This window comes from Salmo trutta, chromosome 9, assembly GCF_901001165.1.
Source record: "Salmo trutta chromosome 9, fSalTru1.1, whole genome shotgun sequence".
Taxonomy (NCBI): domain Eukaryota; kingdom Metazoa; phylum Chordata; class Actinopteri; order Salmoniformes; family Salmonidae; genus Salmo; species Salmo trutta.
The window spans coordinates 24,196,618-24,268,706 of NC_042965.1; the positions used below are offsets into that span (position 1 = coordinate 24,196,618).

At 42.5% G+C, this 72,089-nt stretch overlaps 3 protein-coding genes and 2 pseudogenes across 8 annotated transcripts; 3 read left to right on the forward strand and 2 right to left on the reverse strand.

Annotated features, from left to right (window-relative positions):
• LOC115200255 (thrombospondin-4-B-like) overlaps positions 1-9,348 on the reverse strand; it is an 11,870-nt pseudogene extending 2,522 nt beyond the window's left edge.
• On the forward strand, positions 2,242-3,375 carry LOC115199597 (metaxin-3-like; annotated as a pseudogene).
• Positions 9,349-23,970: 14,622 nt separating the features above from the next.
• On the reverse strand, positions 23,971-43,408 carry rab3c (RAB3C, member RAS oncogene family). Of its 4 annotated transcripts, none has more exons than XM_029763168.1 (5): positions 43,352-43,408; positions 38,882-39,106; positions 35,352-35,470; positions 29,083-29,207; positions 23,971-28,797 (listed from the first exon to the last, which is right to left on the reverse strand). In XM_029763168.1, the coding sequence occupies exons 1-5, from the start codon at positions 43,367-43,369 to the stop codon at positions 28,607-28,609; spliced, it is 678 nt and encodes a 225-aa protein (XP_029619028.1). In that variant the 5' UTR covers positions 43,370-43,408; the 3' UTR covers positions 23,971-28,606. The 4 variants fall into 4 exon arrangements, with proteins under 4 accessions (XP_029619028.1, XP_029619027.1, XP_029619029.1 ...); XM_029763167.1 differs by lacking the exon at positions 43,352-43,408 and adding an exon at positions 41,365-41,685; XM_029763169.1 differs by lacking the exon at positions 43,352-43,408 and adding an exon at positions 40,751-40,876.
• On the forward strand, positions 42,928-47,579 carry si:dkey-190g11.3 (protein N-lysine methyltransferase FAM173A). The gene is made up of 6 exons (XM_029763172.1): positions 42,928-43,109; positions 43,779-43,969; positions 44,924-45,028; positions 45,317-45,457; positions 45,537-45,587; positions 45,796-47,579. Exons 2-6 carry the CDS (start codon positions 43,799-43,801, stop codon positions 45,964-45,966), a joined length of 639 nt encoding a protein of 212 aa, XP_029619032.1. The 5' UTR covers positions 42,928-43,109; positions 43,779-43,798; the 3' UTR covers positions 45,967-47,579.
• A 1,903-nt stretch (positions 47,580-49,482) lies between these two features.
• On the forward strand, positions 49,483-54,545 carry plk2b (polo-like kinase 2b (Drosophila)). 3 transcript variants are annotated; one of them, XM_029763174.1, is made up of 14 exons: positions 49,483-49,728; positions 49,891-49,998; positions 50,132-50,248; positions 50,478-50,607; positions 50,792-50,975; positions 51,100-51,298; positions 51,472-51,619; positions 51,886-51,983; positions 52,168-52,381; positions 52,587-52,746; positions 53,054-53,183; positions 53,489-53,599; positions 53,924-54,120; positions 54,199-54,545. In XM_029763174.1, exons 1-13 carry the CDS (start codon positions 49,537-49,539, stop codon positions 54,113-54,115), a joined length of 1,983 nt encoding a protein of 660 aa, XP_029619034.1. In that variant the 5' UTR covers positions 49,483-49,536; the 3' UTR covers positions 54,116-54,120; positions 54,199-54,545. The 3 variants fall into 3 exon arrangements, with proteins under 3 accessions (XP_029619034.1, XP_029619033.1, XP_029619035.1); XM_029763173.1 differs by having other exon boundaries at positions 53,924-54,545; XM_029763175.1 differs by having other exon boundaries at positions 52,590-52,746; positions 53,924-54,545.
• Positions 54,546-72,089: the final 17,544 nt, after the last annotated feature.

The following is a 72,089-nucleotide window of genomic DNA, read 5'->3' on the forward strand; positions in this document are numbered from 1 at the left end:
TGTCCAGCTGGGAGGAGTTGATAACTGTAGGACAGTTGTCCTTAGTGTTCTGGTGACCGTCCCCATCACAGACAGAGAGAAGAGGGGAGAGCAAAGTCAACTCAGTACTCAGTAACTCTTCTATAGGTGTGGACGTGTTTATAGAAGGCTCTACCTGTCTATGTTGGTGTCACACGTGTCTCCTACAAGATCCTCATCAACTTCTGACTGTGGGAGAAGAAATAAGAGGGATATTATTCAATATCCTCATGAGGCATGCTACCCTGCTGCTGGCTACATTAGAATTTCAGTCTGAGTAGAGTTTCAGTCTGAGTTTGGGGTTAGGGTGGTGCTATGGTTATGGTTGAAGTTGTTGGTTCTGTAGTGGTTTTGTTGTGGTTGTGTTTCGGTTGAAATGGAGTTATGATTCTATAGGGGTTTTGTTGTGGTTGTGATGTGCTATAGTTGTGTTGTGGTTGTTTTACGGTTACCTGGTTGGGGTTGACCATGTCAGGACAGAAGTCACAGGGGTCTCCCACCCCATCGTTGTCTCGGTCCCTCTGGTCTGAGTTGGGCACACGCTGGCAGTTATGCAGAATGTTCTTCACGCCTGACCACAAAAACACATACACAGGTAAAATTGTTTGTTTCTTCGGGCCCCAGATGGTAGGGTTTGTTTAAGGCAGAGGTGAATAGTTTCCACTGGCTCTCAGCTGCTGGCAGGGATTATAATGGAATAGAAAAATGTTTTCAGAGGAGACAGACATGACCAAGCACTTAGCGATCCAGGGTTAGAGTGGAAGACATAACCAAACGATCAAGATGTTGGAGGCCTGCCCCAGTGCACAGACAGAAAACATCAAACTCAAACTGGATATGCACACACACACACACACACACACACACACACACACACACACACACATACAACTGGGACAAACTTTCACTATATCTGCCAATGGAACACCGTTTTTTTAAAGGGTTATCTAGTAGCTGAAGAGCACATCATTCAGAATCAGAGCTTTTTATAAAACAACAGTTAGGATTCCAAATGGGTTATTTATCTTGAGAAATGGGAACTCATTTGAAAGCATTTTTACTAGTGTTTTGAACTTGATGAGGCTGAACCCTACCCCAGCTCATGTTTCCCTGTAAAGATGAACTAACAGGTAGAAGACTTGGATGGAAGACAGACTGAAACAGACTGAGAGGATGTGAATGGATTCTAGATATGGCTCTGCTCTGTTGAAGCAATGATAAAGTCTGGAAGGGCTAGAGACAGGAGACATGCGGTTTTAAACCAGACAGCTAGACTGACCTCAGACTGTGGTTTGGGAAAATAGATCTTAACGTCATGGATAAATACATCTTAGTGAGAACAAGTACTTCTACAGTCACTTAAAATAAATCACTAGCTGTGGTACAACTCTCTACTCACTGGGCACACACTGGTTGAATCAACATACCTTTTGAGACCCCACCTAGGGGCCACAATTACCGATTATATGTCAGATTCCCGATGATGTCACTCACTTCCAGGGGTCTGAATCTGTCCAATAGAAACTTTTGCAACTGTTTGGAGCAATGATTACACCCCAAATCACAGCAAACAAACTTGGCGGCTTCCATGGAGCTGAGATGCTGGGGAGGTGATTGGGGTTTGCCTTCAGTCCACACAGAGTCCCTCATAGTGCTGGTAAATGCATTCAGGAAAAACTAAATGATGATATGTTCTTTGTGTCGCCAGTGTTCTGTTGCATGGCTGGCTACATTTTCCATTGTTTTATCTGACAATCTTTACCAATTATGAGCAAGGGACACTTTCGTCATGTGTTCCACTCATGGTTGTTATTATGTAGGCTTTATGGTCGTGTTGTTCAGTAAAGTTTTCAATAGTCTCATGTCTTGTATTTCCTCTGAAAAGCTAACTTCTCTGCTCTCTCTCAAGCTTATGAAAATTTCTCTGGAGCCAAACCCAGATTTACACCCATAGAATGGACGTGGAGGACATGGACAAAAGAAACAGAATTGTGTTGTACTAACACTAGTAATTACATGATCATTATTATGTAATTTAACCTGGTAAAAAAGGTAAATACTAGCTAGTAAGGGATAGAGTACTTTAGGTCTGGATGACTGGATGACTATCTGATGGAAGAGTATGAGTTTTACTGCCTAATGTACATAGACATATATACCACATGCTGCACTTATGAACGGTGAAGTAACACAATATGACACACTTCAAACTCAGTTTCCCCTATGTCCAACACTACAGGCGCGGTTCCAGAGTTGGTCTGCCAGGGATCCACAGTAACAGAACCTGCTCAGATTCTCAACTTCCTGAGAAAACAGGTAATGTCTCCTTTCCTGCCTTCACAGTAAATTAAGTTTTGAAGAACTATATTTATGCAGAGCTAACAACAAGGCCTGTGTGTTGTCTACCAGAGGTTTAATACAGACTAGGAGTTGTTGACGAGGCAGGGAGCAGGCACCATGGCTTACATTGCTCTGCTGGAGGAGAAACTACGACCAGCTCTGGTAGAAACAACCAGTGTGTCTGTAGTTGTAGTGTGCACAGCTTGTTGTGGATGTGTATGTTGTTTTGCATTTAGACACATTCTGAAAGTGCAGCAGATGGTTTTTGTTTGTGTACTAAGAGTGTTATGTGCCCTGTATCATGTACTATTTTCTAAGTGTGTGTGTGTGTTGTCCTGTAGTTACACACGTTCTGGGTGGACTCTGAGAACTATGCTAACCTGACGCGGCCGTGGTTCGCCTCCCGCTCTCCCTTCCGCCACAACTTCCTGGTCCCTTGTCGCCATGCCAACATGGCCCTGTCCCGTATTTTGCTGACCAAGGGAGATTCCCCTCTACACACCATCACTGAGGTGGAGGGAAAGGTAGGAGAGTCTCCTCTACACACCATCACTGAGGTGGAGGGAAAGGTAGGCCAGGGAGACATACGGTGGGGACTACTTGATACCAAATGATATCTCACCCCTACATTCTAAGTAAATTCTCCTCTCTCCATCCCCCCTCTCGTCAGATTTACAGTGAAGCGAAGGAGTGTCTGAATCTTCTCTCCCACAGATTGGAGACGGACTACTACTTCTTTGGAACACGTGAGTTCTGGACTACCGTAGTGGGCTGGGTTGGGTATGATTATATTATGTGTGGTGTATTAATGTATGTCTTTCTCTCTGTTCCAGGCCGTCCAGCCTGGATGCGTTTGTGTTTGGCTCTGTAGCTCTCCTCCACAAGGCAAGTCTACCCAGCAGCCCTCTGCAGAGCTACTTCAGACAGCTGGACAACCTCCAACGCTTCTGTGACCACATACTCGATGCTCACTTCAGCAGTCATCCCGGTGAAACCAGCATTCTATACCGTGTGTGATTGTCAGCTTGGGCTGTTTATATATGTTGAATGCTTCAGGTTCAGGGGTTTGGGTTACAAAGAGCCTATTGTGTTTTTAATAGAACATGGCGGTGAAAATCTGGTGAACTTCAGTTCCTGCAAAGCCTTTTATAAACACAGGATGTGTTACTTTTGGCAGGTTGTCATTTGCATCAGGAGCAATACCTAAGAGTCTGTACATGTACAGTGCATTCGGGAAAGTATTCAGACCCCTTGAATTTTTCCACATTTTGTTATGTTACAGCCTTATTCTAAAATATATTTTTTTTACCCCTTTTTCTCCCCAAATTTGTGGCATCCAATTGGTAGTTACAGTCTTGTCCCATCGCTGCAACTCCCGTACGGACTCGGGAGAGGCAAAGGTCGAGAGCCGTGCGTCCCCCGAAACACAACCCAGCCAAGCCGCACTGCTTCTTGACACAATGCCCGCTTAACCTGGAAGCCAGCCGCACCAATGTGTCGGAGGAAAACACTGTACACCTGTCGACCGTGTCAGCGTGCATTGCGCCCGGACTGCCACAGGAGTCACTATTGTGCGATGGGACAAGAAGATCCCTGCTGGCCAAACCCTCCCCTAACCCGGATGACGCTGGGCCATGGATCTCCCGGTCGTGGCCGGCTGTGACAGAGCCTGGATTCGAACCAGGATCTCTAGTGGCCCAGCTAGCACTGCCATGCAGTGCTTTAGACCACTATACCACTCAGGAGGCCACAAATGGATTATATTTTAGACAATGCTTGTCTGACCAGTCAGAATTAATGCTCCATGGGAGTGCTAGTGCGCATGCGTATGGAGTAGAAGCGTTCGTCCGCTTATTTGTTTTATCTTTAATTGTTACCATTTTAGTTCCAAATTTGCAAAAAATATATATATACACGTTATTTAGTATATAACCCAGGCATTGACTAACAGCGAAAAAGTGAAATATGGCGACGAAAACAAACAGCTAACGCAAAGTCTACAAAGGCCCAGGCCCAACAAGCAGCAGCTTGCGCCATTTTGAGTACTGAAGACGACAACTCTTCAGACACCCAGCAACAAGATTCTGCCATGGCAATGTGTCAACAAATGAAAGAGGCTGTAATAAAAACTATCACCGATCGTTTTGACAGGCTCGAAACAAAGTTTTAGTCTCTAAAGACAGCACAGGCCAAACTGAAGAGCCGCATGGACACAGCCGATGAGCCCCTATCTGACCATGACACCTGGATCGGAGGCCTGGAAACCACCGGCGCAACTTTCAAAAAATAACGAGGCGCTTCAAGCCAAGATTCTCGACTTAGAAGGCAGAAGTCGTAGGCTGAACATCAAACTTGTGGGGATTTTGGAGGACGAAGAACAAGGTAAACCTTCAGAGTTCGTCTCCAAGCTGATTCCCAAGCTGCTGGGCGATGACAACTTCCCAAAGCCCCTCATCATTGATCGTGCACACCACTCTCTACAGGCGAAGCCCTCACCAGGTTCCAGGCCGCGCACCATAATCGCAAGGGTACATCACTTTCAGGAAAAGAAGCTCATTCTACGACTTGGACGACAGCGATCTATGGAATACAAAGGCCAAAAGGTTCTCATCTTCCCCGACTACACCATGGTGATGGTGTAGTCGGTGATGGAGCAACGGCGCGCATTCCGAGATGTGATGCAGACCATGAGAGAGGAGGTGGTGAAATACAGCCTGCGTTTTCCAACAAAGCTGCGTGATCATCACAACGGCATGACAAAAGTCTTCACCAAACCCGAAGAGGCTGCAACCTACTTATCAAAATTACAGCAAACCCTCTGAAAGGGTGAAATCACTCACCATACATTTCTGGGATATTGACTGCGCAAACAGTGGATTCTCTTTTTATTCATAAGCGGTAATGTATTCATTTGTTTTCCAACAACTGCGGAGAGGGCTGGTAAGACTGACTGTTGTTAGCTTACTAGCAGTAGTATTGGGTCTGTTCTAGCCATCATGCCAGGGTGTCCTCATTTACGTGTGATGGGGAGAACAGTGCTTCATTTGGGGAAGCAGTGGGGAGGGCGGGGTTCTCTGGGGAAGCAGTGGGGAGAGCGGGCTTCTCTGGGGAAGCAGTGGGGAGGGCGGGCTTCTCTGGGGAAGCAGTGGGGAGGGCGGGCTTCTCTGAGGAAGCAGTGGGGCGGGTTTCTCTGGGGAAGCAGTGGGGAGGGCGGGCTTCTCTGGGGAAGCAGTGGGGCGGGTTTCTCTGGGGAAGCAGTAGGGAGGGGGGGCTTCTCTGGGGAAGCAGTGGGGCGGGTTTCTCTGGGGAAGCAGTAGGGAGGGGGGGCTTCTCTGGGGAAGGAGGGGGGGTTCTCTAAGGTCTGTTACTGTGTTTGGTTTTTGTTTTCTGCTGCCAGAAAAGTTTTATTTTAATTTGTACATGCTTAAGATGTTTTTTTTAAATGATTTTGGATATAAATGTCAGGAAACGATCTCGGTGCACCCATCACCCGTGAATGGTCATGGGTGCACCTCAGCCACGCTCAAGGTCCTAAACAATATCATAACCGCCATCGATAAAAGACAGTACTGTGCAGCCGTCTTCATCGACATGGCCAAGGCTTTCGACTCTGTCAATCACCGCATTCTCATTGGCAGACTCAAAAACCTTGGTTTCTCAAATGACTGCCTCGCCTGGTTCACCAACTACTTCTCAGATAGAGTTCAGTGTGTCAAATCGGAGGGCCTGTTGTCCAGACCTCTGGCAGTCTCTATGGGGGTGCCACAGGGTTCAATTCTTGGGCCGACTCTCTTCTCTGTATACATCAATGATGTCGCTCTTGCTGCTGGTGATTCTCTGATCCACCTCTACGCAGACGACACCATTCTGTATACTTCTGGCCCTTCTTTGGACACTGTGTTAACGAACCTCCAGATGAGCTTCAATGCCATACAACACTCCTTCCGTGGCCTCCAACTGCTCTTAAATGCAAGTAAAACTAATTGCATGCTCTTCAACCGATCGCTGCCCGCACCCGCCTGCCCATCTAGCATCACTACTCTGGACGGTTCTGAATTAAAATTTGTGGACAACTACAAATACCTAGGTGTCTGGTTAGACTGTAAACTCTCCTTCCAGACTCACATTAAGCATCTCCAATCCCAAATTAAATCTAGAATCTGCTTCCTATTTCGCAACAAAGCCTCCTTCACTTATACTGCTAAACATACCCTTGTAAAACTGACTATCCTACCGATCCTTGACTTTGGCAATGTCATTAACAAAATAGCCTCCAACACTCTGTAGTCTATCACAGTGCCATCCGTTTTGTCACCAAAGCCCCATATACTACCCACCACTGCGACCTGTATGCTTTCGTTGGCTGGCCCTCGCTTCATATTCGTCACCAAACCCACTGGCTCTAGGTCATCTATAAGTCTTTGCTAGGTAAAGCCCCGCCTTATCTCAGCTCACTGGTCACCATAGCAACACCCACCCATAGAACGAGCTCCAGCAGGTATATTTCACTGGTAATCCCCAAAGCCAACTCCTCCTTTGGCCGCCTTTCCTTCCAGTTCTCTGCTGCCAATGACTGGAACGAATTGCAAAAATGAAGCTGAAGCTGGAGACTTATAGCTCCCTCACGAACTTTAAGAATCAGTTGTCAGAGCGGTTTACCTGTCATTGCACCTGTACACAGCCCATCTGTAAATAGCCCACCCAACTACCTCATCCCCATATTGTTATTTATATTTTTGCTCCTTTGCACATCATCTTCTGCACATCTATCACTCCAGTGTTAATGCTAAATTGTAATTATTTCACCACTATGGCCTATTTATTGCCTTACCTCCCTAATCTTACTACATTTGCACACACTGTATATAGATTTTTATATTGTGTTATTGACTGTACGTTTGTTTATCCCATGTGTAACTCTGTGTTGTTTGTGTCGCACTGCTTTGCTTTATCTTGGCCAGGTCGCCGTTGTAAATGAGAACTTGTTCTCAACTGGCCTACCTGGTTAAATAAAGGGGAAATAAAAAAATGTAAAATAAAAAATTGTCCTGCAAGAAACGCACATAAAAGCCATGATGCACAAGCATCAGATCCAACTGGATGTCTCAAGATTATCAACCACCCTTCTCCTCCAAAGCTAGAAGTGTCACTATTCTCTTTTGTAAAAACATCCCTTTTCAACTCTCCTCCATGTCTACAGACCCACACGGTAGGTACATCATTGTATCAGGGAACATTCATTATTTCCCTGTCACGCTGTTGAACGTCTATGGCCCTAACATTGACGATTCACATTTCTTTCGTAATGTTTTTGATTTGCTCCCAGATCTTAGTACCACTAATCTAATAATTGGAGGTGAATTTAATTGTTTCCTTGCTCCGTATCTTGACAGACTGTCTACACGTACTCGTTCAAATATCACCTCTGTTCCGGTTCTAAATAATCTAATCAAATCCAGGAACTTGTGGACATCTGGAGACTGCAACATCCCACAGACAGACTACTCATTCTACTGTCATGTTCACAAGTGTTTTTCTAGAATCTACTACTTCCTAATAGATTCCAAACGGATACCCAATGTGCTTCATTCGAAACACCATAGCATCTTAGTAAGTGACCACAGTCCAATTATGTTGTCCCTCAATCTCTCTTTACCAAAACAGAATTACAGTTGGCGTTTTAACCCCTCCTTGCTCACAGACTAAGCATTCATTGCCTGCATGGCAGCCAAGTTGAATGAGTTCCTCAAGACTAATGACACAGGAGTGGTATCTGATTCTACACTATGAGAAACCTTTAAAGTGGGTATGAGAGGTCATATTATTTCAGTCTGCAATAACAAAAAAGGGAATTGTAGGCGGTTGGAGGAGACATACAGAACTTCACTCTCTTAGGTTGACTACAACAATATTTTGAAATTAAAATATGAATACAATTCTATTCTTGGTTCACAGGTCAGTAACCTCCTACTAATAAAGCTGAGACAAAAACAATTTGAACTAGGGGACAAACCGGAAAGGTTGCTGGCCAGACAACTAAAGAGTGCACAGGCAAATAGAGCAATCCATAAAATCCGGTGTAAGGCGGGCACTTTGCTGACAGACCCTAAAATATAAACAACTGCTTCAAACAATTTTACTCAGTTATATTCTTCCAGATCCGATGCTTCTGGTTCTGATGTATCAGCCTTCTTTGATTCCATCAGCCTGCCAAAACTTGATGATAGCGCCAAAAAAAGAATTTAACTCAAATTTAACAACAGCGGAAATAATGGAGGCAATAAAAAGCTTTCCCACCTGGAAAGGCTGCAAGCCCGGATGGTTTGGGTTGGGAATTTTATAAAACCTTCAGTGAAGCTCTCGCTCCCCTCACTCAGGATGATCACTGATTCAACAGAAAATAATATTTTGCCGAAATCATTGTATGAAGCCAATATTTGCGTTCTGTTAAAAAAGGCAGAGAGGCATTCTTAGCCTGCAAATGATAGCCCAATAGTATTGCTTAATTTTGATAAAATGATCACCAACGTTGCTAATAGGTTGAACAAACATGTAACAACCCTTATTCACCCGGATCAGACAGGGTTTCTCCCAGGCAGGTTTTCTTTTTCTAATGTGCGCAGGCTGCTGAACATTCTTTATGCAAGGAGGCTGATATATCGCTAGATGCTCAAAAAGCTTTTGACCAAATAGAATGGTCATATATGTTTGAAGCACTCACTAGATTTGGATTTGACGAGTCATTTATCACCTGGGTCAAAATGCGCTATTCTTGTCGAACATCCTCTATTCTGACCAACAGCGACAAGTCCAGTCCCTTTGAACTACATCAGGTTTGCCCACTCAGTCCTCTGCTCTTCGCTGTCGCCATTGAACCCCTGTCGATACAAATAAGGGATTATCCTAATATCCAAGGTCTTAAAGTAGGAAACATAGAAAGCCGCATTTCATTATATGTAGACGACGTATCATTATACCTCTCGGACCCAGTAGCCTCTGTCCCTAAACTACTAGACTTAATCAATTCATTTGGAAAACTATCTGGCTATTCAATAAATTGGGGGAAAAGGTGATCTCGTGTATCGCTGAAAATGTTACAACAAGTGAGCTAGAGAGGATAACATTTAAAGTGGTGCTTGACCACTTAATTTACCAGGGACTAAAAATACCTAGAAATCCAAAGCTCATCTTCAAGCTAAACTACAGTGAACTGGTTGCAAAGCTAAAACAAAACAGAGAGCTGGAGAATATTGCCTCTTTCTAAGATGGGGCGCATTGAAGCCATAATGTTTTTTCTCGCCAGGTTCCTTTATCTTTTCTTGAATCTCCCAATTTTTCTAGATAATTTTTTAAGACTTTGGACTCGACAATCTTGTCATTTGTCTGGGGTTACAGAAACCACTGTATTCGTAAAGACCACTTGCAAAAGGCCAAGGAAAGCGGCGGTTTAGGCCTACCCATCTTTAAGCATTATTACAGGGCTGCAAAAGCCAGGACATTTACGTACTGGCAACTGGGTTTCCCTGATAAGTTGGACACTGTTGCCCCCGTGTGGCTAAATATGGAACTCAAGTCTGTCACAAATTCATCTCTTCCAGCCTTGCTTTTCTCCAAAGCAGAGTTCCCAAACAAACGGATAGGCAACAACTTTGCTCTGAGAAATTCTTAACGTTTTTAAAACCAGATTAAGCATGTTTTTAAGGTGCCTGACACCTCTGTATACACCCCAATATGCTTTAATCATTATTTTGTTCCATCTTGGTCGGATAAGGTGTTTGTTGAATGGAGGGAGAAGGGACTGGCCACAGTCGAAGACTTATACATAGATAAGCAATTAGCATCATTCATCCAATTAAATAATACATTCAATCTCTCCCATTCACATTTTTTCCGTTACTTACAAGTCAGACACTATATCAAAGGGAAAATTCAAAATGCTGACACCCTCCCTGTACAACATTCGTTTTATGATTTGCTACAGCGTCCTCCCAATTCAAAACACCTCATCTCACAGTTGTCTCCTTTTTTCTCCAACTACACAGAGGCCTCTACTAGTCATCTCAAGGAGAACTGGGGTAAAAAGATAAATATTGAAATCTCATGTCTATGGGGAGAAGCCCTGTCTAGAATTCACTCCTGTTTCATCAATGCCAGATATCAATTGATACAATACAAAGTTGTGGGTAGACTTCATTACTCCAAAACCAAATGACATAGAATTTACCCCCAGGCCTCCCCACTGTGTGACAGGTGTAAAGCCTCAGAGGGTTCCTTAACTCATCTGTTTTGGCTCTGCCCCCTACTCAATAATTATTGGAGGAACATATTTGATTGGTACTCAAAGGTATATGAGAGGGCCATTGACCCTGACGCAGATCTCGCTCTCTTTGGCTGCTCAGAGTCTGCTCTAAGATCGTCCTATGAGGAACAACAGGCTCTGATGTTTGGAATGGTGGCTGCAAAAAAAATGATCCTCACAGAATGGAAGTCCCCCCCTCCACCTTGCTTCAGGCACCATTAACTTGGAAAATATTCGTTTTTTAGGACCAACTCCTCCAGCAGATTTCTCAAGGTTTGGGGTCCCTTTCTGGACCATCTAGACAGAGACTGACTGTGAACACTGACTAGGAACACTTACTGTTGTTGCAACTGTCATTGTTGCTCTCTTCTTGCCCCATGTCTTGCCTAAGCAATGCTTCATTTCATAAGTTTGGCAGTGTTTTTATTTTGTTAAAAAAAAATATTGTGTGCTTTTGTTTAGTACAAAATTGCAAAAGAAAATCCTTAAAAATAAAACATATAAAAAATTATCGATGCTCTATGATTGTTTTGATCACATGGACTGGAATATTTCCCAGGCGCCACTGGGGATTACCTAAATGAATACGCCGACAGTCACCGCATTCATTAAAAAATGCATTGAATATGTGATACCGATGGTGCTTTTGAAAACTTACCCGAATCATAAACTGTGGATTGATGGCAGCCTTGTCAGGAAACAGAAGAGGAGAGATCCTACTTATAAGCACTGCAAGGTGACCGGGGACAATTGCATGGTTAAACAATACAATTATAACCTATGCAGATCGATCAAGATGGCGAGACACAAGTATAGGGACAAAATAGAGAAGCAATTCAGCGGGTTGGACACGAGGCGTACGTGGCAAGGGCTTCTAACGATCACGGATTACAAAAATAAATTCAGTCACGTCGCTGTCACCAACGCTATCCTGCCGGACGAGCTAAACACATTTTTCTCACACGTCGAGCATAATGATTGAGTTGCCGAAGAGAGCCCCTGAGGACGAGGGCTACGTGCTGACAGTCTCCACGGAGGACGTATGGAAGTCATTCAAGAGTGTTAACCCTCGCAAGGCTCCTGGCCTAGAAGGTATCCCTAGCCGCGCCGTCAGAGCATGTGCAGACCAGCTAGTTGTTGTGTTTTTGGACATTTATCCACACCTGCTTCACAATGTCCACTCTCATCCCCGTGCCCAAGAAAGGGAAAGTAACTGAGATGAATGACTACCGACCTGTAGCACTCACTTCCGTCATCATGAAGTGCTTTGAGAGGCTAGTCAAAGACCACATCACCTCGTCCCTCCCCGACACACTCAAACCTCTCCAATACGCCTACCGCTCTGTCAGATCCATGGACGACGCAATTGCCATTTCACTGCCCTCACCCACCGGGACAAAAGGAATGCATATGTGAGGATGCTGTCAACTAACTTCAGCTCGGCCTTCAATACCATAGTGCCCTCTAAGCTCACCACAAATCAAATCAAATTTAATTTGTCACATACACATGGTTAGCAGATCTTAATGCGAGTGTAGCGAAATGCTTGTGTTTCTAGTTCCGACCATGCAGTAATCTAACTATTTCACAACAACTACCTTATTCACACAAGTGTAAAGGAATTAATAAGAATATGTACATAAAAATATATGGATGAGCGATGGCCGAACGACATAGGCAAGATGCAGTAGATGGTATAGAGTACAATATATACATATGAGATGAGTAATGTAGGGTATGTAAACATTATATAAAGTGGCATTGTTTAAAGTGGCTAGTGATACATTTATTACATCCAATTTTTAATTATTAAAGTGGCTATAGAGATTTGAGTCAGTATGTTGGCAGCAGCCACTCAATGTTAGTGATGGCTGTTTAACAGTCTGATGGCCTTGAGATAGAAGCTGTTTTTCATTCTCTCGGTTCCAGCTTTGATGCACCTGTACTGACCTCGCCTTCTGGATGACAGCGGGGTGAACAGGCAGTGGCTCGGGTGGTTGTTGTCCTTGATAATCTTTTTGGCCTTCCTGTGACATCGGGTGGTGTAGGTGTCCTGGAGGGCAGGTAGTTTCCCCCCAGTGATGCGTTGTGCAGACCTCACTACCCTCTGGAGAGCCTTACGGTTGAGGGCAGAGCAGTTGCCGTACCAGTCGGTGATACAGCCCGACAGGATGCTCTTGATTGTGTATCTGTAAAAGTTTGTGAGTGTTTTTGGTGACAAGCCAAATTTCTTCAGCCTCCTGAGGTTGAAGAGGCGCTGTTGCGCCTTCTTCACCACGCTGTCTGTGTGGGTGGACCATTTCAGTTTGTCCGTGATGTGTACGCCGAGGAACTTAAAACTTTCCACCTTCTCCACTACTGTCCCGTTGATGTGGACAGGGGGCTGCTCCCTCTGCTGTTTCCTGAAGTCCACAATCATCTTCTTTGTTTTGTTGACATTGAGTGTGAGGTTATTTTCCTGACACCACACTTGGAGGGCCCTCACCTCCTCCCTGTAGGCCGTCTTGTCGTTGTTGGTAATCAAGCCTACTACTGTCGTCTGCAAACTTGATGATTGAGTTGGAGGCATGCATGGCCATGCAGTCATGGGAGTACAGGAGAGGGCTGAAAACGCACCCTTGTGGGGCTCCAGTGTTGAGGATCAGCGGGGTGGAGATGTTGTTTCCTACCCTCACCACCTGGGGGCGGCCCATCAGGAAGTCCAGGACCCAGTTGCACAGGGCGGGGTCGAGACCCAGGGTCTCGAGCTTAATGACGAGTTTGGAGGGTACTATGGTGTTAAATGCTGAGCTGTAGTCAATGAACAGCATTTTACATAGGTATTCCTCTTGTCCAGATGGGTTAGGGCAGTATGCAGTGTGATTGCGATTGCGTCGTCTGTGGACCTACTGGGGCGGTAAGCAAATTGGAGTGGGTCTAGGGTGTCAGGTAGGGTGGAGGTGATATGGTCCTTGACTAGACTCTCAAAGCACTTCATGATGACGGAAGTGAGTGCTACGGGGCGATAGTTATTTAGCTCAGTTACCTTTGTTTTCTTGGGAACAGGAACAATGGTGGCCCTCTTGAAGCATGTGGGAACAGCAGACTGGGATTGATTGAATATGTCCGTAAACACACCAGCCAGCTGGTCTGCGCATGCTCTGAGAACGAGGCTAGGGATGCCGTCTGGGCCGGAAGCCTTGCGAGGGTTAACACGTTTAAATGTTTTACTCACATTGGCTGCAGTGAAGGAGAGCCCGCAGGTTTTGGGTAGCGGGCCGTGTTGGTGGCACTGTATTGTCCTCAAAGCGAGCAAAGAAGTTGTTTAGTTTGTCTGGGAGCAAGACGTCGTGGTCCACGACGGGGCTGTTTTTCTTTTTGTAGTCCGTGATTGACTGTAGATCCTGCCATATACCTCTCGTGTCTGAGCCGTTGAATTGCGACTCTACTTTGTCTCTATACTGACGCTTAGCTTGTTTGATTGCCTTGCGGAGGGAATAGCTACACTGTTTGTATTCGGTCATGTTTCCGGTCGCCTTGCCCTGATTAAAAGCAGTGGTTCTCGCTTTCAGTTTTGCGAGAATGCTGCCATCAATCCACGGTTTCTGGTTGGGGAAGGTTTTAATAGTCACTGTGGGTACAACATCACCGATGCACTTGCTAATAAACTCGCTCACCGAATCAGCGTATTCATCAATGTTATTGTCCGACGCTATGCAGAACATTTCCCAGCCCACGTGATCAAAGCAATCTTGAAGCGTGGAATCCAATTGGTCGGACCAGCATTCAACAGACCTGAGCACGGGCGTTTCCTGTTTTAGTTTCTGTCTATAGGCTGGGAGCAACAAAATGGAGTCGTGGTCAGATTTGCCGAAAGAAGGGCGGGGGAGGGCTTTGTATGCATCGCGGAAGTTAGAGTAACAATGATCCAGGGTTTTACCAGCCCGAGTCGCGCATTCGATATGCTAATAAAATTTAGGGAGCCTTGTTTTCAGATTAGCCTTGTTAAAATCCCCAGCTACAATAAATGCAGCCTCAGGATATGTGGTTTCCAGTTTACATAGTCCAATGAAGTTCTTTCAGGGCCATCGATGTGACTGCTTGGGGGGGATATATACGACTGTGATTATAATTGAAGAGAATTCTCTTGGTAGATAATGTAGATAATGCGGTCGGCATTTGATTGTAAGGAATTCTAGCACAGGTGAACAAAAGGACTTGAGTTCCTGTATTTTGTTAGGATCACACCGTGTCTCGTGTACAATGTACACATCTCCGAGGAGCTGAAATGGTCAAACCATACGGACACCTTGGTGAAGAAGGCATGACAGCGACTGAAGAAATTTGTCCTGTCCCTGGGGGCCCTCTGGGTTCTACAGGAGCACCATCGAGAGCATACTGTCGGGCTGCACGCCCCAACAGACATTTATCATTGTTACAGTTGTATATATGTACAGTGCCTTCAGAAAGTATTCACACCCCTTGACTTTTTCCACATTTTGTTGTGTTACAGCCGGTATTTAAAATTGATTCAATTGAGATTTTGTGTCCCTGGCCTATGTCAAAGTGGAATTATGTTTTCAGAAATGTTTTAAATGAAAAGCTGAAATGTGTTGATTGAATAAGTATTCAACCACTTTTATGGCAGCCTAAATACGTTCAATAGTAGAAATGTGGATATTGTAATTTTTTTATGTTCCATTTTCTTGACAGTACAAATGATTGTACACAGGGCACCATTGTTAATGAGACCCTGGTCTCAATTGGGCTCCCCTGAATAAATACAAGTTAAATAAAAAATATATAAATAGTAAAATGAACAGCTCCCAAAACCGATCCCTGCAGTACACCTTTCGTAATATCGAGGAAACTAGACTTGACACCATCGGGAAAAAAGCACACATTGAGTCCATCCTGTCTGTCAGATAGTTCTTAAACTATTTTTAAGACCCCTGATCCAGGGCCATTTCAGACAGCCTTTGAATGAGTAGTGAAAGGTGAATGGCCTTAGAATGTACGGAATGGTGTTGAAGGCCATGGAAAGCTCTATAAATAAGGCAGCGCAATGATTTTTATGATTCAGGCCATTGAACATATCTAAAACAAGCATAGTGGCTGAAACAGTGCTATGTCCAGATTCTTAAAATGTCTAATAATGCAGGGCTGAGATTTAGGTAACTTAACATCTCTTAGGCAGGCAACAGGACAATGGTCACTGAGCGCATTAGCAAAGATTCCATTTTCTGTATACTTATGAGGGGCGTTTGTTAGAATGATATACACTGCTCAAAAAAATAAAGGGAACACTTAAACAACACATCCTAGATCTGAATGAAATAAATAATCTTATTAAATACTTTTTTCTTTACATAGTTGAATGTGCTGACAACAAAATCACACAAAAATAATCAATGGAAATCCTATTTATCAACCCATGGAGGTCTGGATTTGGAGTCACACTCAAAATTAAAGTGGAAAACCACACTACAGGCTGATCCAACTTTGATGTAATGTCCTTAAACAAGTCAAAATGAGGCTCAGTAGTGTGTGTGGCCTCCACGTGCCTGTATGACCTCCCTACAACGCCTGGGCATGCTCCTGATGAGGTGGCGGATGGTCTCCTGAGGGATCTCCTCCCAGACCTGGACTAAAGCATCCGCCAACTCCTGGACAGTCTGTGGTGCAACGTGGCGTTGGTGGATGGAGCGAGACATGATGTCCTAGATGTGCTCAATTGGATTCAGGTCTGGGGAACGGTCGGGCCAGTCCATAGCATCAATGCCTTCCTCTTGCAGGAACCGCTGACACACTCCAGCCACATGAGGTCTAGCATTGTCTTGCATTAGGAGGAACCCAGGTCCAACCGCACCAGCATATGGTCTCACAAGGGGTCTGAGGATCTCATCTCGGTACCTAATGGCAGTCAGGCTACCTCTGGCGAGCACATGGAGGGCTGTGCGGCCCCCCAAAGAAATGCCGCCCCACACCATGACTGACCCACCGCCAAACCGGTCATGCTTGAGGATGTTGCAGGCAGCAGAACGTTCTCCACGGCGTCTCCAGACTCTGTCACGTCTGTCACGTGCTCAGTGTGAACCTGCTTTCATCTGTGAAGAGCACAGGGCGCCAGTGGCGAATTTGCCAATCTTGGTGTTCTCTGGCAAATGCCAAACGTCCTGCACGGTGTTGGGCTGTAAGCACAACCCCCACCTGTGGACGTCGGGCCTTCATACCACCCTCATGGAGTCTGTTTCTGACCGTTTGAGCAGACACATGCACATTTGTGGCCTGCTGGAGGTCATTTTGCAGGGCTCTGACAGTGCTCCTCCTGCTCCTCCTTGCACAAAGGCGGAGGTAGTGGTCCTGCTGCTGGGTTGTTGCCCTCCTACGGCCTCCTCCATGTCTCCTGATGTACTGGCCTGTCTCCTGGTAGCGCCTCCATGCTCTGGACACTACGCTGACAGACACAGCAAACCTTCTTGCCACAGCTCGCATTGATGTGCCATCCTAGATGAGCTGCACTACCTGAGCCACTTGTGTGGGTTGTAGACTCCGTCTCATGCTACCACTAGAGTGAAAGCACCTCCAGCATTCAAAAGTGACCAAAACATCAGTCAGGTAGCATAGGAACTGAGAAGTGGTCTGTGGTCACCATCTGCAGAACCACTCCTTTTTTTGGGGTGTCTTGCTAATTGCCTATAATTTCCACCTGTTGTCTATTCCATTTGCACAACAGCATGTGAAATTTATTGTCAATCAGTGTTGCTTCCAAAGTGGACAGTTTGATTTCACAGAAGTGTGATTGACTTGGATTTACATTGTGTTGTTTAAGTGTTCCCTTTATTTTTGTTGAGCAGTATATAAAGGAGTAGATTTTTCAGGGTGTTTAATGTTGGGGACGGTTGGTTTAGTAATCAGCTGAGTGAGGTTTAACTCAGTACAAAAATATTTCAGCCGATCACCTATTATTAATAATTCAGGCTTTGCATACTTCAATAACAAGTCAGGCAATGTTTTAGGCGCACAGGGGGTAGCCGATGAAGGGCAATAAATTCCCATTAGCGTTAGCTGGGTATTATTACCAAGGCCCACATTAAGGACTAGACATTAAAATTGCTTTGGGATGGAAATTGACACAAAAGCATTTAAGTTGTTCTTTACGAATATGGCGACACCCCCACCTCTGCCAACTCTGTCAGATCTATATACATTATAACCAGTCAGAAACACATCAGCACTCGGCCTAGACTTCTTACACCAAGATTCAGTAATAATCAGAATGTCCGCATCAGTTTGAGAAGCCAAAGTTACAATAAAATCTATTTTCTAAATCAAATTTCTGGCATTTACATGAATCAGTCCAAGACTGCAGCTGCAGGATTTCAGAACAGGTAGTCTCTTAAACAACCATGCTATATTCAATAGGTACTGTATGTAACCCCCTGTTTAATGATACCGTAGGGCTGGCTTGAATTGGTATAGATATCAACATTTCCCAGGACTGTACCATTAGGCCTCGAACATATACAGTATTAACATAATGCCAAACATCCCCTTTCATCACTACAACCGCTGGGCTTTGAGGGACCCCCCTTCAAGCTAACAGTGTAATTAATACATTTCATATATGCTATAGCAAAAATAATCATTTGGTTGTGTTTATGAAGGTCTTAGGTAACATTAGAATATATATATATATATGTTTATATGTAAGTGTATATATATATATATATATATATATATATATATATATATATATATATATAGTGGGGAGAAGAAGTATTTGATACACTGCCGATTTTGCAGGTTTTCCTACATACAAAGCATGTAGAGATCTGTAATTTTTTATCATAGTTACACTTCAACTGTGAGAGACGGAATCTAAAACAAATCCAGAAAATCACATTGTATGATTTTTAAGTAATTCATTTGAATTTTATTGCATGACATAAGTATTTGATCACCTACCAACCAGTAACAATTCTGGCTCTCACAGACCTGTTAGTTTTTCTTTAAGAAGCCCTCCTGTTCTCCACTCATTACCTGTATTAACTGCACCTGTTTGAACTCGTTACCTGTATAAAAGACACCTATACACACCCTCAATCAAACAGACTCCAACCTCTCCACAATGGCCAAGACCAGAGAGCTGTGTAAGGACATCAGGGATAACATTGTAGACCTGCAAAAGGCTGGGATGGGCTACAGGACAATAGGCAAGCAGCTTGGTGAGAAGGCAACAACAGTTGGCGCAATTATTAGAAAATGGAAGAAGTTCAAGATGATGGTCAATCACCCTCGGTCTGGGGCTCCATGCAAGATCTCACCTCGTGGGGCATCAATGATCATGAGGAAGGTGAGGGATCAGCCCAGAACTACACGGCAGGACCTGGTCAATGACCTGAAGAGAGCTGGGACCACAGTCTCAAAGAAAACCATTAGTAACACATTACGCCGTCATGGATTAAAATCCTGCAGCGCACGCAAGGTCCCCCTGCTCAAGCCAGCGCATGTCCAGGGCCATCTGAAGTTTTCCAATGACCATCTGGATGATCCAGAGGAGGAATGGGAGAAGGTTATGTGGTCTGATGAGACAAAAATAGAGCGTTTTGGTCTAAACTCCACTCGCCGTGTTTGGAGGAAAAAGAAGGATGAGTACATCCCCGAGTACAACCCCAAGAACACCATCCCAACCGTGAAGCATGGAGGTGGAAACATCATTCTTTGGGGATGCTTTTCTGCAAAGGGGACAGGACGACTGCACCGTATTGAGGGGAGGATGGATGGGGCCATGTATCGCAAGATCTTGGCCAACAACCTCCTTCCCTCAGTAAGAGCATTGAAGATGGGTTGTGGCTGGGTCTCCCAGCATGACAACGACCAGTAACACACAGCCAGGGCAACTAAGGAGTGGCTCCGTAAGAAGCATCTCAAGGTCCTGGAGTGGCCTAGCCAGTCTCCAGACCTGAACCCAAAAGAAAGTCTTTGGAGGGAGCTGAAAGTCCGTATTGCCCAGCGACAGCCTCGAAACCTGAAGGATCAGGAGAAGGTCTGTATGGAGGAGTGGGTCAAAATCCCTGCTGCAGTGTGTGCAAAGCTGGTCAAGAACTACAGGAAACGTATGATCTCTGTAATTGCAAACAAAGGTTTCTGTACCAAATATTAAGTTCTGCTTTTCTGATGTATCAAATACTTATGTCATGCAATAAAATGCAAATGAATTACTTAAAAATCATACATTGTGATTTTCTGGATTTTTGTTTTAGATTCCGTCTCTCACAGTTGAAGTGTACCTATGATAAAAATTACAGACCTCTACATGCTTTGTAAGTAGGAAACACTGCCGATTTTGCAGGTTATCAAATACTTGTTCTCCCCACTGTGTGTGTATATATATACACACACACTACCATTCAAAAGTTTGGGGTCACTTAGAAATGTCCTTGTTTTTGAAAGAAAAGCAATTTTTTGTCCATTAAAATAACATCAAATTGATCAGAAATATAGTGTAGACATTGTTAATGTTGTAAATGACTATTGTAGCTGGAAACGGCTGATTGTTAATGGAATATCTACATAGGCATACAGAGGCCCATTATCAGCAACCATCACTCCTGTGTTCCAATGGCACGTTGTGTTAGCTAATCTAAGTTGAGCATTTTAAAAGGCTAATTGATCATTAGAAAACCCTTTTGCAATTATGTTCAGAATTCACACAACAAAAAAAAAATCTGAAAAGTGGTGCGTGCATATGTATTCACCCCCTTTGCTATGAAGCCCCTAAATAAGATCTGGTGCAACCAAATACCTTCAGAAGTCACATAATTAGTTAAATAAAGTCCACCTGTGTGCAATCTAAGTGTCACATGATCTGTCACATGATATCAGTATATATTACCCTGCTAGGTAAAGTCCCCCCTTATCTCCGCTCACTGGTCACCATAGCAGCACCCACCTGTAGCACGCGCTCCAGCAGGTATATCTCTCTGGTCACCCCTAAAGCCAACTCCTCCTTTGGTCGTCTCTCCTTCCAGTTCTCAGCTGCCAATGACTGGAACGAACTACAAAAATCTCTAAAACTGGAAACACTTATCTCCCTCACTAGCTTTAAGCACCAGCTGTCAGAGCAGCTCACAGATCTCTGCACCTGTACATAGCCCATCTTTAATTGAGCCCAAACTACTACCTTTTCCCCTACTGTATTTATTTATTTTATTTATTTTGCTCCTTTGCACCATATTATTTATATTTTAACTTTTAACTTTCTTCAAACTACAAATCTACCATTCCAGTGTTTTTCTTGCCATACTTTATTTACTTTGCCACCATGGCATTTTTTTGCCTTTACCTCCATTATCTCACATCATTTGCTCACATTGTATATAGTCTTATTTTTTTTTCTACTGCATCATTGATTGTATGTTGTTTTACTCCATGTGTAACTCTGTGTTTTTGTTTGTTGTCGAACTGCTTTGCTTTATCTTGGCCAGGTCGCAATTGTAAATGAGAACTTGTTCTCAACTTGCCTACCTGGTTAAATAAAGGTGAAATAAAAAATAAAATAAAAAATATATACAGCTGTTCTGAAAGTCCCCAGAGTCTGCAACACCACTAAACAAGGGGCACCACCAAGCAAGCGGCACCGTGAAGACCAAGGAGCTCTCCAAACAGGTCAGGGACAACGTTGTGGAGAAGTACAGATCAGGGTTGGGTTGTAAAAAATATCCCAAACTTTGAACATCCCACGGACCACCATTAAATCCATTATATATTTTTTTAAGAATATGGCAACAGAACAAATCTGCCAAGAGAGGGCCGTCCACCAAAACTCATAGACCAGGAAATGAGGGCATTAATCAGAGGCAACAAAGAGACCAAAGATAACTGAAGGAGCTGCAAAGCTCCACAGTGGAGATTGGAGTATCTGTCCATACGACCACTTTAAGCTGTACATTCCACAGAGCTGGGCTTTACAGAACTGTGGCCGGAAAAAAAGCCATTGCTTAAAGAAAAAAGCAAACACGTTTGGTGTTCACCAAAAAGCATGTGGGAGACTCCCCAAACATATGGAAGAAGGTACTCTGATCAGATGAGACTAAAATTTAACTTTTTGGCCATCAAGGAAAACACTATGTCTGGCGGAAACCCAAAAACTCTCATCACCCCGAGAACACCATCCTCACAGTGAAGCATGGTGGTGGCAGCATCATGCTGTGGGGATGTTTTTCATCAGCAGGGACTGGGAAACTGGTCAGAATTGAAGGAACAATGGATGGTGCTAAATACAGGGAAATTCTTGAGGGAAACCTGTTTCAGTCTTCCAGAGATTTGAGACTGTGTCTGAGGTTCACTTTCCAGCAGGACAATAACCCTAAGCATACTGCTAAAGCAACACTTAAGTGGTTTAAGGGGAACATTTAAATGTCTTGGAATGGCCTAGTCAAAGCCCAGACCTCAATCCAATTGAGAATGACTTAAAGATTGCTGTACACCAGCGGAACCCATCCAACTTGAAGGAGATGGAGCAGTTTTGCCTTGAAGAATGGGCCAAAATCCCAGTTAGATGTGCTAAGCTTATAGAGACATACTTGAAGAGACTTGCAGCTGTAATTGCTGCAAAATGTGGCTCTACAAAGTATTGACTTTGCGGGGGTGAATAGGTATGCACGCTCAAGTTCCGTTTTTTTGTCTTATTTCTTGTTTGTTTCACAATAAAAAATATTTAGCATCTTCAAATTTCAAATTTTTACAACCCCCCCAAAAATCTATTTTAATTCCAGGTTGTAAGACAACAAAATAGAAAAAATGCCAAGGGGGGTGAATACTTTCGCAAGCCACTGTACATCACCGTCGCCTTGTCTGTCATGAGTTGGGCAGAACATTATATTTAGGAACATGCCTTGCATTAGTTAATGGCAGGAAACTCTGCTAACATACTGTACGCCCACCCACTTCCTCTCTGCCTGCAGATGTCAGAAGTATGCCATTTCTGTATGTTTGAAGTATGTCTTATTGTATGTTTGTCTCCAAGTGACATCCAGAGCCATATATTTATATGGTTCTGGTGACATCCAACATCAGCTGCTGTAATACTGGCTCCATTCACCTAGATGTTCCATGTTGTGTCCTGTGCCTTTGCTGTTGTTTTAGTTTTTTTTACTTCCTTTGTTGACAGGATTAACAGGGACTCTTCAATGCTCATATTCAATTCATGCATGCATTTCCTTTAAGCACTACATAAATAGTTAGAACTTTATCCAGTCTAGATCAGTGGTAAGGGGACTTCTGGAGCACTTCTGGAGCACTTCTGGAGCACTTCTGGAGCACTTCTGGAGCACTTCTGGAGCACTTCTGGAGCACTTGACTTCTGGAGCACTTGTACATGTTTGATTCCAGGCTAGATGTATGTGGAGAAAGTCAGGCCTCTAGTGGTGAAAATGGACATCTACCAAAACCACATGAGGTTAGGGTTTTGTTTGTAGTTTGGGCTAGGGTTAGGTTGAACTGGGAGGTGGGCATGAAGCTTGGGTTAGAATCAGGGTTGAGGGTTAGAGTTGAACCTCGCTTCAAACAAAACAACACTAACTCTAACCCTGACTTCATGTCCTACACCCCGGTTCAACCCTAACCCCAGCCTGAACCTACTTTCATGTCCACACCCCGGTTCAACCGTAGCCAAAACCCTAGCCCTAGTTTCATGTTCACATCCCTGTTCAACCCATACCCTAGCCTCAATCACAACCATAACTTTAACCCTAGTTTCATGTTCACATCCCTGTTCAACCCATACCCTAGCCTCAATCACAACCATAACTTTAACCCTAGTTTCATGTTCACATCCCTGTTCAACCCATACCCTAGCCTCAATCACAACCCTAATCCTTTCCTTGACCTCAACCCATAGTCATATCCATAACCCTATGCTGGGCATAGAATAATATTTTTTTCAGTTTGCCAAGGTGAGGTGATACAGGACACGGGCAGCAAAACCAGTTGAATTCTTCTTGAATGGGTAGAACTTGTAAAATATTAACTTCCCCAGTTTGTCCCTTAGCAAGGCATACTTTCTCTAGAAATAGAGTGATCACACTGACAAGCTGAACACTGATCTCAAGAGGTAGCCAATGGATCTCCACACACAAACACACCGACAAGCTGAACACCGATCTCAAGAGGTAGCCAATGGATCTCCACACACAAACACACCGACAAGCTGAACACCGATCTCAAGAGGTAGCCAATGGATCTCCACACACAAACACACCGACAAGCTGAACACCGATCTCAAGAGGTAGCCAATGGATCTCCACACACAAACACAATACACACATGACATGAGTACAATTTGTTTATTTCCTATCATCTCAAAAACATAGTTTGTACATTGCTTGCACTTAAAGGTACAAATAATATATCCAGTTTAATATCAGTCCACACTTTAATGAGGTGACCAGAGCGTGAGTGTACTATAGTTTAATGTAAAGCCTCTTCAAGTTCTTTAAAAGCACTTCATAAGTACAATGAATAATTATTATTATTATTGTTATTCATTATTATCATCTTAAGCCTTCATCACTAATGACATGTTGAAGTGGCTTTTCACCTGCCAGTGGCGGTCATGAATATACATGATCACAGATGAAGAAGTAGATGGCAGGGGATTTGAATGGAGTGATGCTAGTAGTCTCAAACTCAGCAGGATAATGCCTATTATTGATGCACAGGTAAATAATAATGTCTCACACAGACATCATGTTTGAGTTGAGATATTTCCCTTTTTTATCACATAGACTTAATATCAGTACGGCATATGGCATATACTAATTTCCCTGACTATCTTTCACAACACTACATTTTGACGTATAGTACGAGTTCACCAACAGTTAGCTAACAGGAACAGTATATAGTAAGTAGTACATGAATACATCAGTAGAAAATGTCAACACATACAATAAGTAACACACACACACACCACACACACACACACACACACACACACTCACTCACTCACTACTTCACCTCAAATCCCAGATAAAGCACATATTTAGTGTGTGTGTGATGCTTGCAGTGCCATACAGTATAACAACATTAGAACAGTCACTCTACTGCAGGTATAATGTACTACGAGGACTATGTACAGGAAATAATTAATCAAATATTGCACTTGTTGGCCCATTGCACCCCACAGACAAAGCTATGAGGGTGCACTTAAACATAGACAATATACACCTTTATAGATAGAAATATAGATAATTCAATGTCTTCATGCAACTTTTCTTTTCTGAACCTTCATTTTTCTATGCAGAAACTCTAGACGGTGCAAAACAAACTACAGACAGTTTTTTGGGACAATTATATAGTTTTACTATTCTGTTTCTAGGTCATTTGAAGCTAAAGGATCAATGTAACTATTCACTTAATATGTAGATGAGATTATCTTTACTGGGATTTACAGGACATTCTCAATGTAAAGGACAATTTGCTTCAGCCAAGGATGGAGAGACAATAATAACATGATCCCTAAGCTGGTCAGGGATGTGGAAAAGGTGCACTAGTTTCTTATAAAAGGGAACCCATATACTGTAGCAGGTATATGAAATATGTATGTGTTGTCTGTTTCATAGAATATTGCTGTTTATCCAGTCAGACAGACTATCTATCATGGCTTCAGTATCCATCTGTCATAACATATCATATCTTGGCTGTGTTTAATTTGTGAATTATATGTTTTCATTTCTCTTGAGAAGTGGAAATGAGCAGGTTGGTATTTATTGACATAAATCATGTACTGGAGGCAGCTCTGCAGAGTGGTCACTAGGTGGCACAGCCACAAACTCAAATTCAGCCACAAACACAACTTAGGTTATTGGCTATTTCACAGCACACTTGTATTATTCTTATTAAGGCTAGGAAAAGAGGATCTATTCAGTTTTGCAGAAATGCAGACACTCATCAGATCACACATCAGGACTACTACTACAAAACACATGTACAGTATAATACAGTACTCACATAGACACAATGCATGTATAGTATATTCATGAAATATGAAATAAATATGAAAGAAATGTGGCAGGTGAGCACAAAGGAGAAGAGGCCATGTTGGAAATACTAAAAGGCCACATTTGTTTTTATCCAAGGTAGATGATTGACTCACACAGCCACACTCATTCATTTTTCCTAAAACACACAGGCACACGGTCACGCACGCACACACAAACTGCAAACAGAAATCAACTACTACCTACCAGTTTGTATACAGTACACTTAATAATATAGTTTGTCTGTGGCAGAAGACTATGTAACAACAATACATACAAAATAAAAGAAATACAGAAATAGAAGGATAAATAAATTAAAGCACTGATTATAACTGTGTGTCCGGCAAGTTTTACGATGGACAGTAAAAACAGGGACAGCTATAGGTTCTCCTCACAGAATTAGAATTGATAACAAGTCTTTGAAGCCAGCTGGAAAGCTACTGTGCAGTACGTGCATTGACCACACATTGAATTCGAAAAGCCTTTACAAGTATCATTTTTGTGAATATTGTACGGTAAGCTAAAGAGAATAATGTATGTTTGTAATGTCCTATTATCAGCCACACTATAATAGGCCTACACCGACTCAGACTTATATTGACCCTCTGTGTTTCCAGGTAAAGGTGTGAAGTGTGTATTTGTTCCTCAACAGAGCTATGGAGAGGGACATACATTGATTGCTAGCCTGGTCACAGATTTGTGCTCTTGCCAACACCACAATTCCATAAAGAGTTGGCAAGAGAAAAGAAACAAACTGGCACCAAGGCTAGTTGATTGCCATTGATGTTCAATGATAAAAGCGGTCGGATAAAACAGCACACTGTAAAGAAGTTGCTGTGAATTTGACAGTAACTTACAGGCAGCTCAGTGGCAAGTCTAATTCTGTATTTCATATTACAGTACACCTACTATTATATAAATACGGTATCAAAGCAAGTACTTGGTAATGACGCATACAGTACAATACCGTAAAATGTACTATATTATACTGCAAAAAAGTTAATTCTACCGTAATCAGAATGAATGGATGAATGAAATTCATTGAGGGGAGGGGTTTGTACTTTACAGTATTTTACTGTAATTACAAGGGAGTGGTGCAAGCAAGTTGGCTGCTATGTAAAGTGTTTACACATTATATCATATTAATTAATATTTGGTGTTTTGTATCATTTGCACATCTAGAGGCCTTTACCAAGGTTTCCAAACTGACAGCGACTACAGGGCAAAACAGACCAAAAGGACCTGGCAAAATGCTCAACCATTTAAGGTTTGACTTGCTGCCACTCTAATCTGTCCCCTATACATTATGAATGAATGGGTCACTATCACCACATAGCAGTCAAATTGGTACATCATTCTCACTTGCAGGTGCAAGCCTCAAAATATGTTAAAGGGAAAATTACCTATTTGTATGTTTTTCATTTGTTCACCGATGATACAGTCCCATATTTTATTGCATGTCAGCAATCAAATTTTCAAGATATAGAACTTTCAAAATACCAAAAGTGTCACAGTATGATGCGTTTTCAATATCTTGAAAACTTGATTGGTGACATGCAGAACATTTAGGGACTGATTCAACAGTGGACTAATGAAACAAAAACAAAAATATCATTTTTGAGTGGCACAACAATACCATGCACCCATTAGTGGTCAAAAGGTTTTTGGCCCTCCAAAGATACGGTATGGTGCTGTATTTTGTGGGGTGGAATTACAGTACTATTTGAAACAAAGCAATTACTTCTCCGACCACAACATTTTCCCACAATGTACCATAATAAGCAGTATGTTGTAGTAAAACGTTTCAGAGTATTTTTACTAATGATAATACTCAAAATGACTGTATAAATTACAGTTTTCTGTTACAGTGCAGGATATAGAAAGACAAGTGTGCACAACTCCAGTCCACTAGGGATGAAGTCCTGCTGGTTTTCCTTCCATCCTGGCACTTAATTTATCAACTACTGTCACTGATTGGCCAGAGTGCACCTACAGCAGCTACACTGGTCAATCTCTGACGAAAAGGCAAGGAGGAAAGTCAGCCTTCACAGCAGCCATCCAGGACTTCAGTTGTGCTCCCCTGCTTTAAAGGCCCAGTACAGTAAAACATGTGATTTCCTGTGTTTTATATATATTTCCATACTATAAGTTTGGAATAATACTGTGACAGTGAAAATTACGATAATGCCCTTTTAGTGTAAGAGCAGTTTGAAAAGGCCACCTGAAATTTCAGCCTGTTTTGGTGGAATGGAGTTTTGGCTTGCCTGTTGACAACACCAGGCGTTAAATTAGTTAATAGACCAATAAGAAAGAGAGTTCCAAACCTCTCTGCCAATAACAACTAGTTTTCAGTTGTCCCCTCCCCACTCAAACCACCCCCAAGACCACTTGCCATAGCAAAATTCTTGCTTGAGAAATTACTCTTTGCTAAGAAGCAATTTTTGTTTATTTTTTACCATTTTAATTGAAAACAATAACAGTAAGATATTTTATTGTTACCCAGAAATTATATGATATTAACATTAAAAAAATGTCAGCATTGTACCTTTAAGACTATGTCTGTATCCAAAATAGCACCCTATTCCCTACATAGTGAACTACTTTTCACAAGAGCACTATGTGGGCCCTGCTCAAAAGTAATGCATTCTATAAGGCAGGGGTTCTTAAACTTTTTCAGCTCGAGATCCAAATAAAAATGTACCATCATCCCGTGAACCAAATCGTCCTCCAACGACTCATATTAAGAAGAAATTGTGTGTGATTATAGATGTATTCTATAATGCGACTCACCTCTCACATGCCCAGGCCCCATTTCGGGTCCCGACCCATAGTTTAAGAAACTCTGAAATAGGTAATAGGATGTAATTTGGGATGCAGTCTACATCTAAGGGACTGGGTATCTTGGCAACACAGTAACTGGGAGGAGCCACTAACAGTTGCAGGCGGGCTGCTGGAGGGGCGGGGCGTTGTCTGTCAGTTTGGCGCTGGGTGTTCCCATGGTAACGGCGGTGTCAGTGTCCAGGCTTTCGGACATCCTGTCACAGATGATGTCAACGAGGCGCTCGAAGGTCTGCTTGACGTTGATGTTGTCCTTGGCACTTGTCTCAAAGAACTCAAAACCTGTGAAGGGATAGAGAGAGAGAATAATATATTGTTGATGATGTTTACAAGAAGTAAATTATCCACATTCAGAAATCTCTTGACGTTATGTCTTAGTGGAAATGTAAAATACTGTAGGTCATGCTTACAATAAGCCCATGTAGGCATGTAGGCACTGGTGCTGCGAATCAGTATGAGCTGATGCATTATAGATCTTCGTATCTGACTGTTGATGATTCAATGTGTTCATTCTTTTATCTCTGCTTATATAAAGTGTCCCTGATCAATGAAATGACAGCAGCTCACCCAGTTGTTCTGCCAGTTGTCTCCCACTGTCTGCAGCCACCACCCTCTCCTCCTGCATGTCACATTTGTTCCCAGCCAACACCACCTGGGCGTTGTCCCACGAATAGGTCTTAATCTGGGTGGACCTGCACACACACACACACACACACACACGCACACACGAACAGAAAAAAAACAGGAACTAAAACTCAAAACAGAGCACTGCATCTATCTACTAGAAGCTATAGGTGATAAGCTGATACAGTGAAAACAACACACCTCCTATATCATCAGATCAGGATGATGAGGTGCTACAGTAGGACTGGAATCTGCTAAATAGATTTTGGGAGAAACATTTCAGGAACACATTTCCCCTGTGGCCACACAGAAAGCAGGCCAGAGCACCAGCGGAACACAATAATGTACTGTGATGTCAGTACTACTCAGTCCAGACCAGACTGGTGATAGGAGTTGAGATATAGGTCAACTCACACCTGGCTGTTGACTGCTATAACAAAATGACATCCCAGTCAAAAACAGCTTTTCTGAACCGGGGTTTGCGTTAAATGTTTACATATAATTGACCTCTAGGTTAGCCTATATTTAGTGTCAAAATGATTACCGATGTCTATGTTTATCTCTCACAATTATTAGTTCTGTGTTTCAATTATCAATAACCAGGAGAGGAGAGAAGAGGAGAGGTGCAGCAGCGTCTATTTCTGTGAAGAGCATAGGCGTGCCTTCGTCACTATTAGGAGACAACTGCGTCATACACAGGAAATTACTTTGTGTCAGGACCGGAGCTCATTCACATAAAGCCTGGCAGGGAAGGAGCCGTTGCCATGGAAACAGTGCGTCTTTGCCCTAAACCTTGTAACCAGGAAGAATAATAGAGAATGGAATAAAAACCTACCATTAGAAGAAGTATATTTAGGTTGTTGGATAGAATGATAAAGCATTGTTGTGCTCTGTCTGCTCTACGCTCTAGAGCAGTGGTTACCAAATGTTTTATAGTCCCGTACCCCTTCAAACATTCAACCTCTAGCACCAGGGTCAGCGCACTCTCAAATATTGTTTTTTGCCATCATTATAAGCCTGCCACACACACACTATAAGATACATTTATTAAACATAAGAATAAGTGTGAGTTTTTGTCACAACCCAGCTCGTGGGAAGTGACAAAGAGCTCTTATAGGACCAGGGCACAAATAATAATATAATAATAATCAATAATTTTGCTCTTTATTTAGCCATCTTAAATATAAAACCTTATTTGTTCATCAAAAATTGTGAATATCTCACCACAGGTTAATGAGAAGGGTGTGCTTGAAAGGATACACATAACTCTGCAATGTTGGGTTGTGTTAAAGAGAGTCTCAGTCGTTTTCCATACACAGTCTGTGCCAGTATTAAGTTTCATGCTAGTGAGGGCCGAGAATCCACTCTCACATAGGTACGTGGTTGCAAAGGGTCTTAACAGCGCGATTTGCCAAGGCAGGATACTCTGAGCACAGCCCAATCCAGAAATCTGGCAGTGGCTTCTGATTAAATTATATTTTGACAGAACCGCTTGTTGCAATTTCAATGAGGCTCTCTTGTTCAGATATCGGTAAGTGGACTGGAGGCAGGGCATGAAAGGGACAACAAATCCAGTTGTTTGTGTCATCCGTTTCGGGAAAGTACCTACGTAATTGCGCACCCAACTCGCTATATCACATTTGACATTGTCCGTCAGCTTAAGTTCATTTGCACACAAAAACATCATACCTTGATGGAAAGACCTGTGTGTTGTCCTTGTTAATGTAGACAAAGAAGAGCTCCAACTTCTTAACCACAGCCTCAGTTTCGTACTGCACATTGAATATAGTTGCGGAGAGTTCCTGTAATCCTAGATTCAGATCATTCAGGCGAGAAAAAACATCACCCAGATAGGCCAGTCGTGTGAGAAACTGGTCATCATGCAAGCGGTCAGACAAGTGAAAATTATGGTCAGTAAAGAAAACTTTAAGCTCGTCTCTCAATTAAAAAAACATGTCAATACTTTGCCCCTTGATAACTTCTTATGGCTGGAATCCCGTTAGCGGGATCGATATGACAACAGCCATTGAAAGTGCAGGGCGCCAAATTCAAAACAACAAAAATCTCATCATTAAAATTCCTCAAACATACAAGTATTATATACCATTTTAAAGCTTTACTTCTTGTTAATCCAGCCACAGTGTCTGATTTCAAAAAGGCTTTACGGCGAAAGCAAACCATATGATTATGTTAGGTCAGCGCCTAGTCACAAAAAAACACAGCCATTTTCCAGCCAAAGAGAGGAGTCACAAAAAGCAGAAATAGAGATAAAATGAATCACTAACCTTTGATGATCTTCATCAGATGACACTCATAGGACTTCATGTTACACAATACATGTATGTTTTGTTCAATAAAGTTCATATTTATATCCAAAAATCTCAGTTTACATTGGCGCGTTATGTTCAGTAATGTTTTGCCTCCAAAACATCCGGTGATTTTGCAGAGAGCCACATCAATTTACAGAAATACTCATCATAAATGTTCATGAAAATACAAGTATTATGCATGGAACTTTAGATAAACTTCTCCTTAATTAATGCAACCGCTGTGTCAGATTTCAAAAAAGCTTTACCGAAAAGCTTTTTCAGCAAACCATGCAATAATCTGAGTACGGCGCTCAGACACAAAAACATGCCATACAATATATCCGCCATGTTGGAGTCAACAATAGTCAGAAATAGCATTATAAATATTCACTTACCTTTGATGATCTTCATCAGAATGCACTCCCAGGAATCCCAGTTCCACAATAAATGTTTGTTTTGTTCGATAAAGTCCATCCTTTATGTCCAAATACCTCCTTTTTGTTCGCGCCTTCAGTTCACAAATCCAAATTCACGACGCACAGGTCAGACGAAAACTAAAAAAATTCCATTACAGTTCGTACTAATAATATGCACATCTTAGCTTCTTGGCATGAGTAGCGGGCAGTTTACTCTGGGCACGTCAGTCATCCAAGCTACTCAATACTGCCACCATCCATAAGAAGATAACCACCGCACTTCTGTATGTTGTAAAAGCGTTACATGGTCGCTTCCCATATCATTGCATTGTGCAGAAAATACACGAGAGATCAGGGGCCTTGATTTAACAAAGGTAACCATTTTCACTGTAGTGTCCAAATGTCTTTCAATCTGTCAGGTATTCCCTTGGCAGCAAGAGCCTCTCGGTGGATGCTGCAGTGTACCCAAGTTGCGGCGGGAGCAACTGCTTGCATGTGCTTTACCACTCCACTATGTCTCCCTGTTATGGCTTTTGTGCCATCAGTACAGATACCACCACATCTTGACCACCAAAGTCCATTTGATGTCACAAAGCTGTCCAGTACTTTAAAAATATCCTCTCCTATTGTCCTGGTTTCCAGTGGTTTTCAGAAGAGGATATCTTCCTTAATTGACCTCCCATAAACGTAATGGACATATACCAGGAGCTGTGCCACGCCCGCCACGTCTTTTGACTGATCCAGCTGTAACGCATAGAATTCACTGGATTGTTTGCGAAGCAGTAATTGTTTCAAAACATCTCCTGCCATGTCACTGATGCGTCGTGAAACAGTGTTGTTTGATGAAGGCATTGTCTGTATAGTATTTTGGGCCTTTTCCCCCAGCATTGTCCCAGCCATATCCGCGGCAGCAGGAAGAATTAAGTCCTCCACAATAGTATGGGGCTTGCCTGTCCTAGCCACTCAGTAGATCACCATATAAGATGCTTCTAGCCCCTTCTTATTAATGGTATCTGTTGCTTTTATACATGTCTTACTACTCAAAAGTCGTCTTAATTCTCGCTCAAAAAGCTTCTTTTTCCAATTGGCATGTTTTGTTTCTAAATGTCTGCGCAAGAGTGAAGGTTTCATTGAGTTGTGAGATAGTACCTTTGCACATATAACACACTGTGGCTGAGGAGAGGCACAACTCCCAATATAAGTGAACCCCAAATCAATGTAGTTCTCATCATATTTGCGCCTCTTCGATGGTCCAACGTCCCTGTCTGTTGTTCGGCGCTTTCCCGGGTAAGGGGACAGTAGCTCTTCAGCTGCATCAGATTCACAACTGTCAGTGTCCATGCTAGCTGGGCTAACAGCAAATGTAGAATTACTGATGCTAGCATTGGATGTGCTCATGGAAGCAGAACAACTTGTGTTGTCGACAGGTGCAGGTGTAGTACTGCTAGTAGTAGCAGTACTACCAGTAGAGCTGGTATGTGTCTCTATGGACGCGGGCCCTACTTTTTTTAACCAATTATCAATTTTCGAGCAAATGGAATGAGTAGCAGCTACGTTTGGCTACATACGGACCGTTAGTGGAATTCCCGCGAGAGAGTAACGGTTAATGTGATTGGATGTTAATTATTTGACTAGGCTACCTGTATTTGACATTGTGTTGTTATTTCGCTGAACACTAGATGATTTAATTATATTTTTGCCAGTGAAACGAGGCTACTCTGGCGATAAAAAACCTCACCCAAATGTATAGCCCCGTTGGAATATATAAATGGACTGTTTGAAAATGTGAAGAAATAAATAAAAACCGTGAATCACATTTTTATTTGGTGTACCCCCGACGGCATTGCGTACCCCAGTTTGGGAATACCTGGTCTAGAGAAAAAGCTCACTGATTTGAACAGCTCCAGGATAATACCAGTCATTAGCTACTGTAACTAAACTAAACAAAAATATAAACACATATAAAATGTTGGTCCCATGTTTCATGAGCTGAAATTAAAGATCCCATACGCACAAAAAGCTTATTTTCACTCAAATGTTGTGCACACATTTGTTTACATCCCTGTTAGTGAGCATTTCTCCTTTGCCAAGATAATCCATCTACCTGACAGATGTGGCATATCAACAAGCTGATTAACCAGCATGATTATTACACAGGTGTACCTTGTGCTGGGGACAATAAAAGGCCACTCTAAAATGTGCAGTTTTGTCACACAACATCATGCCACAGATATCTCAAGTTTTGAGGGAGCGAGCAATTGGCATGCTGGTTGCAGGAATGTCCTCCAGAGCTGTTGCCAGATAATTTAATGTTAATTTATCTACCATAAGCTGACTCCAACGCTGTTTTAGAGAATTTGGCAGTACATCCAACAGGCCTCACAACCGCAGACCACGTATAGCCATGCCAGCTCAGGACCTCCACATCCGGCTTCTTCACCTGCGGGATCGTTGGAGACCAGCCACCTGGACAGCTGGTGAAACTGAGGACAATTTCTGTCTGTAATAAATCCCTTTTCTGGGGAAAAACTCATTCTGATTGGCTGGGCCTGGCTCCCCAGTGGGTGGATCTATGCCCTCCCAGGCCCACCCAAGCTTGCGCCCCTGCCCAGTCATGTGAAATCCATAGATCTGATTTCCTTATATGAACTGTAACTTAGTAAAATTGTTGAAATTGTTGCGTCTTTATATTTTTATATTTTTGTTCATATTACATGTACACAACCACAGTGAACAGAGATGTTTAACCAGTCTCATTTCTACACATTATGCCCCACACACAATGCCAACACTCTTTTTGTTTCACCTTGAGACAGTTCATAGTTTTGTCAAGTGCATCCATCAAAACATTCTGGTAGACTTTATCCCAGAAACCTATTGTTTGTGACTGATGAAATAGACTCCTCTTGTGTTCTTATTTCTAGTCCTGAATAAATCATGTTGAATCCAGGGTACAGGAAACACACAGTACAGGTTAGTTTACAAAGACAGCAATTCATGACTTTGCCCGACCAGTCCCAGGGACCCCCACACAGGTGGGCTAGTGGCTCTCTGACAACAGGCGCTCTAATCAATACGCTTAGATAAGGAGAAACAGAAAGGGATGAAGGTCAGCTATTTGGGTCTGTTTCTTCACAGGCAGAAATCACAGGGAGAAATCTTATACTCATCCTGTCTCAATACAACCCAACAACAACACACCTCTTCTGTTGTCCTTGTCCATAAAGATATGTAGTCTTTCTGAGAATGTGGTTAAGATAAACAGTACTTAATCCATAACATAACATGACATCTGAAGTTGCTTCCTTCCCTTGTGTATTTCATGATGCATGATGTACTGACACAACATTGCAGTCTTACCAACGTGCTGATGAAAGATGTATTGCTGGTACGTATTGGTTTTCGATGAGAAAGGAAACGTATGCTATTCGGCACCCATTTTCTTCCTAGAGAGGGTGAAAATGTTTTGTACCCCAGTAAAACTCACCAGTCCTGCACACAATGGAAGGACTCCTCGTTGGTGATGTCATACATGAGGATGAAGCCCATGGCTCCGCGGTAGTACGCAGTGGTGATGGTCCGGTACCGCTCCTGTCCCGCCGTGTCCTGGAGAGATACAGAACATTATTATTGCTGGTCACAAACAAATGCACGTGCATGCACACACATACACACACACACACAGTCACACAGATAACTAACAGTTAGTCACAGAGAAAGTCTCCCATCCTTCATGTGTGTATTTATTGTGGACAGGTTTGGCTGGTTGTGATTATCATATGCATAATGCATCGCTGACTGGTTTGGCTGGCTGTGATTATCATATGCATAATGCATCGCTGACTGGTTTGGCTGGCTGTGATTATCATATGCATAATGCATCGCTGACTGGTTTGGCTGGCTGTGATTATCATGTATGCTGTATCGCTGTCATTGATAGGAAGGTCATTATCTATTCACAGATTCTAGAGGTTCAAGTCTCCCCAGTAAAGCCACTGTGGTGGCTGAGGTCTACTGGAAGTGCCATACTGTATTATGTCATGTCTATGGGCTTACAGTAAACATATTGTATAGGGGCTATTGATTGTCATAGCTGGTACTCTAGATAGCATATCAGTCATGTAGCAGACTGTTTGATTCATCAAAAGGAAAATGGCAAACGGACATTTTGTCTGATTTCCAACTCATGTTTGAAGTAGGTCGTTGGAGGGGATAAAATCCCACTGTCCTTTTGCGAAAACACTAAAACTATCTGTCATCTGTATTCTGTAGGGGATTCTAAGCCAAAATAGTGCTGGGTTACATTAGCTACAGAGAGGCCTGCTCTGCTCTGTGAATATGGCTATAATTGTGTCTGTATGGTAGCCAGAGGACATCTCTGACCTTCAAAAGCACACACAGCTCAAAGGCTGCCTCCCTCCATCTCCTTCATACAGCAGCTGGGCTGAGCAATGGAAACCCACAATAATACACACTAACACATTGATGTACTGTATGTGCACCTGCATATACACAGTCATGAGGGTGTACAGGTGTGTGTGTGTGTGTGTGTTATTTTTTGTACAATACAATATGCACAGTAGGCCTATATAATTACTGAGTCCTATATAATGTTTTGAAAGGAAATCATTTGAGCCTTTTTCACACATTGTGCTAATGGTTCTCTTGTTTGGCAGACTGTGATATTACATTAAACATGATTCTAGACAATGCTTTGACTGCTGACTTTCCTCTTGGCTGAATACTGAGGACATACTGTATGCATCCACACACTTCATTACACTATTGATTCAGGGCAAAGTGCTTGACGATTACCTGTTTTATCTATGGGTTATTTGAGTGGGCAGCTTTGCTTGTTCTTAGCTAAAAGACACAGCAAGACAGAAAAATCCTGCTGAGTCCAGTGAACAGGAGTTCCATTAGAAACTAACTGACTGAGTTTGTTTATGCATCACCATGGACCACAGTGTGAATAAGCCCAAGAAATTGACAGAACATTTAGTACAGTCAGTGCAGAGTGACAGTAGGGATTGAATCTTACTGGTCAATTCTGGTATACTGTGGCTCATCAGAAATAGTACAGTACTCAGACATGATTATGATAATACATAAAACTATAACCAGTATTTGGAAATGACTATGACAGACTATTTCACATGTGATTAATATTGTAATACCAACAAGGACATCATCCATTATTATAAAATGACCACTGAAGGAACAGTTCTCTCAAAAAGCCCAATTAGACATCCTAGAGCTATTCATATGAATGCTCTCTCTGGCAATTCTGCCTCTGTTAGAACCTGCTTGTCTTTCCTTAACTGACAAAAAACAATTACCCTTATTACTCGTTATTTAAACTGTTTACATTCAACCCTGCTTTTCTGCTTCCTGTTAAAGTCTGTGTGATTTGTGTCCCATGCAAATTAGCTGATTAACTGCTATAGTCCTGTCTGGGACCAATTAATTGGTGGAACAGACAGTAAATATGACAGTGAACAGCATTGCCTCTCTAAGAGAGAGAAAGAGTGGGTGTTTGGAGGAAGCAGGCTTTAAACTGAAGCCTTAGCTGCCTCAGAGCTGCTCAGTAACAAACTCTCCATCTCCGAACCTCCTAATTAAAAGAGCCTTAGGCGAAGTCGGCCAACCACAGGAGGAGAACACACAGTCTGAGAGGAGTGTTATTCAGTGATGATGTCCTTCAGCTAAGGGTTACTAGCATCCTGCAAACGATGACACATCCACCTGTCTCTGTTCTATACATTGCCCTGTCTCGCATTCAATCACTCTAGGCCTTGTTCATGCAGATGAGCGGCACAAGCCACCTCAAATGTAATTGTGACTGGATCCTAGTTGGCTCATAGAAATCTATAACAATGTAGAAGTCAGTACACCAGTTGCCTGGTGACCGTAACAGGAATGGACAAAAAGGTTTGAAGCAGCAAACAATTATGTTTGTTAAGTTTAACTACAAGTGTGTTTTCTTAAAACAAATGACTCAGGAGAAATAGAGGGAATGAATGCTTGGCCAACCATGAGCCATCTAGTTACAACCAGTCACAGTCCTAGATAGTTATTGATCAAGAGTAGGGGACAGGGGAAGGGGCCTGGCTATGGATTGATAGTCTAATGTGTTTTTACAGACCAGGGTCATTCGGTTAAAAGAAAGGGAGATTGGACAGGGGAGTTTCTTTTTCCAGACCCCCCTTAACAATTAGTAAAGGCTTTTGTTTCATGTTCAATAGAACCTCCATTAGCCCACTGTTAGGTTAGTCCTCCAAAAACTCCTTAAGAGGCTAGAATACAAATGACATGAGAAGACACAGATTATTTCAATAGTTACGAGCCCCTTGGGAATGAATGAGAGTGCATAATTGTAATGATGAGATAGACTGACAATGTCTGAAATAGATTGACTACTCTAGGCTGATGCAGAGCCCCTGTAGGAGAAGAATGAATTTGCCTCTAGAGGCTGATTTATGGTCTCTTATGTATTTTTTCCCTCTAATGGTTAATGTTAGGGTTGGGGTAATGTAAACTAGATCTGTGCCTGCGGACAACTTCTAACAGGAGCTAGTTCCTATGACTACTGTAGGTCAGGATGTCTCCTCATATGCATACTACTTATAAGCTAGCGGCAATACGCTGGTGATATCAAAATAGATTTCAATGAGAGATACAAAAAAGTAAGTTGGTGTGTGGTTGCAAAGGCAGAATCAACTTGAAACGCTCAGCACTGCTTAATGGCTTTCCTGGCCATTGTTAAACTGTTTTGAATGTAGCCATTTTACAGCACTGGTAATCTACTAAAACTGGCACTGACATTTTGAGCTTAATACTGTTGAGTATTTAGGTCAAATGATCAAAATTACTGTTCCTTAACCAAGGCAAGATGAGATCAATATTGCAGTTGAATGAATAGCTCATATTTGTGCACACTGTAGTTGAAAAGCTATACTTAAATTAGACATGATCTATTACAATAGTAAGTACACTGGACTTTAGAGACAGACTTACCCAGATCTGCAATTTGATCCTCTTGTCATTCTTGTAGACAGTCTTGACTTTGAAGTCGATGCCCACAGTGCTGACGAAGGCTGAGGTGAAGGCGTCGTCAGCGTAGCGGAAAAGGAAGGAGGTTTTACCCACGCTGCTGTTCCCAATGATCAGCAGCTTGAACATGTAGTCAAAGTTCTGGTCCCCGCCCTCCTTCCCTTGAGTGGTCCCCTGAGTTGCAGCCATCTGGAAAGACCAGGAGTCGCAGTGTAAAAGGTCATGACAAACTTAAAATCAACTCATTGGAATTAGAAATGGTACTATTTAAGGTTTAGAAATGTTGCATGGAGGAGGTACGTCAAGGACGTGTAAAAGAAGAATAAATTATTAAAATAATCACACACAGACACACACATACCCAGCCTGGTTTCATAGACTAGACGTAACATAGTAAACGTAAATCCTGTGACACTCAAATTAATATGATGTTACGTTTGGTATGGTTACATAGGACAGATGGTTACTTAAGGCAAAAACAAAAGTAGTGTGGTTTGTCATATAACGCAAATGTCTAGCATCCCAAAGGTTGTGAGTTTGAATCTCATCAGGGTAAACTTTAACATTTTAGCTTATTATCAACTTTTCAACTACTTACTACTTTTTAGCTACTCTACAACTACTTAGCATGTTAGCTAAACCTTTCCCTAACTTAACCTAAGATAACCCTTCCCCTAACCTTTACCCTTTAACCTAACTCCTAACCTTAATCCTAACCTTAACCCTAACCTCTAAACCTAACCCCTAGCCTAGCTATATTAGCCAGCTAGCTAACGTTAGCCACCTAGTAACATATCATACATTTTGTAAATTGTTTACATATTCTACCTTTTGCAAATTCGTAACATATAATACTAACTGTAATTCGTAATATATAATACTAATTGTAATTCGTAACATATCATACGAAATGGGTGGTGAACAACCACAAAATTAATACATACCATACAAAACGTAACATATCATACGAAATGGAGTGTCTCTGATTAACGTAAAGAATAATATGAAATGCTCTGAGACCAGATTGACACACCAGTCGCTCAGTTAGGTGTTAAAAGCACAGACTGTGTGTCTGATGGCAGATGGCTGTGTGGAATAAACCAGAAGAGCACTACACACCCTTGGGAATTGAAGAGTCCACCTGTGTTCTACATCCTCACATCTATGTGCCTGCCAATGAACATCAGTCAGATCCTTCACAAGGTGTTTGATCAATTAGGCTTGGATTTATCAAGGGGTATGCCAATCAATTCAACAATCCAATTACTGACTCTAGCAAATACAAAATGTGGAATGTTTAATCTTTCTTGCAAAATTTGTCATCATTTGTCAGCATTCTATAAAAATACAACTAGGCTACAGCAGACATCTTTGTTCCTAATAGCCTTAATGTTTTCACTGTGCCTCAGCAATCTGCCATGTCAAGCATGTGCCTGTTCTGTTTGTTCTGTTACACGGAGAAGGATGCTTTCGGTTTTACATCAAGCAAGTCTACAATTGCACTATTAACAACACTGTACAATGTTTCGTAAACAAAATGTAATTTTACCTTATGCAATAAGCTATACAAGGACACATCATTTTAGGTGTTTAATGCGCTAATTTCCATTTTAAAATGTTATGATGACGACGAAAATACACTCTTCCATTTTGCTACACAGATGTAGTCCTCTTAAATTGGATAAAACCTCACAGAATGTTGGATAATCGCAAATACACTGTAATCTATAGCAGCCGCCCTAGGTCAATCAAGTTCTTTCCGGAATTATATCACAGTCTAGAAAAATTGACATGATGTAGAAAACATATCTGACGACATTATAGGAAACAAACCTCATTCGAAGGCTTCGTGTCAGTCAGTGGCTTTTCCTAGTTTATATATCAGGCTGTTGTTATATAAATTCTTACTGTAGGAGACGGTTCTGTTTGAGCCGAGACAATTTCAGCACCTCGGAGCTGTCCCCGTGTTTTCCCGAAGCTGAACCGTTGGAAAGCGTAGTAAGCACGTTCAACGACGTCAAAGTTCACAATATGGGGCTTGTAGTCTTTATAATGCAAAAAGCGCCCCAGGAGATTGGAATATTAAAGCGATGTGACTACATCATTCAGCATACAACACAGTCACTTTGAAAACAGCTGTAGGCCTGCATTACTCTTGATAAGCTCAAGAAAACCATTTTAAACTGCATGAAGACTGCATAAACTTTTTTTTAAATATTTTTGTGACCATTTTCATTTAACTAATGAAATGTTTTGGCAACTATAACATTTCCTCTGTGGCATTATCAAAAACTATGCTTGCTTTTAGAATAAAGAATATTACATTTCACAAATGTGCGTTTAGTCTACTACATGAATTTGTTCAATGTAATGATGATGTGTATTTGGAGTCCTGTATAGCCTAATTAAACCTGGATACTATACAGATAGATGCTGGAAGATCTTACCTTTCCGTATAAATCCATGTAGGCTGTGCTACCCAATAATAAATAAATAAAACAAAATGTATTGTGATATGAGCCAAATGTTAATGAAAACAGTAAACCTCGACCGATTATTACAACCTTCTTTCTGAAATGAATTATTTGTGAAGTCAATAATGGCTACTCGTTCTGAGCATCACTGCCGTCAGTCTCTCAGCCCCCGCCCAGAAATCCTGCTCCGCTTCAGAAAACAGAACAGGAGGTGCTGGTGCACGTGATTGATTGCCTCTCTCTGGCAGCGGCGTGCGGGGGTTAAGCAGATGGAGTCAAGAGGTGCAACAATGTGTCAGTTACAATTATGCCTTTATCATCATTATGGAAAATAGATAAAATCATAATGGAAAAATTATATAGGGGTAGGCCTATACAGCAAAATTCAGCAAATTCAAAAATCTAGGTATGGCCTTTATGAGATTTGCAATATTGACTTTAAACCATGGATGGGGGATGTTAGAAAATGTGGGAAATATTGTGCCAATGTCACACCAACTTGGATAGTAATTATAGTAAATAGTCATTTACAACATTAACAATGTCTACACTGTATTTCTGATCAATTTGATGTTATTTTAATGGACAACAAATGTGCTGTTCTTTCAAAAACAAGGACATTTCTAAGTGACCCCAAACTTTTGAACGGTAGTGTATATATGGATGTCGATTAAGGCTGCCCCCGCACCTCTCTGATTCAGAGGGGTTGGGTTAAATGCATAAGACAGATTCAGTTGAATGCATTCAGTTGTACAACTGACTAGGTATCCCCCTTTCCATTTCCAATATAAAATAATATGTCATCATAGTCAACAGCCCTTCCACATTTCATTCAGCCCATTTATCCTCTGTGCCAGGCTCCCATGGCTACTGTTCTAGACAACTGGACCGCACCTGTTCTCTGTTGCTATTTCTGGTCTGACTCGCCTGAGTGTCAGTCTGTTTGTGCTTTCATGCCACCTCCCTGTCACTCATGGCCATGACAAACAATGCCAGCAATGGAGTTGGCAAGAGTACAAAACATTCTGGGACCAGGCTATCCCATGGTTACTATGATCAACTAGACCACACCTAATCTATGTTGCTATTTCTCACAGTCCTGAGGAAAACAAAATGCTGGGAGGAATCAGGTTGTCAGACTAGTCTGAGTTAAGGTCACAATAACCTTCTGTATTTTTCACATGCCATTATGATAATAAGCTGAATCTACTGCACACCCAAAGCTGATTTGTGAAGGTACTGCAGACAAAAGGCAAAACTGGAGAAACAAGAAAAAGTCTCTGCGCACTTCCAGTGCCATTATGAAAATAAATATGACTTTGAAGTCTTCCATGTTGCCCTATAAAGCCTAATTAATTTGGCCTACATCTGACTAGATTGTGTTGTGTAAAATATAAGTGTTTCAGACAATATATCTAATTAAAATGTTATATTGGGTTACTTAACGACACTACCAGACACAACAAAGGTTACATAATGAGATAGGCAATTTCATTGGCTGTAGCGTGGCCACTACCCATTCTTAAGTTGTTGGTAACCTCAGTTATGGAAAGCAAATTACCTATCCATGTACCAGGAACGGATTTGATTGGGTGTGTTATTTATTAATGACTCATGGGCGAGAATTAAGCGTCTGGCCTTTTGATTGATGTCTACTGACCGCCTGGATGGCTCATTGACCTATAAAATAAGGGATTGCTGAGACGGGGGCGCGTCAGGTAGGTCGCAGTTGCAAAGCCTAATGTGCGTGTTTTACTAAATTGTAGCCTATTTGTGCAATATTTGTGCAATTATCTTAAGTAACCAATTTATGTCGTGAAATAATATTACAACACATGTTTTCTCGTCTCCAAATGTGTCTGCAAAATGTTCTATAAAACATACATAGGCTTACAGAACCAACGTGTATAACAAATGTGGGAAATATCTTGCGAAACATCTTGGGTAATGATCAACTCACCAATATTAACGCATGCATTGATATAGTAGCAGGTTCGCTTTGAAAAATTGTTATGTTTGAAAAGATTTTGATGACTGAAGTTTCGTAAACAAAAGTTTTCTAGAAAGTGCTTTGCACGATCATATAACACTATGGCACCCTCTGCTGGGGGCTTCAATCCTTGCATGTCTATTGAACTACTTTATTAATTGTCGATGTCTTTGACACGTTGCAAATGTCAATATCAGAGAAACTCTATTTGCATTGCTTTACAACTACTTTGAATACCGGTAACAACTTTTGTGTTCAGGTATTTATTTATGATTGTGTCAAAAATAAACAATGAATCAAGACATTAAGCCTATCCCTGTCTACCTGACTGTTGCCTCTGCTGATTTGATTGGCCTAGTACAGTACAAATATGGATGCTAACCACTGCTTTATGTAGCCTAATAGAGACAGTTTATCATGGAGGACTCCACAGAATTCATTCTCCAGGATCAAGGCTCCAGGATGGTCCATAGCAGTAAGGACAACCCCATCCTGACAGTTGCTACTGGGGCTTTGCTCGCTGGCCTCTACGGGATGTGGACTATGTTTGCTCTTCCTGGCTTCCGCAAAGTACCAAGAAGACTCAAGGTACATCTCATGTGCTCAGGAAGGGCATTGAAATCAATAAACAGTAATACTCTTAAGAATGCTTTGCTGCTTGTCTTGGAATGCTCCGTGTGTGTTTCATGGAGCATTCAAATTGAGAAAGGGGTGTATGTGGTAAGTCAAATATTTTTAGAAGAACAATTTGGTAAGTCAAATATTTGTTGAATGTTTTTTCCAATTACGCCATGATGCAGTGTTTTTTATGAATGGATCCTGTGCTACTCTCTTTACCATCAGTTCATCATCATCAGACAAGAGCACTTTATCGTCAGGCACAGTTGATCATGAATTGGAGTAATACAAACCAAGGGATGGGGGGGGGGTCAGGGCCATAAAGAACCAAGGGATGGGGGGGGGGGGGGGGTCAGGGCCATAAAGAACCAAGGGATGGGGGGGGGGGGGTCAGGGCCATAAAGAACCAAGGGATGGGGGGGGGGGTCAGGGCCATAAAGAATAGAAGATAGATTGGATCTCCACATCTTAACAACCCTTTGTATGAATGTCTTTGCTGGGTCTTGTCTTGTCTTGGCTGGGTCATTGATGTCTCCATCTTGTATGTGCAAGGCCCTTTGCAAGGCTTTTTCCACCTATGCAGCTGAATTGTTGACATTAGCCAGTCTCCATTCAATCCCCTTGCCTTAGTTTTTTTTACAGTAGTGCTGTATTAGTCTACAACTGTAAAACCCCAAGGGATAAGTATGTCCCACCTGAACCAATTAAAGTGATATACAACTCAGTGGCGTCTCCCACATACCCCGTCTCCTAGCCTGAGTCCCAGTCTGTTTGTGCTACATGCCAACTTCTTGTCAATCGATGTCATGTTTGGCTGGACAATGACCAATGGAGTTAGAAAAAATACAAACAATTCTGGGATCAGGCTAACTGTCTCCCATATTATGGCCAATATTATTGACTGGCAAAATTATTTTCATACAGGTGCCTTACCTGCCCTCGAGTAAAGCTCAGATCGTAAACGCCATGCAGCTGCTGGAGGGACGCAGAGGCCAACTAGTTGATCTGGGATCAGGAGACGGGAGACTGGTGAGTTGGCTCTGGTGAAATAAAACTCTCTGCTATGAACAGTAGAGGCTGTGTTCCAAATAGCACCCTCTCCCCTATATTGTGTACTTCTTAGTGGACTATATAGGGAATAAGATGCCATTTGGGACACATACTGAGTCTGACACTTACATTTCTCTCTGTTCTAGCAAGGGATCTTGTGTGGCGAGGACAACAAGCAACAGACAAATTATAGTGGAGTCACTCTTTTGCTGCAGTGAAGTTATAGGTAGTTGTATGACTCAACTTCCCTCTACCTTCTTGTCTTAGGTGTTTGCTGCCTACTCTGTTGGCCTCCAGTGTACTGGATTTGAGATCAACTCCATGTTGCTGGCATATGCTAGAGTGAAGGCACGCTGGACAGGAGTACCACCCAGCCAGGCAAACTTTGTCAACAAGGACTTCTGGAAGGTACAGTATAGTTCTTTAACATTGTGTTTATTAGACACATACTCTTGCCTAAATGAGTTTTCTCTCTTTCATTTGATAGACTGATTTGTCAAACTACAACAACGTGACTGTATTTCTAGCCCCAGGATTGGTAAGTGTTCTATCCATGCAAGGCCTCTGCACAGCAAAAACCATTCCTGCTCTTATAATACGATTAGTTCTACAATTAGATTTTTAATAACTAAATTATATTCAAATAGTCTTAACTCAGAAATTATTGGGTGTGATGGATCATTTGACAAGAGATTGTTTATCTGATTGGTTGATGACTAAAACCAGCCTCTTTGATTGGTCCTCAGATGGAGGTGCTGGGTGAGAAGCTTCTGAGGGAGCTTCCTGATGACGCGCGTGTCATCGCCTGCCGCTTCCCCTTCCCCCAATGGCCCCACCGAGCCTCGCAGGGCGACGGCCTCGACCAGGCCTGGGCCTATGACATCAGCACTGTACGCTCAGCCCTGGGCCAGGCATGACTGTATGACCTTATACTGTGCATCGATGACTGGATTAATTCTAATGTCATTCACTGGTTCACACCAAATCCAATATATGCTAATTAACACCCCAATCAAACCACAAACCCAGTATCGCCAACTGCTTCTGTCTTTGTTTACATTTTGTTTTTTGATTTATTCAAAATTCAAAAGGCACTCGCACATCTCAGCTTTCTTTTTTGCAGGTACATGGGAACAGTTGAACAAGATGAGAAAAAATAAGAAACCTGCACACTGCTCTTGATAGTATCACTGCTCTTTAATAAGCTTTACATATCGGCCTCAAGGCCTTCCTCAGAGCTTAAAAAAAATGTTTTTACACCCTTATGTAGACCTAGCTCCACCCACATCCATTCAATGCATTGAATGGGATTAGAGTTGAGGGAAAATTATTAGAATATTTATGAAATGCACATATTATATTTGGTAACGCTTACTTAAGTGTTTACATTAAACATATCAAACACGTCTGTAAAACCACAATGAGGACATCGACCCATCAAGCAAGTTTTCATAAATCATTGGTTACAGCGCAAGAAAAACATCAGAGTAATTTGAAATGGTGGCATTAATTCATGTTCACATTTACAACATAACGTATAAAGGCATTTCATCATTAAGACCTCTAGGAAATAATGTCTGGAGGGTGAAAATCCAAAAACATTCTCTTTTGCTCAGAGTATTATTAATATCACCTCCCCTGTCTATCTTAACTTCCTCTATGCCACAAAATCTAAAGGTAGAAATGTCATGTTTTTGGTCTTTAAAATGTACTGTGACTAGATTATACCTGTCGTTTCTCCTGATTGAACTATTACGTTCACTAATTGTCTGTTTGAGAGAACGAGAGGTTTTACCGACATAGCAGAGCCCACATGGACATTTAATAATGTAAATAACATGGGTGGTAGAGCACGTAATAATGTCATTTATTTGAAACCATTTTCCTGTGTGGGTGGCAGAAATATTCACACTTCATCATATTGTTGCACTGTGCACATCCTCTGCATGTATAGCTACCATTCGGTAGAGGGCGTTAAAGAGCCCGGCTCATTTTCTTTTGTGGCTGGCAGTTGGCATGGACCAATTTATCACGGAAAATGCTACCTCCTATATACAATAAACCGTGGATTGTTAAATTCAGTTGGCAAACTGGGTCCGATGATAAAACATACCAGTGTTTCATGACAGCATCTCCCACTCTGCGCCAGTTCAAAGTACATGTGGAGGTGAACATTACTGTGTTCTTTAGCTTTAGTGGGTCTTTTTTGTAACAGTTCATCTCGTGTTTTTGCTAATGCCAAATGAAGAGCTTCATCCACACATTGTAATACTAGCAAGAGCAGTTTGTTGATTTATTGAACAATATATGAAGGGTGAGCTGTGTGCCAAGCTTCATTGGTCAAATGTAAAGGAAGGGAATTATAAACATGTCCTTACACTGTAATTAAACCAGGTGCCAGATACTGTATGTCCTGTGAGAACAAATATGCAGAGCATTTGAAGTAATTATGTAAATTAGTCTTTCCCACTGTGGTGTGAAAGGAAGGTTGCAAACTGTGAGAGAAATTAATACAATTCTATTTTCTGGATGATGTTGACAATGTTTTTTGTTCCCAGCTGGGTTATTGTCTTATAAAATGTCCATTCTGTAGGCCTAGTCATTTTCACTTCCACTGAGTTACAGGAGGCTACTATGGAAAAAGCTAGAAAAGCATTAGTTATCCAAGCTGATCACTGTACTGGCCAGTGCACATTGATATAGAGGTTAGAGCAGGACATACAGTAGAGAGCCCAGCATTTGTCTGACTTCATAACATATCATCCCCGCTCTAACTAAAAAGGCGCGTTAGTTGTATTGTCTTTCCACATGCCAAGCAGGCAGGAGAGAGCAGAGGAACAGTAGTAGACCGGTGAGGGAAACATGGGCAAATTCTTAAGCCAACTCCTGTTGTTTAGATATGGAGGGGGTGGGGGCTTTGCACGTCCCATGTGCATGTCTCCCCCCTTAGTCAGCAGACCGAAGCAGTCACACAGGAGGTGGGAAGGTTTGTGCATCCCAAATGGCACCCAATTTCTTATATAGTGCATTACTTTTTACCAGGGCCCATCGGTATCTTGTCAAAAGTAGTGTGCTATGTAGGGAATAGGGTGCCATTTGGAAATCAAGGCGGCACACGGTCTCCACTGTGGGTTATGTGATCATAACCCACAGATCTAAAGCCTGCAGAGGGCTCTGCTGTACACCGCTCTGCTGTACACCACAAGTACCCATGGCTGTGCCCAGGAACTATGGTACTCTGCTCTGACATACTGGCAGATCGTAAAACTGTATTCCAACCTGGAGGACTGTAAAATAACCACCTGATGGTGCTATAACCTCAAATGAAAATCAGAGTGGCAGAAAGCCACAGTTGTATTAATTTACACTCACAATTTTGTAGCATTTCTATGCGCTGTAGCAATGTATATGATTTTACAACACATACTGCTGTCTCTAACTCTGAATGATTGGCTATGAAAAGCCAACTGACATTTACTCCTGAGGTGCTGACCTGTTGCATCCTCTACAACCACTGTGATTATTATTATTATCTGACTCTGCTGGTCATCTATGAACGTTTGAACATCTTGGCCATGTACTGTTATAATCTCAACCCGGCACAGCCAGAAGAGGACTGGCCACCCCTCAGAGCCTGCTTCCTTTCTAGGTTTCTTCCTAGGTTCCTGCCTTTCTAGGGTGTTTTTCCTAGACCCCATGCTTCTACATGGGGCAGCAGGTAGCCTTGTGTTTAGAGTGTTGGGCCAGTAACAGAAAGGTTGCTAGATCGAATCCCCAAGCTGATAAGGTAAATATCTGTCGTTCTGCCCCTGAACAAGGCAGTTAACACACTGTTCCTAGGCCGTCATTGTAAATAAGAATTTGTTCTTAACTGACTTGCCTAGTTAAATAAATAAATACACTTCTGCATTGCTTGCTGTTTGGGGTTTTAGGCTGGGTTTCTGTATAGCACTTTGTGACATCGGCTGATGTAAAAAGGGCTTTATAAATACATTTGATTGATTAATACTGTACATACAGAACACATGGTTTAACCATTTGGTTTTCATCACTGATTCACCCAACTATCAGATTTGATTAGTTGTTATCAAGATTTTGCTTGTGCTTGATATAAGTGTGGTAAGTGACACTGTCCCACACCTTGACACTGAGTATATGGTGTTGATGATGATGTAATGGTAATGAAGATTATAATGATGATGATTATTAATATTTAGCGTTGCAAGATTGGGTAAATATTTTTCATTTTATCCAAGCCTTTTCCTTTATCGTAAGCATATGAACATCAGTCATTGACATGCCAGGCCTCACTGTGAGGGAGCTCTACCGGACCTCTACCGGATCTCTAGAGTGACGTCGTAGAGCCAGCCAGACAAAGGGGCGGGGCCTACGATATCATTCTGGCTAGTCAATGAGACCAGGCTGCATATAAACCCAAGCACTCTTGACTGCATTCAGAGTACGAGCAGCGAAGTCATCACCTCGCTATGGAATTACTGAGGAATATCTCTCAACAGCCAACGAATAGCAACAGGATGTACGAGCCCAACCAACCCGGGTCCTGTGAACTGCGGAGAAAGAGAACTGAGGACCACGGTCATGCACCTGCAGAGATGTCGAAGATTATCACGGATCCTGCCACCGGGAAATGTTACTGCCGTGGGAAAGTTCTGGGAAAGGTAGCCATCAGTGAATTACAGCAAAACGCAAATTACGCAAAGACAATATGGTTCTTTATAAGTGTCTACTTTGGGAATAGTACACTGTTATTCCAAGCATGGACACGTTAAAGGAACCTGGTAAATATGCTCATCAATATGATTGTGTTATTTTCTTTTCAGGGAGGTTTCGCCAAGTGCTATGAGATGACCGACCTGTCTACGAGTAAAGTTTATGCAGCGAAAATTATTCCCCACACGCGCGTCTCCAAACCGCACCAACGGGAAAAGGTAAGAGCGCGCACCACTATGCATCATGTATTATAATGCCGATATAGATTGAAACTAAATGTCCAGGACTTTTGGATAATTAATTAATTAATTCAGTGCTTTTAATAATCACTATGATATATCTTCTCCATAGATTGACCGGGAAATCGAGCTACACAGAGTTCTCCACCATAAACACATCGTGCACTTTTACCATCATTTCGAGGATAAAGATAACATCTACATCCTCCTGGAATACTGCAGTAGAAGAGTGAGTGTTAACCGCTACACTTGAATACGAAGCCTTTATTACTGAACTGGACTGAGAAATTCCTGCATACAGTAGCATCACCACAAAACTACAGCCCTTACTGGGCAGCAGAAATAAAATGGGGAAACAAAAAATAATCCCATCTCTGGCTAATGTGAAAGAGATGTTCTTATTTTCCATAGACTGCCTTGACTGATCTAATATTTATTCCCATCTTATCTTTGTACAGTCTTTGGCACATATCCTGAAGGCACGCAAAGTGCTCACAGAGCCTGAAGTGCGATACTACCTCCGTCAGATCGTCTCAGGGCTGAAGTACCTGCATGAACAAGAGATCCTACACAGAGACCTCAAACTTGGTAAGCATCTATGGCAAGAGACACAATAGAAGCCAGAGTCGTTATCATTCAATCGGCTTTGCCAAGCACTATGCAGAGGGATTCAAACCTGCAACCTTCACCTGTCAATCTGTAAACCAACCACTTTATGTTATTGATGACTCTGTAAAAGGTATAATATTTGTAATCTTCTTCTCCCCCCTAGGTAACTTCTTTGTGAGTGAGTCGATGGAGCTGAAGGTGGGAGATTTTGGGCTGGCTGCCAAGCTAGAGCCTGCTGGGAACAGGAGGAAGACCATCTGTGGGACACCCAACTACCTGTCCCCTGAGGTGCTCAACAAGCAGGGCCACGGCTGTGAGTCAGACGTCTGGGCCCTGGGTTGTGTCATGTGAGTACATTTTATTTTATTTTGAGTATTTTGTCAATAGACGTCTCTGTAAAATTCCATTCCATATGTAAATACACTGTTATGACAACCAGTCACCAACCAAGTCTCCCCCTCCGTTCTCCAGGTACACCATGCTCCTGGGCAGACCCCCGTTCGAGACCACCAATCTGAAGGAGACGTACAGGTGTATCCGGGAGGCGCGTTACGCCCTGCCCTCCTCCCTGTCGCCCCAGGCCAAACAGCTCATCTCCAGCCTCCTGGCCAAGACCCCGGAGGACAGACCTCACCTGGACCACATACTGCGCCATGACTTCTTCTCACAGGTGAGTTAGCTAGCCCTCACTCAGCCTCTCTCTCTTGCTCTCTCTGTACCGTATGGAGCATGAGACTGCAAATCTCATTTTGTTTTAACATTCTGTTTCCTACTTATGATATGATTATTCGTCTAGCTGCACTTTTTCATTCTCCTAACATCTCTCTCTCTCCCTCCTTCCAGGGTTTCGTGCCAGAGCGTCTTCCTGCTAGTTGCTGCCACTCCGCTCCAGAGTTCCACGTCTCCAGCCCTGCCAAGAGCTTCTTCAAGAAGGCCGCGGCTGCCCTTTTCGGCGGGAAGAGAGACAAGGTCAAATACTACGAGACTCTGAGTGAGTATATCAATCATTCTCCTCATAAGACAGCCTTAGCCAATGTCGCCAATTATTAAATCAGTTAGTACTTGTTTACCTCATAAAATGATATTATACAATGTTGCTAATTAACAAGTGGTGATTAAAGCTGTGGTGTCGTAAATCCACTGATGTATCATGAGCGTTTAGGCAGATTTCCTATCTAATCACACATCTGGTATGAATGAGAGGCTGCAGGGTGAGGCCATCCAGAATATTTGCTGACTGTATGTTGTCTCTGGTAGATAAACTCACCAAAGAGGAAGAGGAGATCTACAAGCTTCGACATGATCTGAAGAAGACGGTTATCAGCCAGCAGCAGCAGAGCAAACAGATGACTGAGGTGAGAAGCTCATCACTCTCTATTTGACCATGATAGTCATGATGAAATAAAATAGAAAGTCAAGTTAGGGGAGTAGTGAGAAGTCAGGTTATGGAAAAGCAATTGTATGAGGAAATACTGAATCATGATAAAGGAAAGTGTGAGGCCATGTTATTTAACCCCTCCCTCTTTCTCCTCACCTCAGGATGGAAGGCCACCGTCACCATCTGCTGGGAGGCCTGTCGCCCCGGCAACAGAGGGCCTGCCCCCGACGACGCGAGACACCATCCGGCTTATTGTCAGGGGCAGTCTGGGTAGCTGCAGCAGCAGTAGTGAATGTCTTGAGGACAGCACCACTGGCAGTGTGGCTGAGACAATCACCAGCGTTCTCAGAGGATGCCTGGAAAACATGCCCAAAGGTAAGCCTAATGCATTTATAATCCTGGAGATGAGACATGAGCTTGTTGAAATAAGGCAGGTACAGTGTAATTATACTGTAGTACTTACTACCATGTAAAGAAATGATTTCAACACCAATTTAAGTTAATATCATAAAGTGGGACTCCCTTTGTTATTGCATATGGTTGAATTTTGTTTTAATCACAACTACCTTTCTGTCTCTAGCAGATGACATCCCCAATGGGACAGAGTGCAGTAACCTGCAGTGGGTCACTAAGTGGGTGGACTACTCCAACAAGTATGGCTTTGGCTACCAGCTCTCAGACCACATAGTGGGCGTTCTGTTCAACAACGGGACACACATGAGCCTCCTCGCAGATAAGAAGTGCGTACTCTGTTCTCTTTATCACACATCACTCAGACCTTAGTTGGAGATTGTTTAGGCTCTATGGGTTTTAACATTCAGCTGTCAGATTGAACATCAAAGTGCTTGATGGGTGTAAATTAACAGAAGTGGAAAGTATTGCCGACTTCAGATGTAAAAGTCAACAAAAAGTAAGCGACAGAGAAGGTCTTTTTGCTGTCATACTGATAAATACATGTTTGGCATGCATCTTGTCCTTCAGAAACCTGCAAGTGTTTATTTTGGTTGCTAACTCTCTTTTCCCTCTGTCTCTTCTCTCTGTCTGTAGGACTGTCCACTACTATGCAGAGTTGGGTCAGTGCTCTGTGTTCTCCACATCTGACGTGCCTGAGCACTTCGTAGGTCAGGTGACCGTCCTCAAGTACTTCGCCCACTACATGGAAGAGAACCTGATGGATGTAAGTCTAGCCTCTAGCCTCTCCTCTCATCCTCTATTCCTCTCTTTTCCTTTCCTGTTGTTCCTATCTTTGACAATCTCTCTATTCTATCTATCCTGTCAGTAATTTCTTCCTACTGTTACCATTTCCCCCAAAAATCCTCCTTTCCTGTCCTTCCTCCCGGTCCTCCAATCTCCTTTCCTGCCCCCCTCTCCTTTCCTGTACTGCTCGCTCCCTCTGTCGTCTTTCTTCCCCTCCTCCTCTTTCCTTTTTCCTAGTCTTCTCTCAGTCTAATGATAAAACCTGTTCCTGTGTTTGCTGTGTAGGGTGGAGACCTGGTGAGCCAGCCAGACACGCACATGCCCAGACTCTACCTGCTGCAGTGGCTCAAGTCTGACCGTGCCCTCATGATGCTCTTCAACGACGGCACGTTTCAGGTAAACACACACATCATCACAGCCAAAATAGACATTACTCTCAACTAAGAAACACATGACACAGTGCAGCTATGGTAAATCCACAGAACACTTCATGTAAATGCATGACACATACATCAGCTAACTATTCAAATCAGTTATTGTCTTCTATAGACTCATAGATATATTTTCAGATAAGAACCCAAATGTACTTATTCTACATTTCAGGCACACTGTTCATCAGTTTCCCAGGGGGGTCAAATCTACAGTAACGTTGGTATTATGCTATTTGTTGTATTTTCAGTACTTTATCAAACCATATATATCCATATCTTTCTCTAACAGGTCAACTTCTACCACGACCACACCAAGATCATCCTGTGCACCCAGAGGGAGGAGTACATGCTGACATACATCAACGAGGAGCGTGTGTCCTCCACCTTCAGGCTGAGCTCCCTGCTCACCTCCGGCTGCCCCGCAGACCTGCGCCAACGCATGGAGTACTCACTCAACATGCTGCTGCAGCGCTGCAACTGAACCAGGAAGCAGCACCACGCGGGGAACCGTTTATACAGCCGGACAGACTTCAGCATGCTACTGCAGCGCTGCAACTGAACCAGGAAGCAGCACCACGCGGGGAACCGTTTATACAGCCGGACAGACTTCAGCATGCTACTGCAGCGCTGCAACTGAACCAGGAAGCAGCGGCAGGTGGTGGGACAGTGAATGGGGTCGGAGCTGTGTAAAGCAATGGACTACTGATTGGTAACCTTTGCCAATCTATCAGCAGAGGTGCAGCTGAATCTGGATGGAGAGACTCTGGATAGGACAGTGTATTGAGCACAAGGACTTTGAACAGAAAAGGGCTGATGTGTATGTTGATAATCGGAGGATAAGATGACTGGATGTTATGTTATGATGAGGGGATGGAGGTACGAATGTGAAAACCATCTGTTTTTGAGGAAGAGTGTGGAAGTGAAGAGGACAGTAACACTGGGCTGGAACCAGATAAAACTGTTATGTTATTGTTATTTTTCTAATGAAAGTAGAACCATAAGGGCTGATGGATGCTTCAGACTCGGTCCTGGGGCCTCCCCTGGTGCACATTTTGGTTTTTAGTCCGAGCACTACACAGCTGATTCAAATAACCAATTCATCATCAAGCTTTGATTATTTGAATCAGCTGTGTAGTGCTCGGGCAAAAAACAAAATGTGGACCCAGGGGAGGCCCCAGGACCGAGTTTGGGAAACCCTACACTAGAGGACTGTAATGTACACAGCACTTCTGCAGAGGGAGGGGAGGCTGTGTGTGGGGAGAAACAGTAGCTAACTTCAAACTGTGATTCATTCTCTGTGAGGACAGATGGACATGGCTGTTTGACTGTGAAGGAGGGGGAGAATGATGTTGATCACACAAGAAGAGCCATTACACTGTTAGACATTGGAAAAAAATAACTTATTGTGTACAAAAGTGAAGTATTTAATAAATATACAACTTTTTCAAAAAATATGTTCTGTGATATGACTGAGTTATTGGGGTTTGCACACATCAAATGGTCTGTCTTTATTTCAAGCGTTTACGGTTGAATTGTGTTTTAAAGATTTCTATGAAATGGTTGCTATTCTTAGAGATACAATGAACTACCTGTCTTAGTGAATCTCTCCCCAGGTGTAAAACGTTTCCTGGGTGTTTTGATAAAGAACTTTGAAATACTGACAGAATGAATTCTACAAAGCCTCAGGCAATACATTATACTTTAAACACACTTGCATTTACATTCCTACAGTTACATTTTTACTAGTTTCCCATGTCAGCAGTTTCCAGCGCATTCACATGTCAGGGAACAGGATGGAGACTTGAGGGATGTAAGGGAGACGTGAGCGTCTGTTAAAGCACTTTGGTGAATTGAGGAAGCTTGACGAGGATTCAGAGTGCAGCACTAGTCACATTGACATTGGAGCTGGAAAATAACACAATACTTCTATTTCCTCACCGGAAATAGCTGCTTGAATTGGTTGTTGTGAGGGTGGATGGTAAAGGTATACGAAGGTAAGGGTGGATGAGGTTGAGGGTGGGTGGATGAGTGTAATGCTTGAGAATATACTGAATTTATACTTTCAGATTGTCCATTCTTTTGCTTTCTCAATTGATAGCCGTTCAAAATTGCTTTGTAAGGACAACCCCCCTTTTACAAAAACTCCCACTGTACCTAACATCCTCACTACACTTTAGACTTATGGGTTACCACACCCAGTCTCAGGGATGTTAACTTTGGAAATGATTTTGGTCTCTACTGAGTTAGGTAAATCAGGTTTTAGTTTTCTTGCACCTTATATGTGGAACAATCTTCAAAATGTTCTAAATGTTATGTTTTAGTGTGGGGCGATTCAGAAAGCTGATTGAGGACCTTATTACTGATAAATGAGTTTTTTTATGACTGTTTTTCTTTCATTTCTGTAATTCAGGGCTCATCTGTAAAAGAGACCTTGGTGTCACTATGACTCCCTGATAAAATAATGGTTAAATTAATTAATTAAAATAAATGTAGTAAAATTATGCCACGGTAATTATTGCATCAGTGCTTGATGTTCCTGTTTGACTATTTAAGATCATCTTTCCCATAGAGATCCTATTGAATTACTAATTCGTAATTGTATGATATTTGCTTTCACCTTGTTTGACTTCGTATCCATAGAAACAGGTAGAGCTCGATCAAGAATTCTATTTCTATGGGAAGGACTTTGGTTACGTAAGAGAGAGAGACATACAGTTTTAGTGACAGCCTGGTCCTTGACGTGTTTCTCCCCGTCAGCCGGCCTCTGACCTCAGCTCTGCCTGTCTATTCATCTTCCCATTCTGTTCTGATGGGGCCTGTCCCTAGCTCACCCTCCATTTAAAATTCACAGATGTTCAGCATTGCACAGCTTAGAATTGATGATAATGATAATGTAATAATAGCGTTTACTGAGATAGCGTTTTAACATTGAGCTGGATTACATTTCCCACCATTTATTTATTCCCTTCCTGAAAAATGACTTGTCTGTTGTTGACAGGTTCTGTTATTAACAGCAGAGCCTGAGAGCGTCAGTGAACCATGAGGTATTCAGAGCTGAAAGTGGAGTGTCTTTAAAATGGTTGTCTTGTCAGCCAATGTGTGTGTGTGTGTGTGTGTGTGTGTGTGTGTGTGTGTGTGTGTGTGTGTGTGTGTGTGTGTGTGTGTGTGTGTGTGTGTGTGTGTGTGTGTGTGTGTGTGTGTGTGTGTGTGTGTGTGTGTGTGTGTGTGTGTGTGTGTGTGTGTGTGTGTGTGTGTGTGTGTGTGTGTGTGTGTGTGTGTGTGTGTGTGTGTGTGTGTGTGTGCGTGCGTGCGTGCATGTGTGCGTGCGTGTTAAGAGAAATGATGTATACAGCGAACCTCAATTACTGTACATGATGAGTCATCTGCCTTGATCGAATATCTTTGCCCCTCCAGGCATTATGTAAAGACAGGTTAAACATGTATTATCTTGGATATCCATCTTGAATGACTGTCTTTTTAAAATTGTACCCCATTTTTCTCCCCAATTTTGTGATATCCAATTACTAGTTACAATCTTGTCTCATCGCTGCAACTCTCCAATGGGCTTGGGAGAGGCGCCAAGCTGCACTGTTTCTTAACACACTGCCCGCTTAACCCCGAAGCCAGCCGCATCATTGTGTCGGAGGATCAAACCTCAGGCTGTAGTGGCACCTCAGCACTGCAATGTGCCACTCGGGATGCTTGAGTGACTCTCTTGAAGGTAAATTATACATGCTCCTCATACATAAACATGAACACACAACGAGACAAGGCAGGAAGTACAAGAGGAAGGAACAGGAATTATTTATGACACTTCCAGGTCTCAGTTCATGTGGTTTGACATCGACAGCCTCTGGAGTCGCTGGTTCCTTCGGTCAGAGTCACACAAATAAACTCCAAACGCTGACATCAAATGATGTGATGCAGGCCATGCACGCCAAGACCAATATACCCCCTCTTCTCCACGTCCAAACACATTTCAGGAGGTCGAACATCCTGCAGAAAAGGAATAGTACGTTGGATAGAATGGTAGGAGTTGCATGATACCACCTCAATGGTTGGCACAGATCTAGGATCAGTTGAGCGTCTTTCCATCCTAATCTCAACAATTAGAGGGTCAAATACCAATTTGACCATAGATCAGCTTCTAGAGGTTCCTTAATCCAACTGTTATTGAGTCAGCATAAGAGACTGCCCGAGTTGCACAATCTTAGAGGATTTCTTAACCAACATTAATAATTTACAGCAGCCTAGCTCATTTAAAAATCCATATAGATAGTGGAGTTCAGTCCTAACATAAAGACTAAGCTCAGAAGATGTTCTTGGGAGTGTCAGTGTCTGACAACAATCTGTTCACTTCAGATTATGCAGGTTCTTCAGCTTCTTCAAAGACAAGCTGCTTCATGTCACATTGTCAGCAGAGAAATCCTAACATGTGCACAGGCTTAGCAAGAGAATCTCTAAGCTAGGGTGCCAAAGGGGATCTTTCTCCCTCAACTATCGTCACAAAGTTTTTTTCTGGGCGAAAGTGTGACTCACAGCTTCTTTAAAGTAGCCTGTGTCACAAATAGAACAGTGTGTTTTCATATGCTGCTACCCTAACTCCAAGATTACAGCTGCCTTTGGTAATGTTTAATTCACAAGTTCTGAGTCTTGGATTTTATACCGTATGATTATTGTTACAGTAAGTACCAAATGGGGAACATTACGTCAGTTCACAGTTGGAGTAACTTTCTTCCCCACAGTACACTCTTTTTTTTAAACTGGTAAGTGCACACTGAGGGAAGGAAGCAATTACTAAGTTCCTCTTTGCTGTATGTAACTGTACGTTCTTTGAACCAGAGCCACATATTTAGATGATAAATATAAGGCTAAGCTTTGAACCAGACATGAAACTGTAAGTTTGTACCTATTCCATTGTGTGAGTTATTAAGACAGACTTCTCAATAAACAAAAAAAGATTTTCAAAATCACATTCTGATCATATTGTATTAACCTTGATAGTGTTTAATCACAAATCCCAAACCATTAATACAAACCATTCCACTCATAATAAAAGTGAAAACAGTTGAATAGGTTGTAATCTGGCTCATGCATATTGTAAGGTCTCCATGCAAGCCTGCGTATGTCAGAGAGCAGAGCACAGTTCCAGATGTGAGAATTCAGCTGTACTGTACCCTCTCCTGGTATTTGACAGGGCACACAGAGCTAATGGGTGTATCTAGTCCTGCCCATTCATGCAGCTTGGCAGTGCCCGAGGGATGGCTGTTCAGCTTGGCTCTACCCTCTGGGCCTGGTTGACAACGAGAACCAGGGCTAGTAAAATGGGTATGCGTATGCACGTGAGTACCCACAATGCCATGACAGTCTGCCAATACCCAGCCAATCAGTTCCTGCTAAATCCAGATAGTAAAATGGCAGCATCCCTTGAGCCTAACTGAGTACAATGTAGTTTCCCTTGGACGCTGACCTAAGGTCAGTTTTGAGTTTTCCCTCTATTGGTTAACTTTAGGATTGGGCAGTGTAAGCTGATCCTAGATCTGTGCATATGGGTAACTTCAGCCTAACAGATGTATCCCCAGAGATGACGTCCGCTCCATTGACTGACACTTCCGTCAGATTAATATGATGATTGACAGCTCATCCACAGTAGTGGATGAATGAAAAAAATCTATGACAAACCAATAAATTGAAAAGACTTGGTACACAACCTGCGTTGTTAGGAGTGTCGTAACAACTGTCATGGTTCATGAGTATTTATGACAAGAAGATCAATGTATTTGTATGCTGACGGATGACGGGCGTGACTGATATCTAACATGTATGCATCATAAATATGCATAATGTAGCAGTATGGTGTGAGAGGTGCACAAGGCTGACCACTGCTCTCCAGAGGTGGGTCTGCTTTTCCTTCCATTGTATGACGTCAGGAGGCAGAGCGGACTTCCTTGAAGTGAAGGGATATCCTGTTCCCCTCTCCAGGACATACATCTGTCACATGCTAGCGTGTATCTTTTCCTGTCAATGAGGCAGATTTATCTGATTCATCTGCCTCATTCAACACCAAGCCCAAAACAAGGATTAAGCCTAGTATTGATAGTTAGTTGGACTAAATGTTAAAGTTAGGCTAATTTACTGGTGTTAAACAAGCTTGCTGTATACATTGTGGTGGTGATTTATGAACACAATACTGTAGATGTGTTTTAGCAGCACATTGAGTTGCAACTTGCCTGAAATTTCCCCTCCTCTCAGTCCACCCAAGTAATGATTCTGCTGCTGTCACAGGATCTCAACAATCAATGACATTCATTAGATTTGGCAACAGCCTGGCATCTGCTACTGCATCCCACACAGAGGTCAACTTCTCTCCCTCAGAAAGTAATTCATAAAACAGAGAGAAAATATGCTACTGTTCTTACACAGCAGTGTGTTACAAGCCTGTTCTTCCAACATATGCTGTAGTAGCCTCCCTGCATGTGAACACCTTATGGCCTTTGCCAATATGTTTGGACAAACTTTGGCTGTTGGTCCTCAATCTCTACAATATCATTAAAACACACACCATTTTTTTTTGTATTTCACTACTGAACACATCAGCCTGAACACATCAGCCTGGCACTTATCAACTAAACAGGATAGAAATGCCACAGCAATATTAGTACGGCAACAGTTTGAGGTCAAATTCCCAGGGAGACAAAAGTGTGTATTATCGATCTAAAACCATCATCTATTTATTTATGTTTCTCCGACTCAACAGTGTTTATGAGCTACATGGGAGTGTTTTTACTGGGTGAATGTCACAGTCAGCATTGGAATTAGGAGGGTTGAAAGTCAACTACTGGGCGTGGATAGACCAACCTTCTAATGTGTTAATCCATTATTGTGGAAGTGACATTCCATTCTTGTTTGTCATCATGAAATCTACGTTTGTTTTAATAATGTTCTGTCAGGCCAAACTCAAGTCGCCCTCGCTTTCTTTTAATTCCCAAAACATGAATGGTGTTTATAAGCAAGCACACACAGCTCAAAGCTATTTGGCTTTGGTATTTATTGTTTGTCTAGCGGAGACATATACTTGATATCTTGCCAGACAATTACGAAGCAAACACAATTATCAGTGGCAGGTATCAGTGTTTACAGCTAATGCTAATTTCTCCAACACACATTCATTAGCCTCCATCTGCCTGAGGGATAATCAGAGAGAAACAACAGGATCTTCCCCTGGTTGGGAGGGAACAGATCAGCTATGTGCAAGGGGTTGGTGGGCATTCCAGAGGAGCACTGCTAGCTGTGACGGGCTAAATACAGACTGGTGGAGCATCTAACACTGACGCTACAAGTGAGACAAGGGTTTAAATAGACAGCTTCATGTTGAGGTTCGCTTCACAACACACATGGAGGTAAGTCCGGAGGTGGGGGACCAGAGATCTCTATATCATGACTCACCCTGGCTTTCAAGGTGTGGGTCGACCCACACACACACACACACACACTGCACCTCCCTCTGAGGCATGTTGGGTTCTGCTCTGCTCACTGTCAAAGTCCAGAGTAACTCCACAATAACTTCAGAGACTGAGCCTTTAAAAACAAGCATAAAATAGCATTCAGTGTGTTCAGTATATCCACTCTGACTGTCCTCCAGTGTATTGATGTTGGAGGTCAGTGTGACTCGATTGCCATGGTAACAGTTCATGTTTTGATGTACAATAGTTATGATGACAGTATCTATTTCATGCTCTGATAAATATGTCTATAGTACAGTAACTCTGCAGATATTGCAGCAGCTAACACAAGATGATATAGGCCTATCTGCCATGTTTAGCTGCAATGATGAGGTTTACAAATGACTCTGCAAGGTAACATCTCTTTTCACAGCACAAGGTTTGGGTACATTACATAACATGGTGATACTGTTACACTGGATGATAAATGGCCAAGTCTCCATCTATTCCTATGCATCTCTTTCTCCCTCTCTCTCCTTCCATCACTCCCTCCCTCTCCCTCTCCTTGGTGCTTCACACATGTTTTCCACAAAGCCACAACAAGTCGCTAAAACATCAATGATGTATGTAAACTCTGGATTGCTGATGCTATGTATTGGCCATCCGGAGGCTTTGAAGCCACCAGTCAGCCATATCGGCACTCCCCAGTAGGAGCAATTCTCCATAATAATTCATAGAATTATTCATAGAATTCATAGAAATTCAAGGACAAAATTGCATGTATTTAAGTATTTTTATGTTGTAGTGGAGACAGTAACATTAGTAATCTCAAAGAATTATACTAAGGAAAATGTTTTTATATATTTTTTAAATGTTTTATTTGTATGTTTAGCTCACATGATATAAATGAAAAGTATGCATCAAGGTGCCTGTAATAGAATATGTGGCAAAAACAAATGTAAACATTAATATATGCATTTCTATAGCTTCCAAAATATTTTTTACAACGGTGGGGGAGTGCCAAGATGGAGGCACGATGGCTTCAACACAGCGCCCCCATCAGTCATCTAGTGTACATATAGTGATTGTAACGCATCCCCGTGGTTTTCATCAAGCCAGTGAAACCATGGAGCACATGTCAACACTCACTTTCTCTACAGTAAATAATAGAACATGAGCCATAGGTAAGTCTACATCAGTATATTTACAATCCTACTTAGTTAGAACTAGGGACAGGAGTTTTTCCTAGGTTTTTCCTGTGCAGGTCACATGGTCATGAGAAACTTCTGAGCCAACTCAAAGCAGCCAGGCATATCAAACTGACAGCTAAGTTATATATCTCTGACAACCAATGCTCCCCTGGCATTTCTTCAGACCCCATGGCACAGCACTAGTAAAGGGAAATGCCATGTGAAATGTTAGTGGTTCTCCCTCTGGGGTTGGCACAGACACACGGCCAGAGCTCTGCTCCACATGGTGACGTCTATCTGGGGAGAGAGGTCCCCTCAGGCTTCCTCCAAAATCCTGGTGAGGCCTGACAGATATGGCATTTCAGAGCTACACACACACACACAGAGAGAAGCACATGCACACACGTTTAGACAGACACACACAGAGAAACACTTGCACACACTCAAACATGCATACACACTCAGACAAACATGTGATAGAGGTTCCCATTCAATCAATTCTCTGAATCATTTCATTGGGATAAGCTACTGAAGCCTGTAGCCTTCTCCTGTAGAGTCGTTTTGGGGTAAAGAAGAGGTTTGAAGAGGGAACATAGCTTTGCTGTTCGGGTTACACAAGAACTGACGTCTAACCATCCTTTCTTTAGTTTTTTTCAATTGTTTAAGCACAATTTTGAAAACAGGGCCCGGTTTGTCAAAACACTACACACAATTAGCACAACCCTACACCGAAGTAGCACAACACTTCAGATAATTTGCAAAATGGAACACTTTTGTCAAAACTATACACAACTTCATAAAAACAATATTTTGTTACCATACGAAACACATTTCATATGACTTCAATCTTTTTGAACCAGTTACACACTGATGTTGCTAACCTAAAACACTTTTAGCAAGTCTAATTGTCAGTGATTAGAGTACTGTAAATGAAGTACACAGAGAAAGTGCAACTATACAAACACTACACAAGACCAATGCTGCAGACTGAGGAAAATATCATTTATTTCTCTCCATATACCCAAATCAGCCAACATGTCAACATGGAGAATCACAACAAAACACGTCCCAGTTTTCATGCTACTACAGTAGTGTGCATAACACTGTTAGCACAGCAAACAGACAAACGTAAAATACTGTATCCAGTACAGGTTACAATTACAGTAAATAACAACAAACATAAAAAATAATCTGAAAAAAACGGACAATATTGTACAGAAAATACTACAGTAAACATACTATACATTATCTCGTCGCCTAGCTGGATCTGGCCAGAGAATTTCATCAACATCACAAGCAATATCCTCATTAGCAAGACAATGCGGGAAGAACCGTCTTGAATGTGGAATCCATCCTTGCACAGCTGCGGCGTGGACTTGGTCACAGGCGTCCTCCATGGCCTGAATGAGGGGTACGTGAGCCTGGGGCTGGAGATCGTAAACCTTCCACCGCCATGCAGAGAAAAACTCTTCCATAGGGTTTAGAAACGGAGAGTATGGTGGAAGGTATAGTACTGTCAACTGTGGATGGTGTTGAAACCAGTTCTGGACCAAAGCAGAGCGGTGGAATGACACATTGTCCCAGATAACAGTGTATTGCATCTGGTGCATTTCATTACCTACTGTGACGATGTGGTGCAATCGGTCCAAAAATGCGAGAATGTGAGGTGTGTTGTAAGGGCCCATTTTGGCATGACGGAGGAGAACCCCATGCTGTGAAATGGCAGCGCAAAGGGTGATGTTACCCCCACGTTGCCCTGGGACATTGATTATAGCCCTGTGGCCAATGATATTTCTGCCTCTCCTTCTTGCTTTTGTGAGGTTGAACCCTGCCTCATCAATATATATGAATTCATGCAGGATTTCCTCAGCATCCATCTGCAAAACTCCCTGAAATACAGTGAAAGACAAGATTGTGTAGTTCAGGATAGGTCTAGTATACAGTCAATGTAAAAAAGTCATGTGTGCAGTATGCAACATCACAGTGCTAAAGTGAACAATGCAAACCTCCACATACTCATGCCGCAGCCGTTTGACCCTCTCTGAATTCCGCTCAAAAGGCACTCGATAAAGTTGTTTCATTTCAACCTGATGTCTTTTCAGGATGCGTGCCAGTGTTGACTGAGAGACCTGATGGACATTATTGAAAATGGCATGGTCACCGATAATGTTGGCTTGTAGTTCTCTGAGCCTGATAGCATTATTGGCCAAAACCATGTTTATTATCTCTCTCTTGTTCTTGCGTGAATATGGTCCCCCTTCCTCCTTGTCGTTCCCGACCCTCAATCCTATGTAGAGAATAATACATGTAACTTACTGTACAATGTCACAGGAAGGGGTATCACAAGTGCTGATATGGTGCATACAATAAGCGGCTGATTGCTGTAACTGTAGACAGATCTTCTTTTACCTGTTTTCCTGTCGAAAAGTCCTTATGACAGATGCCACTGTATATCTGCTAAGATTTGGCTGAACTCTCAGTCCAGCCTCCCTCAGCATCAATCCGTGGTTCACAACATGGTCCACTAGTGTTGCACGAATGTCATTTGATAAGTTTGGTCCTCTTCTTCTTTGTGCACGTTCTCCTCCTGCTTCAGGTCTTCCTCGACCTCTGGCTCGGCCTCTGCCTCTTCCTCTACCTCCTTCTCCTCCTCTGTGTTCTCCTCCTCTGTGTACTCCTCCTCTCACCGTCACTCTTCTTCTGACTCCTTCCATTTTGGTTGAAGGCAGGTGAACCTACCTGCTGCATTTTTATAGTGCTTAAACCTGATTGGTGTGTCTACAATGTAGCAATCATGTGTTTGTGCACCTGATGGCTGTGTTTAACAGATTGGCTCATAGGTGTGGTAATTTGACAGTCAGTGCTTTGGAATTGCAAGGAAGTGACATCATGGTATACTTCTGTGTCTGATGTATACAAGTGTGTTTAGTGTTTTGCAAATCACTGTGTGTAATGTTTTGCAAATAGTGTGAAGTTGACGATGTGCTTACAGTTGTGCAAATCTAGACTTGTGTTTTGCTCCTTGAGTGTAAGGTTTTGCTAATTGTGGGAAAAGTTCAATTTTAGTGTGTAAGCAATCGTAAAAAACTGTAAAATAGCTGTATGTCCTGCTGATGTCATTGCTATAGAAAAATGTTTACATAACCCAATAAAACATTGTTTAGCGTAGATCCCCTCTAGACCGGCAGTCAGTTACAATATTGTGTTCCTCCTCCCAGAACTACAGTATCCATTGTGCATCTGGCCACTCTCAGTCATTGACCGAAAAGCTTTGGATGCTCCCTGTGTGAACCACAGGAGGTTGGTGGTAACTTCATTAGGGAGAACGGGCATGTGGTAATGACTGGAGCGGACTTGGTGGAACGGTAACAAACACATCAAACACATGGTTTCCAGATGTTTGATGCCATTCCATTTGCGCCGGTCCGGCCATTAATGCCATTATTTGCCATTAAAGCTGCCGCAGTCATCCCCCTCTTCAAAGGGGGAGACACTCTAGACCCAAACTGCTACAGACCTATATCTATTCTACCCTGCCTTTCTAAGGTCTTTCGAAAGCCAAGTTAACAAACAGATCACAGACCATTTTGAATCCCACCGTACCTTCTCCGCTATGCAATCTGGCTTCCGAGCTGTTCATGGGTGCACCTCACCAACGCTCGAGATCCTAAACGATATCATAGCTGCCATTGAAAAGAGACAATACTGTGCAGCCGTATTCATCGACCTGGCCAAGGTGTTCGACTCTGTCAATCACCACATTCTTATCGGCAGACTCAACTGCCATGGTTTCTCAACTGATTGCCTCGCCTGGTTCACCAACTACTTCTCTGATAGAGTTCAGTGTGTCAAATAGGAGGGCCTGTTGTCCGGGCCTCTGGCAGTCTCTATGGGGGTGATACAGTGTTCAATTCTCGGGCCGATTCCCTTCTCTGTATACATCAACGATGTCGCTCTTGCTGCTAGTGATTCTCTGATCCACCTCTACGCAGACGACACCATTCTGTATACTTCAGGCCCTTCGTTGGACACTGTGCTAACTAGCCTCCAGATGAGCTTCAATGCCATACAACTCTCCTTCGTGGCCTCCAACTGCTCTTAAATGCAAGTAAAACTAAATGCATGCTCCTCAACCGATCGCTGCCCGCACCTGCCCGCCCGTCTAGCATCACTACTCTGGACGGTTCTGACTTAGAATACGTGGACAACTACAAATACCTGGGTGTCTGGTTAGACTGTAAACTCTCCTTCCAGACCCACATTAAGCATCTCCAATCCAAAATTAAATCTAGTCGGCTTCCTACTTCACAACAAATCATCCTTCACTCATCCTGTCAAACATACCCTCGTAAAACTGACCATCCTACCGATCCTCGACTTCGGCGATGTCATTTACAAAATAGCCTCCAACACTCTACTCAACAAATTGGATGCAGTCTATCACAGTGCCATCCGTTTTGTCACCAAAGCCCCATATACTACCCACCACTGCGATCTGTACGCTCTCGTTGGCTGGCCCTCGCTTCATACTCATCGCCAAACCCACTGGCTCCAGATCATCTACAAGTCTTTACTAGTAAAGCCCCGCCTTATCTCAGTTCACTGGTCACCATAGCAGCACTGGTCACCCCCAAAGTCAATTCATCTTTTGGCCGCCTTTCCTTCCAGTTCTCTGCTGCCAATGACTGGAACGAACTGCAAAAATAGCTGAAGCTGGAGACTCTTACCTCCCTCGCTAACTTCAAGCACCAGCTGTCAGAGCAGCTCACAGATCATTGCACCTGTACATAGCCCCTCTGCAAATAGCCCATCCAACTACCTCATCCCCAATACTGTATTTATTTATTTATTTTGCTCCTTTGCACCCCAGTATCTCTACTTGCACATTCATCTTCTGCACATCTATCACTCCAGTGTTTAATTTCTATATCGTAATTACCTTGCCACTATGGCCTATTTTATTGCCTTACCTCCCTTATCTTACCTCATTTGCACACACTGTATATAGACTTTTTTTTCTACTGTATTATTGACTGTATGTTTGTTTACTCCATGTGCTGTTGTATGTGTTGAACTGCTTTGCTTTATCTTGGCCAGGTTGCAGTTGTAAATGAGAACTTGTTCTCAACCAGCATACCTGGTTATATAAAGGTGAAATAAAAAAATAAAACATTTAAATTATTATGAGCTGTTCTCCCCTCAGCAGCCTGCTGCGAGTCATGTGAAGGGTAGGAGGCAGGGACAGGGCGCTAGTACTGTCAAGGGAAATGAGTGAGACATGTGAACAGTAGCTGGCAGGGACATGGGCCAGTACTGTCAAGGACACTGCTTTTGCGTCAGACTGACAACTCAATTGATGAAGTCAATCAATAAATTGTTTGCGATAATAGACTGGCTGTTTCCACTTAGCCTGCCATCGAGCTGAGAGTAGGAAGCACTGCTGTTTCCATAGCAACTCTCCACCCACCCACACCCAGCACAAGGATACATCCGGTGGTTCTGTTAGTCGCTCTACTTTACTGCCTAATCAAACATGGTCAAATCAATTGATGAACAGATAGATTATACCCCCTTCTTTTCAGAACAGACTGAATTGAACACAGGAGATGGTGGCACCTTAATTGGGGAGGACAGGTACGTGGTAATGGCTGGAGCGGAATCAGTGGAATGGTATCAAATACATCAAACACATGGTCCATTCGCTCCGTTCCAGCCATTAATATGAGCCATCCTCCCCTCAGCAGCCTGCACTGGAATTGAAATAGGATTGACCCCTGGTATTGACAACTCCACTAACATATCTCTCTTGCCATATACACTACATGACCAAAAGTATGTGGACAACTGCTCGTCGAACATCTCATTCCAAAATCATGAGCATTAAAATGGAGTTGGTCCCTCGTTTGCTGCGATAACAGCCTCCACTCTTCTGGAAGGTTGGAGGTTGGAACATTGCTGCGGGGAAATCCTCCGCTAAACTTTACAGTTCGCACTGTGCATTCGGGCAGGTAGCGTTCTCCTGGCATCCGCCAAACCCAGATTCGTCCCACGGACTGACAGATGGTGAAGTGTGATTCATCACTCCAGAGAACGAGTTTCCACTGCTCCAGAGTCCAATTTGATATTGCGCATGGTGATCTTAGGCTTGTGTGCGGCTGCTCGGTCATGGAAACCCATTTCACGAAGTTCCTGACAAATAGTTATTGTTCTGATATTGCTGTCAAAGGCAGTTTGGAAGTCGGTAGTGAGCATTACAACCGAGGACAGACGATTTTTACGCGCTATGCGGGCAGAAATTTGATGAACTGACTTGTTGGAAAGGTGGCATCCTATGATGGTGCCACGTTGAAAGTCCCTGATCTCTTCAGTAAGGCCATTCTACTGACAATGTTTGTCTATGGAGATTGCATGGCTGTGTGCTTGATTGTATACACCTGTCATCAACGGTTGTGGCTGAAATAGCCAAATCCACTCATTTGAAGGGGATTCCACATACTTTTATAAATATAGTTTAACCTGAATAAGTAGAGTACTGGACGTTTACTGTTGACCATGCAAGCTGACAATGCTTGGTATAATGTTTGTCTGTGTGAAATGTTTAAGCCAGGCCACACATCCCAGTGGATATCCTCTGTTTGGCCAGGCAGGCGGATGATAGGGGCACAATGCTCCCAGAGAGGGTTGAGGGGCAAGGGGAGGGGGGAGGGTGTGTATTCTCCAGAGGGACAAGAAGAGATTTAAGCCTGGAAAGATTTAAACCTGGAAAGAAGAGATTTAATCCTGGAAATGTTGTGAATGACAGACACTTGCAGCGCACCTGGTGTCTTGGTGGTGACGTCTTTAATGATCCTTATTAGTTGATGTGTGTGTTTTAGCCCTTTGGTCTGACCTGAGCAGTATAGTACCATATACATAATTTAATGTAAAGTAGCAAAACAGTTGTGGAATTCTTATTTGAATTGGAAGATGACTCCAATTCCCCAGTGACATGTTGTCTCCCCCTCTGCTTTGATTTTCTTCAATGAAATGTTCATCCAATGCACAGAATAGAATATAACAGAATAGAATACAACAGAATAGAATAGAACAGAACAGAACAGAATAGAATAGAACAGAACAGAACAGAATAGAACAGAATAGAATAGAACAGAATAGAACAGAACAGAACAGAACAGAATAGAACAGAATAGAACAGAATAGAATAGAATAGAATAGAACAGAATAGAACAGAATAGAATAGAACAGAATAGAATAGAACAGAATAGAATAGAACAGAACAGAACAGAATAGAACAGAATAGAATAGAACAGAACAGAACAGAATAGAACAGAATAGAATAGAACAGAACAGAATAGAACAGAATAGAATAGAACAGAACAGAACAGAATAGAACAGAATAGAATAGAACAGAACAGAATAGTAAATGCATATACAAACCACACTGTTACACTGTAGGTGCAATGCAGTTTTTGATTCCTCTCTGGTTTGTCTCACCCTCATCCATATAAGGACTTTGCTCTCCTCCTCTTCTCCTCTCGGGTGAGCCTAGTCTACCTTCCGTGCAACGGTGTTGTTGTCATACACTGATGCTCTCAATGCTCACCTGTGTAAATGTTTGGATGCTACGCCACAGTCTGAACCCCTAATCCATGCTGACAGATTGATGCTCTGAAGAGGGGAACTCTGAGACAAACAGGGTTACTCACCAGACAGCGGTTTGTCAGGATGACTCTATATGTGTGTGTGTGTGTGTGTGTGTGTGTGTGTGTGTGTGTGTGTGTGTGTGTGTGTGTGTGTGTGTGTGTGTGTGTGTGTGTGTGTGTGTGTGTGTGTGTGTGTGTGTGTGTAGAATTACCTTGTTGTTTGACTCAAGGTTTGGATAAATCAGTGCCGTCACGTGTGTGAGTAGGTACTGTTTTTGCGTGTGAGCGCAAGTGTTTGTGTTCAGCACGTGCATTGAGCTCTGGATTAGCCATATGCCTGTGACTAGACTCATGTTCACTGATTAAAGATATAAGGTATAATACAGTACATATTCCCCAGCCCCACATGCAAACTACTGATACTTGATAGGACATTCTAACTAACAGCACCGTTTACAGTAATGATACTTGATAGGACATTCTCACTAACAGCACCGTTTACAGTAATGATACTTGATAGGACGTTCTCACTAACAGCACAGTTTACAGTAATGATACTTAATAGGACATTCTCACTAACAGCACAGTTTACAGTAATGATACTTGATAGGACATTCTCACTAACAACATTGTTTACAGTAATGATACTTGATAGGACATTCTCACTAACAGCACAGTTTACAGTAATGATACTTGATAGGACATTCTCACTAACAGCACGGTTTACAGTAATGATACTTGATATGACATTCTTACTAACAGCACAGTTTACAGTAATGATACTTGATAGGACATTCTCACTAACAGCACGGTTTACAGTAATGATACTTGATATGACATTCTTACTAACAGCACAGTTTACAGTAATGATACTTGATAGGACATTCTCACTAACAGCACAGTTTACAGTAATGATACTTGATAGGACATTCTCACTAACAGCACAGTTTACAGTAATGATACTTGATAGGACATCCAACAGTCTCACAAATAAGCTATAATACCTTCAGCCACTTTACCGTGCAATGTGTTTTTAGAAACCACACCAGAGGCAGAATAAGGGCGTACAAATGCTCATTGCCATACATGCGTAGGAAAAAGCACTTGTCATGCCACCATATTCCCAATCAACCATAGTCCAGCCTACATCATCATCCACTCCTTACAAACTGATAGAGAGGATCTTACTCTATGGTGAAGGACACAAAGACAAAAAAAGAAAACATTCAGTCTCTGGACTTGAACATGTTCAGACAAGAATCGCTTCAACACCCAGAATCTCACATACACCACCATTCTCTAACATGATATGCTAGTACAGCACATTCTGGACCATGTGGTTACCACACATTGATGATACATTGGATTTGTTTATTTTCTTTTGTGTATAGGAGTGTGTACATCCATTGTCCAAAGAAGGAAAATAACTTAGAGATTGAGCTCTTTCTCTGTCTGAAGCTGGCGGGTGGTCAGCACCAGGTATTGCATCTTGCCCTAGAGATACGGGATAAGATGCCTATCAGCTTACTGTCTCAAGGTATAGTCATCTCTGGAAGGAACACACACGCACACACACTTTAGATATGCTTTTTTTAAGTCCATGTAGGTATTTTTGGAGGCTCCAGAAAGTACTTTAATACTTTTAAGCCTTGCTGTTGAATGATCCTTGTCCTTTTTTTATCATCTTTAGTTTTAAAGCTGATGGAAAGTGGAGTACCAGGAATAGAGGAGAATCCAGGCAGTCAGCGTTCAGTGATGTTATCTCTAATTCAATGCCCAGGCATTGAAGGCTGTCATAGTGCTGACTGGTGTTCTGTTCCACCAAACGATTATTTTAGCGCTATCATGTATTTTTATCATCCTTGCCTGATTTATGAATTTTCCTCCTGCAGCTGTTTGGGGAAGTTGGATGGTGAGATAAAGGTGACAGATAGAATGGTGTCTCTATCTCTCCTGCTAGGCAAAGACATGAGGTCATTATTGAAACTGTATCTTGAACCTGAGCTCTGGACACTCTGTGGCTACAGATGTTGGACCATTAATCTAACATTGCCTTGCAGGCCTTGAAAAAGGCATTGCAGCCAAACCATCAACAATAAAGTCCCTAATCTATCACATTGCCTTATCTTTTCTTTAACTGTATAAACACACCAAGCTCCAGAAGTGTGTGTAATAGAACG

Excerpts from the sequence above, each read along its gene's own strand:
- rab3c (XM_029763168.1), bottom strand. Across the intron at positions 29,208-35,351 it reads TTCCATTGTGTGCAGGACTG|GTCCACCCAGATTAAGACCT; the intron begins GTGAGTTTTACT and ends GTGTGTGTGCAG. Across the intron at positions 28,798-29,082 it reads ACAACTGGCAGAACAACTGG|GTTTTGAGTTCTTTGAGACA; the intron begins GTGAGCTGCTGT and ends ATCCCTTCACAG.
- si:dkey-190g11.3 (XM_029763172.1), top strand. The coding sequence starts at position 43,799 with ATGGAGGACTCCACAGAATTCATTCTCCAGGATCAAGGCTCCAGGATG. Across the intron at positions 45,029-45,316 it reads GATCAGGAGACGGGAGACTG|GTGTTTGCTGCCTACTCTGT; the intron begins GTGAGTTGGCTC and ends TTCTTGTCTTAG. Across the intron at positions 45,588-45,795 it reads TATTTCTAGCCCCAGGATTG|ATGGAGGTGCTGGGTGAGAA; the intron begins GTAAGTGTTCTA and ends ATTGGTCCTCAG.
- plk2b (XM_029763173.1), top strand. The coding sequence starts at position 49,537 with ATGGAATTACTGAGGAATATCTCTCAACAGCCAACGAATAGCAACAGG. Across the intron at positions 51,299-51,471 it reads GCCATGACTTCTTCTCACAG|GGTTTCGTGCCAGAGCGTCT; the intron begins GTGAGTTAGCTA and ends CCCTCCTTCCAG. Across the intron at positions 53,184-53,488 it reads TGGAAGAGAACCTGATGGAT|GGTGGAGACCTGGTGAGCCA; the intron begins GTAAGTCTAGCC and ends TTTGCTGTGTAG.